The 72,089-nt window shown below is 34.4% G+C and overlaps 4 protein-coding genes and 1 long non-coding RNA gene across 7 annotated transcripts in view; 3 read left to right on the top strand and 2 right to left on the bottom strand.

Moving 5' to 3' along the window:
- The window catches only part of LOC121239612, a 4,490-nt gene extending 436 nt beyond the window's left edge, over positions 1-4,054 (top strand). Inside the window, exons 2-4 of the mRNA XM_041136889.1 lie at positions 1,366-1,553; positions 3,514-3,662; positions 3,749-4,054. Coding sequence (XP_040992823.1) covers positions 1,366-1,553; positions 3,514-3,662; positions 3,749-3,836 — 425 coding nt within the window. The 3' untranslated portion in view covers positions 3,837-4,054. The remainder of the gene's footprint in view (positions 1-1,365; positions 1,554-3,513; positions 3,663-3,748) is intronic.
- A 20,158-nt stretch (positions 4,055-24,212) lies between these two features.
- Positions 24,213-24,710, top strand: LOC121238142 (uncharacterized protein At4g02000-like). Its single transcript, XM_041134984.1, has one exon. The coding sequence runs from the start codon at positions 24,213-24,215 to the stop codon at positions 24,708-24,710; it is 498 nt and encodes a 165-aa protein (XP_040990918.1).
- A 13,925-nt stretch (positions 24,711-38,635) lies between these two features.
- LOC121239262 lies at positions 38,636-58,758 on the top strand. The gene is made up of 4 exons (XR_005935266.1): positions 38,636-38,648; positions 45,147-45,160; positions 51,976-51,981; positions 58,655-58,758. It is a non-coding gene; the product is annotated as an uncharacterized LOC121239262 (long non-coding RNA).
- LOC121239260 (high-affinity nitrate transporter 2.1) lies at positions 41,984-44,091 on the bottom strand. Its single transcript, XM_041136469.1, has 3 exons — positions 43,222-44,091; positions 43,010-43,125; positions 41,984-42,922 (listed from the first exon to the last, which is right to left on the bottom strand). Exons 1-3 carry the CDS (start codon positions 44,029-44,031, stop codon positions 42,256-42,258), a joined length of 1,593 nt encoding a protein of 530 aa, XP_040992403.1. The 5' UTR covers positions 44,032-44,091; the 3' UTR covers positions 41,984-42,255.
- On the bottom strand, positions 54,211-67,279 carry LOC121239261 (SNF1-related protein kinase regulatory subunit beta-3). Of its 3 annotated transcripts, none has more exons than XM_041136471.1 (4): positions 67,141-67,279; positions 66,694-66,820; positions 54,827-54,928; positions 54,211-54,750 (listed from the first exon to the last, which is right to left on the bottom strand). In XM_041136471.1, the coding sequence occupies exons 3-4, from the start codon at positions 54,851-54,853 to the stop codon at positions 54,424-54,426; spliced, it is 354 nt and encodes a 117-aa protein (XP_040992405.1). In that variant the 5' UTR covers positions 54,854-54,928; positions 66,694-66,820; positions 67,141-67,279; the 3' UTR covers positions 54,211-54,423. The 3 variants fall into 3 exon arrangements, with proteins under 3 accessions (XP_040992405.1, XP_040992406.1, XP_040992407.1); XM_041136472.1 differs by lacking the exon at positions 67,141-67,279 and adding an exon at positions 66,967-67,088; XM_041136473.1 differs by lacking the exon at positions 67,141-67,279 and adding an exon at positions 66,914-67,022.
- Positions 67,280-72,089: the final 4,810 nt, after the last annotated feature.

Here is a 72,089-nt window from a genome sequence, read left to right as displayed (position 1 = left end):
TTTTGATGAATAGGTACCAACACTCCCTAATTAATACAGTTGTGAGAGAAAATGAGATGGCCATAATGGAAAATGCCCATTGCAGATCGAGCTATGGTGGCTTTAGTACGGGGTTGTTGATGGGTGTGTATATGCATTTGAGGGACATTTGGAAGAGGTTTCCTGTTGATTTGGTGAAACCCCCTATTCATTCATTAATTGTGATCTTTATGGAGGAAGGTTTCTGTTGTAATGGATCCCTAATTAATGTAAAGATGGTTTCATGTCTGTGATTTTAAAACCTGTTAAGAGTCGTTGTGGGTGTTGAGGGAAACCATGGATATGGGGAGCATTGATGCTGGTTGAATTCGAGCGCTTCAATGAGCTTTCTGTGTTTTGATGGGTGAAGTGACTGCCTTTAGCTAAACATTAAGGGATTGCACTTCGGGTTAATACCTTTGGTGGATGGGAAAATTCTGTAACTTTTGTCATCAAGTTATACACATATAAAATATTGGAGGTGGTGGCACCGAAGAAATCACATTTCTGTAATTATTAGTTAGCAAACTTCGGTTTACAGTTCTATTTTAGGCTCTGGTGGATTGAGTTCACCTGATTTCTTGCTTGCCGATCTGTGATGGTATCTTATGAATTCTAGTTTTGCAAAACAGCAACCACTCATAAACAATTCATACAAGTCACAACGATGAGCCAATGATTAGAAAACAAATGTTAACTGTCATGAGGCATCTTAATTGTAATATGATAGCTGGATTGAAAACATTGGCTGAGAAAACCTTCGCTGCTCACTTCCAGCTGATGAAGTCCAAGATCAGTATTAACTAATAACAAAACATAGGGTATATTTGTTAGTATCTAAGGGGGGCTCTATTACAAGATATTGGTAGTGTCCATCATGAAAATGGTGCATTGCAGATGATGAAAAAGGCAGCCTTTTAGTTCTTTTCTTTCCAATTTTTCTGATCTGCTGTTTTCCCAAGTTTGAACCACCAAGCTTGTGCTTTGGGTCATTTTTGTTCCCTGATTAATAATGCTTCAATATCAATGGAATTGTATGGCAACTATAAGTGAGATTTTTGGATTCGATGCTGAAGTGTACCTTTTGTCCAATGGGTACCTGTTGTGACCCATATATGCCGGTTAATTCGAAAATGACAAACTTTTAAATGCATCAGCAAATCAATTAATAAAGAAACTAAATTTTGGAAAACAATTTTTCTCCGATTATTGGAAGAGACATTATTATTTTTATAGGCTGAAGATCTTCATTTATGGTTCTAACGATGTTTTACTACTGTATAATAGAAGTCGAATGTGATTGAATTGATGCTTGCTTATGCTTATCTTATTTTTGTTGTTTCAAAGCGATTAGGGATTTCAAGCATAATTCTTGCCCGTTGAGAGATGGAAAGTCACAAGAACCAGGAAGAAAAACATTGACGGTATCTTCTGCTCTACCAGAAACAGCTGCCTCTGTGGCAATTGCTGCCACGGTTGTGGGTGCAGCAGCTACCTTTCTTGTAAGGCGAACTAAGGCTTCTGAGACACCTGAGGTGATAATTAACTTACAGGGCATGTAAAATTTATTAGATATACTTTAAGGAAGAGCATTGCACGTTTGAGAAATTATAACGAGTAAAGAAGGGAAAAAAAACTGTGAAGGAAAATATAAGATATTAACGAGTTTCACTATAGCAGCTCAAGGCCACAAGAACTAGGTCTAAATGGTCACATCTTTCTTGTCAATCTCAATATGTTTATAATGTACCCACTAAAGGTTTTCTATATGGAAATTACAGTGACGAAAGTATGATATATTTTTTCCTAGTCTCACACAACACCGCCAGTTTCTCAGGAAACATGTTTGACCAATAGTCTTTGTGGCACTGGTTTATAGAGCTCAGGGCAACATCAAACTTTGGACACCCACATGCTTGCATGTATCAGTACTACTACGATCAACATTCAACTCCTCTTTTTAATTGAAGCCACTGCGATGCACTTTCAGCAATTTCCCAAGTTTGTACTTCTTTCCAGACAAACCGTGAACTGTTGGACTCACTGGCTGCTGATTTGTGATCCTCCAGAAAATCTGTTTCCTTTCCACTGCGTAGTGGTCTCACATAATGCCATACGATTCAGCTGTCAATGCTCGCCACCCTAGTTTTCTCTTTCCAAGTCTTGATGTATGCCTCCCAGAGTCCCAAAGGTCCCCTATTCTCCCCCCTCTTCCTGCGGACACCTTTTAGTGCAAGTGTAGGCTTTTCAATGGTCAGCACACTCTTCCATTTCTGATCAATAAATATGCAATCCAGACACCAAAGTGTGCTGTATCCTCCTTTGTGTGTACATTCCTTGGGTTTGTGTATGCAATTTTCTCTAAAGCCAAGAATGCAGGTCCAATCTAGCTTCTGTTTGATTTTCACTTCAACCTGTTCTCGGTATTCAACTGTCTTGGGTTTTATCTGTGCTCCAATCCATGCTTTGTGCCCTTCTAGTTAAATTATTTCAAAACACTGCCATTGACTTTTGAACTCATGTCCACTACAAGTCTTCACCTTGAGTTTAAAGAGATGCTAGTACACTATGGATATAGTGGGCTATGTCCATGACCATAAAAGCCAGAGGCTACATTTTCTCATAACCTCAATACAATTGCATATCTATGGAAAGTCTTACCGAGGAATTGCAGAGATAAATAAGTGTGTTACATAAGACCATTTTAGCCTAGATATTAAATGAAATCCTGATATCCAATTTATAACAGTTGCATTCTACCATGTTGATAAGATACAATGCAGTAATATACCGCTTATCTGATATAAGCATGAGCTTTCGGCAAGGAATCAAAAAGTGCTTTATTTATTTATTTTTTTCAGTATTTGTATCATTAGTGTAATGGTAAATGTCATCTGGTATGCATTCTCTCCTGGATGCTATTGAATCTCCCGACCTCCCATCAGGGAAAAAAAACACAAAAATTCGAATCGTAGTCAAATGGTTACAAATGAAAGAAAAATTTGAAAGGAATCAACAAGGCTGTTCAAAACTCATGAATGACCAATAAAGGGCTCTCGATCATATATAGAATAACAGAGGCTGTTTCTTCTAGACTATTGTTCATTTATTTTAAGAAGATTTGCCAAGAACATTTTAGTTAGCTTAAAAACCATCAGACTTTGGGCAAGAAAATCATGTTTCATTTTTTGCATAAATTGAATTTTTTTTGGTCTTCCTGAATCTTATTTTGAGACCTTTGCTTCCATTTTTTGTTCTCTCTCTTCCACCCCTTTTTTTTCAGTTGTGCTTCCTTATGGTAAGAATGTCTTTTGGAAACCCCAAAACTTGCAGCATATATTATTTTATGTATTAATTGCTTTCAAACACAAACATTATACAAAGACATATAATGGACCGAATACAGTATTAACTACATCCGCTTGTTCACCTGGAGCTGCTCTTTTCTCCATGCCAGAGCTATTTGTATCACTGAAATTCTTTTTTCCTATGCAGATACCCATGAAAGTTTGTGAAGATTGTGGCGGTTCTGGTATATGTGCCGAATGCAAGGGTGAAGGGTTTGTGCTTAAGAAATTGTCTGAGGACAGTGCAGAGAGGGCAAGAATGGCAGCAAAAAATATGGCTACTCGATACACAGCAGGGTATATCTTGTCTTCTCTCTCTCTCTCTCTCTCTCAAGTTTGAACTAATCCACTGAACTGAACATGACTGAATTGGACTGTTCCAGGCTTCCAAAGAAATGGAGCTACTGTACAAAGTGTTCTTCTGCCCGATCCTGTAGTACGTGTGCTGGTCGTGGAAAGTTAAGCTACTAGTTCTAAGATCTTGGTGTTTTTAATTAAGAAGCCCTTATCCTCGACGAATTGTAGAAAGATATTAACATTGGTTGACATTCAAGATACGAGATGCTTCATTTTTTGGATCTTTCTTTCTAGTAAGTATTTCTGTTCTTCAAATCAACGGTGATGTATATGTTAGAAACAAATAGAAACATAGATTGAAAATGGCAAAATAGTGAGGCAATTGTTAATCTGTCTCTTAGACAAATATTGCCTTCCACTCACGAAATTGAGTTTTGCAGAAGAGAATCTAACAATTTGTCCTCAGAATACAACACTGTTTATATATTGTGTGGATTGCAAATTCTCTAACCTTAGAACGAACAAATGTAATATCAGCAGTTGTAATGTTTCATTTGAATTTAAATAAAACGGTTTCTATCATAAATGTGTGAAATAACTGTCATTTGACAGTTAATAATAACTGTAAAAAAAGATGAAAAAATTGCAAAGTGTGTCTATGCTTCATGCGCAACGCGTGTGTGTAGTCAGTGCTTTGCACTGGGTGACACTACTATTGTGTGTCTACCCTTATATTCCAATTTATGTATTGTGAAACTCATTCACATATAAATCACTAAAAGTTTGTTTGTCTTTCCAATGTAGAACTAACAAAAAATCATATTGGAGGAAAAATTCAAAAGAAGTCAAAGTCAAATTGAAGAGAATATTTGAAATAATCCAACAGTATATTGTTTTGTTCTTTTGGTTGGAAGTGTTCCTTGCTCTTTGTAATGTAACTTGATCAATGCATTTTCTATAGAAAACTGATAAATCAATTACCACATTCCTAAAGGCATGATTCACAACAATGATTTTAAAGGTAACATGTTTCTGGCTTCTTCAAGGCAGCTGAGACCAATATAACTTTATTCTTAGTACATTCATCCATAGTTTCTTGGGCTCTGCCCAATTTTTAAATGCTCTAGTGACACAAGAATTTCATAAAAGAAGACTTGCAAATTAATATGCATTGATGTGATGTGTTTTTGAAAAATAAAATGACATATGAGGTATAGACCGAATTTGAAAGTGTTCATTCTATTTCATATCAGATGTGTTAGAAATGTTCACTAAGTTTTTTATTTTTATTTTTTATTTTTTATTTTTAAATATCATTACCTAATCGGCATGCCAAGTTAGGAAAAGAAAAAAAAATACAGAACTTAAAAAAATAAAGATCAATACAACTAGAAACAAAAATAAATAACAACCAAAATTAAAAAGAAATCAACCAAAGTTGAATACAACTTAAAAATGGAAAAAGTAAGCCCTAAAAATAAAAAGTTAATAATAAAAACTTTAAAAAATAAAAATAAAACTTAAAAAAAGAGACTTACAAATTAAAAACTAAAAATTTCAAATTAAATTAAAACAAATTTGGAAATTTATTTTTGCACTTACTGTCTATATTATTTGAATAATATAATTATTTCTTGAACTCGTCAAGATCTGTTACATAATGTACATAATGTTACATTAGTCACTATTCTAGTCATTAGTCACTATTTATTTTTATATTTTACTTTTATAATTTTTTTTTTATAGAATAAAATTTTTTTTTCATAAAATGTCAGATGTGATATAGTGAATAGTAACTGATGAGAAGAATTTTTCAATTTAAAAATTTGTTCAGCAGTACATGCTCTTGTATTACAAATGTAATTCTCTCTAATTTTTTATTTATTGGATCGGATTACCAAATTTAAAATAGGTAATTATAATATTAAATGCTCACGTGAATTTACATGTGTTCAGAAATTTCAAATAAATAACGTTGGGACGTAGGATCCTTCCGATTATATCGGATTACTTTAGATGACGTAAAACGGATTATCATTATTATTATTATTATTATTAATTTTTTTTTATTTGAAAATGGATTATCATTATTTTCGAAGTTCGAAGTTCGAAGTTCGAGGAGACAAGATCTTACACTGGACAGGTTGGCCATTAATGTTTCTCATGGTCTCAGGCTACTCACGTGGGAAGAGAAGCAATAACGAGCGGTCCCCTCGTTGGATTTAATTTTGATACATGGATGCATGTGTTCCCCGTCACTGAAGCAATAATGATCGGTTTCCTGAGTTGTTTCCGACGGCAAAGACACAAGCATCACACTTTTTTTTTTAGGTACATATCTATATATAGAAAAGAGTAATTTTTTTTTAGAAAAGATATTTATAATTGTGAATTGTGTAACTGTCGCGTAATCGTTTTAAAAAAAGTGAATAAAACATGAGACTCACATAAAAAAAATTAATTTTTTAATAGTGAACTTTATTTTTTTCAAAACGATTACGCAACATTTATACTATTTACGGTTGTATGTAGAATTACTCATTCTTTTTAAGAACTCATGTCTACTCCAAAACATGCCTAAGCCGAAACATACATAAGCCAAATCCCTTGATTTTTATTACAATTCTATCAAGTCTAATTTCACATGCTTAAACCGAAATATTACAATATATAAAATCATATTCTATGTTTAAATAATATATTAAAATAACCAACAAAACTTATATTACAAAAATCACAAATCTCTTCAATACAAAGCTTCAAGTTTTTAACCTTAAGCACAACGCTTGGTTTTCAAGGTTTTATCTCTTTTCAAAACAATTTCAATAATTTCAAAAGTTCTATAACGTACTTCCAATACATTCATAATACACTCCCAAGAACTATCATGCTTTGAATCATTAATCCAAAACCACAACAATTACAAAAGTCTAACTTATTCAGCCTTTAACACTTTTTCGAATCTATGTGGTTTGGTTTTTTATTAAACCCTTTGATCTGAAATCATTCATGAAATAAATAAAAAATAAAAAAAACATCATATGGTTAAAAATCAAGTCTTAGAATAGTCCTAAACATTAAACTTAAGATCACATGGCAAAATTTGAATCGAAACAAAGATCTATCCAAAAACCTCAAATATGTGACCTATCAGAACTCCTTCATGCATAAAAATTCACATCTTTAAAACGAACACTATAAATTCTCAAAATAACATTCTAACATGTAAGTACAAGTTTTAAGAACATCACATGTGAATATTAAACCTATTGGAGCATGCTTTCACAACAAAAGACTCAAGTTTCATAAAAACAAAATCTATTTTCAACCTTCCAGTTTTTAACCTTTTAGATATACGTAAAACTCTCATAAAAAACTTATAACATGCAACGAACATTAATCAAACTTATATATTAGCATGTTAACTATACTTTGTAAAGAAATAGACCAATATCTTGCCAATAACTTGGTCAAAATCATCAAAATATCACACTACCCATACTATCGCCCAAAATGACCTCTTTATGCTTAAACCAGCTCTTAATCCATCAAATGAGCATTAAAATCAACATAAAATATACCAACAAAAACTAAATTTGAAGAGGAAAAGCTTTTGTGAATGTAACTTTGTAAAAAAAAAAAAATACATACTATAGCTTCAAAAAAGTCGATTAAAGTAAGTCAGAAAATTTGCCCTAGAGCTTCTATGATTTTCTCTCTAAGAAAAGGGTTGAAAAGTGACTCAATGCAATGGGAATGGACATGGACGCCTCTTGAAAATCTGGAGGGGGTGATAGGAGGGGTGTGAATGACACTTTGAGTGATGGGGTGTCAGCTAAAACTAGGGGCAAAACCAGCCCATGGTTTTCCGCCAGCAGCTGCCTTGTGAAAGGGAGGTGTGAGGTGGCTCTTGTCATTCCCATTAAGCACTGTTTGGGGCTGCTTTGGATAGTGATAGAGCTGCCATGGCATAAGGTAAACTCCTCCACAAGCCTTGCCTTGGTGGCTCAATTTCATGGGTCTTAATGGGCCTTAACCAAGGGCTTCTATTTAGGGTTTCAATGGGGTTTGATTGGGGTTTGGGTTGCTATCAAATCCAAATCCAATTTTTCTTAGCCTAATAAAATTACCAAGTTTTAAAATAAAAAAAGAAAGATGTAATAACATAAATTTGAGTGGTTAATAGCATATAAAAGTAATTTAATCAAGTGATTAAACACTGACTATATTGACAAACTAAAACTTACGCGATTGGGTTAATTCGTGAAAGTTTTTGGTTTTCCATGAGTTTTTGAAAGCCTAAAAAAATTCATTTGTTGAATTTCTAGTGGACTGTTATAGTGATACATTTACTCTCCATTATGCTCGCTGATGTGGCAAGCACTTTTGCTTTCCTTGGTATTGATCTTGGTGGTGAGTACTTTTACTCTCCATTACGCTTGCCGAGGTGACAAGCACTTTTGCTCTCTATAGTATTGGCCTGGAGAGAGAATACTTTTTCTCTCCAGGGTGCTCGCCCAAGGGGAGATTATTTTCCCCATGTGCAATTCTTACCTAGGTAGCGAGCACTTTCGCTCTCTATGGTGCTTGCCTGGAAGCGATCACTTTTGCTTTTTATGGTACTCGCCTAGGGGCCATTTCCTCTCCATGGTACTCGTTTGGGAGCGATCACTTTGCATCACATGATGCTCTTCGAGGTGATAAGTACTTTTTCTCTCCAAGCTGCTTGCCTAGCAAGCACTTTCCCTTGGTGTGATGCTTGCAGAGGTGACGAGTTTCATGCTCTTTCATGGCACTCACAAAGGTGGCGAGCACTTTTACTTTTGATGGTACTTGGATAGGGGCAATCTCGTTTGCTCTCCAGGGTGCTCGCTTGGGAGGCAAGCACTTTGCCTCCTTGGTGCTCGTCAGGGTGATGTGCATTTTTGCTCTGTATGGCGCTTACTCGGGAAGCGAGTACTGTCCTTTTCCACGATGCTCACTGAGGATGTTGCAACGTTTTGTAGGAAATGACATGTATGCAAAGATTTAACTAATAAAGCTTGGCAGAAATTAACAAGGGGAATTTGATCACACACCCCTCTTATGCTATAATCGACTTTGGATTAACTCCCTGTACGTTTTTTAAAATAGGTCCATTCGTCAAGTTTTTCGTCCATCAACATTTACGGGAAACATGTGGCCCAATTACAAACTGTCATGTGTCCTTTATAGTCTTTTTTGAAAAATAAAACTAATTAAAAAAACCTAATTTTTATCATAAAAAAATAATATTTTTTATTAAAAAAGCGAAAACAAAAGGAAAAAGGGAGGCACCACCCCAGCAGCCACTTCCGGGCCACCCATGCTGTGGCCGAGATTTGGCTACCTAATCACCCCGAAGGTCAGCTAGTTCTAGCATAAGTTGAAAACCATTGATCTAGCATATATTAGTGTAACTTATAACTTAACTTATTCTAGCATAACCTTGAAAATCATTAGTCTGTATATATTGATATAACTCATCACTATACGTCTACTCGCCATGTAGGTGATTTAATTTAAGTTTGTATTTTGAAAACATCATTTTTCTTGTTTTTGCAAATCAAACAATTTGTATTGGGAAACCTGACGTGTGCCTTGCTTGTGCCCTCCTACTAGTTTATATTAATAAAGTAGGAGTTTTAATTTCCATTACAACTTGTACTTCATCAAAAGAAAATAGAATAAATTATCATGGGACTAAAGGATCCCTACCATTCTCAATTTTCTTGGATAACCTAAGAGGCGCACCACCTAGCTAGAACTGTGATTTTAAAATCCAAGCTAGGTTGCGAACCATGGTGGATTGAGCGACACTCACTCTTCTTCTCTGAACTAGTTGCTGAAGAGACCTACTTCATCGTCCTCTTGATCTTTCGATAAAGGAGGCCAACTCTTATAACAAGAGAAATAGTTGAGAATCCAAGATCCATCGCGTGAGGCATCGCGAAAGGTCCACTCTTCCTTGAGAACTTAGAGTGGCTTTCAGCCTTTCATGCTAGGGCTAAAATAAAGATAAGGGTGGAAGCCTTTAAGTTATGGGGCGAAGAAGTCGCCGGATGGTTTTCGAGGGTGGTTGTTATTTGCAGGTGGCAACAACGGGCCACACTTTCATCAATTTGATTATGAAACTTTAAAGTTGTACCATTTTTTTTAATCAGTAAGATAGACGGAATATTGGATCGATCATAGTTTCTCCCATTTTTGGGGGACTTGAGATTGTGAAAGATTGTGGGGCAGCAAATCTTACAGAAGTTGATGTTGAAATGATTGGCAGCGGGAGCAAGTTGTCACTAAAAATACATTTATAGAAGAAATTTTCCCTTTACCAAGATTTCATCCAAACCATCACTAACGTCTTCCCTATGGGTGATTTAGTAAATGAAATTAAAATGTACATTAACAGGAGTTGGAGGACACAACAAACATTGCAAAATAAACATTACAATATAGAAAATAAAAACAAATTATTGGGAAATCAAATCTAACAATTTCAGTCCCACAATTTCTCAACCCATGCAAGAAACGACCATCATGAAGGTGGTTTCATCCGCTCATGAATAAGAATTCAATATTATAACTAGGCCATGAATAAAAATTTTACATATTGTAAGCAGTCGTTGAGGCTCTCCATTATCTGTATTATTAGCATTTCTCACTACAATAGATTTCATTTAATGTGACGGACGAAACCGTCACAAAAAATCAGAAAATCGTCACAATAATATTTTTGTAATGGTTTGAAACCGTCAGACAACTATCACCAAAATGGCATCACACAAAGTATTTCATGACGGTTTACTATACAATCGTCACTAAAAGTTTTCTTTGTGATGGTTGGAAGTCTGCAGTGAGTTGCAATGTTCGAACGTGAAGAGATATTATGATAGTCGAATTCTATCATAGAAAGTACGCTTGAATGCTGAGAATAACGTTCTCACGTTAATTCTGTGGCTGAGAATAATGTTTGAATGTTCACCCGAGAATAACGCCGAGAATAACATTCGCACGTTTGTGTAATTATGTTCGAATGTTAATTTGAATGTAAATGCATGTTCGAACGTTTTTTGTTTACATTCGAACGTACTGATCAGAACTAATAATTTCTTAAAACTAAAAAGTGTACAAATTGTATCATATTACACCAAAAATAGTATGATTTTATGAAAATGTATTAATCTCAAACTATCCACATTGGACAATACAAGAGTTAGTGGACACTTCAAGTGTACACTAATTCCCAAATGGGTCTAAAGTTTTTCATGCAATGTCACACACAAGCTATAGCATATAAGCCAAAGTTTTATGAAGCTAAGTTATGCTTTAAGTTTTATGAAGCTAAGTTGTAATTTAAGTGTTTACTATCATACTAAACTTCTTCGAAACCCTCAGTAAAGACTCCATAGTTAGGTATTTGCAAATGATTCTAAAGAAGTTTAGTACGTTTTGTTATAAGTTTATACTAAACTTAGATTCATACTAAATATATAACCAACATATCTCCAACTCCTATATATATATATATGTTTCTAACAAAAAAAAAATTCATATAAATACAATAAATCCTACAAATCACAACATAATTAACACAATAAATCCCACCAATCCACCAATTACAATAAATACAATATATTGGAAACAAAAAAAAAAAAATATTGGAAACACAATATACATCCCACCAATTATATATATGTTTCTAACAAAAAAAAAATGCATTTCATATAAACACAACACATCCCACCAATTTACCAAATATACAATATATTAGAAACAAATCATCAACACAATAAAGTTTAGAAATATATATAACTAAAATCACTAACTTTTTCTCTATCTCAACCTTCAACAAGTTCCAACAAATATTCATTCAAAATAAACACAATATTAGTACACAATACCCCAAAATTAGTAGTAAACACTAGAAATTGTGAACAAACCCAAGATTTTGAACAAAATCTCTCCCCCTCTACCTTGTTCTCTCTCTCTCTCTCTCTCTCTCTCTCTCTCTCTCTCTCTCTCTCTCTCTCACTCTCTCTTTCTCCCTCTATCTCTTTCTCACTCACTCTCTCTCACACACTCTCTCTCTCTCTCGATCACTCACTCTCTCTCACACACTTTCTGATGAGTATGCAAAGTGTCATATTTTTCTCTCTTAATGTCTGGTCTTTTATACTTATTTGGTACATAAATGTACTCATAATTATTTTATTTTGATTAAGGATGCAAATGGAGGAGTTAAATGCAAAAAGAAGTTAATTGGGCAGTTCTGGACAATTTCGACATTGCTTTGTAAACTGGACATAACTCTCTAATCTGAGTTCAGATTGAGATTATTCAAAATACTATGGAACACCAAGAAAGAGATCTACAACTTTCATGCTTTGAGTTTTGAGAGATACTGGCTTCATCAAGGTTGAAATCGGGCTTGAAGTTGACGCACCTACACTACTGACGTACCAGAACATTCCTTATCGTGCAATTCAAATATGAGATTTAATTGCAGATGTTTTGGAGATTTGGTGCACGAAAGTTACAGCTAGAAAATACCACTTTTCTAGTTATATTAGGACTTTATTTTATTTTTAATATTTTCCTTAATTAAGCCAGATTTGGATATGGTTATTTGAGTATAATGTTTAGAATATTTTAGGAGATTTTGTAGGATTTTAATAAGGGACATGAACGTGTAAAAGAGGGGAAAAAATCATCATACTAAGGCATCTCTCTCTCCTCTTCTCTAACTTGTCCTTCCAGTTTTCATGATGGCCTTGTGTGGCTAAACTTTCATAATTGGTGGAAGGAAACGGAAGCCTCAGAATCAATAAAACTGTGAGATCTAATTTTTTTTATTGTTCAATTTATGCTTTGAGTATCGGATGTTCTTTTAAACCTATTTTCATGATTGTCTTGTTTAATTCCTAGGAGGCCTACTAATTTATTATTTGTTGTAATATGTTGCTAGATTAGATATCAAATTCGTAATTGTTTGATCCCTCTAATTTGTGAAGCAACTAAGATTTGATAATTTGCTGCGTTAGAAATTATTAGATCTTAGGAAGAACGCTCGATGAAATTAAATGCAACCGCTTGTGCTTGTGTTGTTTAGCTTCATCGATCTCTCTAATTCTTAAGGCTGCTACTAGATTAAACCTTTAGCGCTTGTCTTGGGTTATTTAGTAGTTAAGATTAATTAGATCGCTTATTTTCTAATTAACTGCGACTAAGGAGAGATAGGAAAATAATTTCAACGGTGAATATTTAAAATATGAATTAATGTATACTTGCATCGATGATCAGTTGTAAAATTCTAATAGTGGATGTTGACTTAGACAAACGTTTGTTCTTTTGATTGATTTTGATATTTTAATTTGAATGGTTCCTTAGTTCTTCTTCTTATAATTGTTTTCGTTATACTCAAATCTCCCCCCAATCCTTGTTCATGTAGCATAAAACTAGGCTAAATATTTTCTGTGAGAATGATCTTTACTTGCACTACTACATGTACTTTTAGGAGTATAGGTTTTATTTTTGGTTGCTTGTGATAGTACACCACTTTCTCTCTCACACTAACTCACTCTCTCTCTCACTCTACCAAAATGGGAAATGAATTCCATTCCCCATTTCTTAAACATGCCCCAAACAAGTCTGGGGCGTTTTATTATTTTTTTTAATTTTTTTTTTACCTATTGTGGCAACTTTTGTCTCTGGAAGAGGTTAAACTAAACAGAATGTCAACGTTCTGTTTAGTAACAGAAGTTTCCACAAAACGTTCAAACATTATCGAAAATTCCCCAATCCTGCCTAAGTGTCCTGCCAAGTTTGTGCTACATACTATCACGTTCGAATGTAATACTGTTGGCATGCGAACATTGATGAAATTAAGTTTTCCGTATATGGCATAGAATCAAAAAGGGAAAGATCCCGCCAATTTTTTTTCCAAACGTTTGAACGTTCACTATAACGTTCGAACATAATTCCTATTACATTCGAACGTGACTTGTTAGTTTCAGGTCCCACATATGATTTTCCCGCCACATGGATCCATATTCGAACGTATAACATTTGACATTGGAACGCCCATCATTCATAATAATTACAATACATCATTTTTACTATGTATAACATAATAGTATATATTATAAATATATTATATAATCTAACTAGATTATATAAGAATAGATTATATAATAATACTATATATACATTAAATATGATTACATAGTATATAATATATATTATGATTCTAATACTATAATAATATATATTATATAATACTATAATACAAATATAGTATTATATAGTATAAAATAAATACTAATATTAATAGTCAATGGCTCTGATACCAACAATGTATCCTAAGTAATATATAAATATATATATATATATATATATATATAAACATGTTCTAAAACATACTTAGCACTTTTATAATCAATACGTAATAGAAATTTCTTATTTAATAAATCACTTTGAAATTTAGAAATACATAATACTATAAATAGTATTTCTTTTTTTATAGAACTACAATTAGTTTGTACAGTGTTCCAGACTTTAGAGTGAAAATGAATAATTTGTTCGGATAAATCTGATGAAACAATTTGTTTCAGAATGCCTCCATAACCAATGTCGGAAGCATCAATTTCAACAATTTTAAAAGAAATAGAAGTAGGAATACCAATACACGAAAGAGTTTTGACATGTGTCTTGATTTGTTTAATAAGACTAGTATGGATTTCAGACCAAGGAGGAGGGTTAGAATGTAGCCTTTTAAAGAGTGAGCGATATTATTTCCTCATGTCCTTGTAGAATTCTTCTACATAGTTGAGAGAACCAAGAAATCTCTGCAACTGGGTTGTATCAAGAATAATATCAAGAAATTTATCAGCATATTCAATGGCTTGATTAATAGGTCGAATCTTGCCTTCAGAGATATCATAACTAGGGTTTTCATTAAAGATGCTCACAGTAATATATATTACATGGGATACGTTATTGATATCAGAGCCATTGACTATTAATATTAGTATTTATTTTATTGTTGTTATGATATACATTGTTTTTTTGGAATATTATTTTGCTCATAGTACTGGTTATCGAGATTTATATGATTTAAAATGTATAGATTATAATACAAGACTTGAATTAAAAGTAATGATGGATAATATAAAAAATCTTAAGAAAAAATAACAATTAATGAAACAAGATTATACATTAATGATGACTAAATATCATGTATTCAAAATAGACAAGCGGCAATAGAGGAATGAAAAAATCATTGTGAACTCTTAAGAAAATAGATTAAAAGTATAAGATACCATTTGAGTATCCTTACTTTCTTAAAAAAAAAAATCACTGATATAAATTTCTAACAAAGATAACCTATAGAAAAAGAAAATGAAGTATATTGGAAATATTGTGTCGGTAAGTCATGAAAAATCCGTTGGTTAGACCATTTATGCTGGAGAGCTTTAAGGGTGGTCCCAGTGGTGTTTTCTCAAAATCTTAATATACTTATTTCTTTTTGAATATAGGAAATCTTTGCTTTAAAAACATGTCTCAATGTATTCTTTATTTAAATCCAATGAATTCACCACTAGTATTCCTATAGAACCTGATAACGTCAATCAAGAAGATTATAGTATAATAGATATATAAAGAGATTTATAAGATTGGACAATAATTAATGTTCTAAAAAATCAAATATACAAACAATTCACTTTTTCTTCTAAATTATCATTTCTTATTAATTATACTATTAAAATAATCACAAAAAACCATTAGTTTAAATAATGATTATGAATCATTATAATTATTAACAAAATAAACTATTAAATATCATAAAGAACAAAAATATTTTTTCATACATATTGGATTAGTACAAGTGGCTATAAAACCACTCACCAGAAGCGGATTAAATGCCTCAATATTACTCTGTCTAAGAGATGAGAGACACTATAATTTTCATGATTTATTACTTGGCATGGTAGAATCTAGCCTATTCCAAGGCCTAGTTTATTTTAGTTGTTATCCTAATTATTCTCTTTTATTATTTGATACTAATATCCTACATACTTTAACATTAAATATTAAAACAAATGGTTATCATATGATGAAATGTTCACATCCTTTAACTGTAGTATATAGGATCCATTATAAACTGATGAAAACAACGTTAGAGCCACAAACTCTTATTATCAGTCCAAAAGGATATACATTATTATGACAATCTAGTACACCAAATTCTAGTATAAAAATTACTACGCAGATTAATTGGAAATCAAATTACTCTCTCTAATGAATGACAATTAGAAAATATCACTCCATTACCTAAAATAGAAAACAATTCTAAAGATGGTCTAGAATACGTAGATCAAAAAACAAATGAAACCGTCCAAATTGCTTTTCAACCTTTTAAAAGATTGCTTTCACTTCATTCTTCTCCAACACCCTCTAGTTATTATATACTCAGATTCGTTCTTACTTCAATTTCTTGGAATAAATCCCAAAACTTTGACACCAAATCCCAAAATTTGGACTCTCAGATCTGGGGAGTTATTTTTGAAAATATTATTGACACACCAATATATATTGTTAATCATCCTAGTATAACATCTACCTCTCATCCCGAACAAGTAAAAGAACAATCTTATTCTCCAACATATTCACAAATAGTTAGAGATGATGCCCAAATATGCACTCTTAATAAAGAAAAATTTAAGATTAATAAAGAATATCTCAAATAAGATTATATGAAAAAATAAAATAATAAAAAAGGATTAGTATTGATCTTCTCAACTTTTACAAAATTAGAACAAGATTACATCTAAGAAAAATATTATGAGTACTTAAAAAGTATACAAATTAATATACCTTTCTTTAAATGGTTTGAAATTTATAAATCAAACCAATTATCATCCATAAACAGGGTTATTAATCAATGGATTAAGGAAGAAAATAATCAAATCATTTATGAAGAATACCTTCACCAATAAAAAAATATAATACTACAACAGAAAGTAAAAACACTAATAATATAATCTAACAAAACAATTATACCAATTTATATTTAAAAACCATAAGTAAACAATTAGAGAGAATTAAAACCCAACTATCTCCTATTAATCCTACTATTAATAAGAAAAAGAAACCCCTTTATTTGTTTCCCATGACATCTCATCTCATCTAAAAACTATTTTTTCTAAAAATAAAAATGATTTATTAGAAAAAATCTGTAATGAATTAGAAAAATTAAACATTACTAATACTACATCTACTTCAAAACAACCACATATTAATGTATCAAGTAAGACAGACTCGTACGGCTTATCTGATTATGAAATTAGTAATATTGAAAACCAATTAAAAAATTTAGATTTACAAATAAATAAGATTAAAGGAGATTAAGTTAATAGTTTTTCGGTTAGAGATTCTAAACATCATGTTTCTATTACTCATAATTGGTATTCGACGCCTACTTCACTGGATATGCAATTCGAAGAAAGATAATATATAGTAAGATCTACTTTTTCACCAGATGTATTATATGAATAGAATATAAATGGATTTTCCGAGTATGAATTATTCAATTATTTTCAAGAAATGATTATGATTGCTAATGTTTATAAAAGTAATTGAAAAACTGATCATCAAATAGTTCATATTGTTATTACACATTTTACTAGTCATTTAAAGGGTTGGTGGGATCATTATCTTTCACATAAACAAAGAATAAAAATATTAACCAACGTAAACATGATAAAAATATGCAAATCATTAAAACAGAAGATGGTCAACCATTGGAAGATGTTGTTAATACTTTAATATTTGTATTAATCAAGCATTTTGTTGGTGGTCCTATTCAATTTAAAGAAAGAACTAGTGATTTGTTAATTAATTTAAGATGTCCTCAATTATCTAATTTTCGTTGGTATTAAGATATATTTTTAACTAAATTTATGATCATAAATGACTGTCAACAACTATACTGGAAGGAAGAGTTCATAGCAAAACTTCTATATTACTTTGCCCAAAAGGTATGAGAATCATTAGCAAAAGCCGATAGTACTATTGATTTTATTAATCTCACATATGGTGATATAATAACTACTATTAATAGAGCTGGTTTAATTATGTGTAATGATCTAAGATTAAAAAAAGCAAATGGACAAAGAAAAGAAATTTATTAAGAAAGAATTAGGTACCTTTTGTGAACAGTTTGACTATACTCCATTATTGGCTCATTCAAGAAGACACAAGAAGAGAAAAAGAGTTTATAAGAATTATTCTAACAAAAAATAAAAATATAAAAAACATTATAAAAAGACAAAAGATAAACAAATATATAATAAATTAATAAAAAATACAAAAAAATATAATTAAAAAAAAAGATTGTTTGTTATAAATGTGAAAAAATTGGACATTACAAGTCAAATTGTAAGGTCAAACAACAGATTAATAAATTAGATATACCTGAAACATTATAAGAAAAATTATTAAATATATTTATAATATATTAAAGTGAAGAATATGAAAGCTCTTCAGAAGGATAAGAAATCTATCAATTAAAAGAGTCAAGCATCTGAGTACAATCTTCTGATAGTGAATCAAAAGAAGATGACGTACATGTTTGTAATTGCCTAGACAAGAATAGTTGTATTTGTAACAAAATTATTAATGTACGCTCAAAACATGAAGATATTATATTAGAATTAATTGATAAAATTAATTATCTACAAGAAAGAAAAAATTATTTGGTAAAACTAAAAGATACATTTACTAATCAAATCACTTCAGTAACCACATCAGTACCTTATAATTTTTCAGAAATAGTAAGTAGATTTAAAACAGAAAAATAAAAAGTTACATTACAAGATCTACAACAAGAAATTAATGAAATAAAACAAGAGGTTAGAAATTTGAAAGCATCGAATCATAGATTAGAGGTTTCAAGTAAACAATTACTACAAGAAACTATATTATTAAAAATCGATAAAAACATAAATACTCTTAATAAAGAACAAGGAGAATGCTTAACAATAGTTATTAAAAATGAAACAAATAATTTTATTAATATACTTGATAATATAAAATTTTAGAAATGGTATACTAAAGTAACAGTCTCTATTAACTAAGAATTTTCTTTTACTATAATTACTCAATTAGACACATGAGCAGATTTAAATTGTATACAAGAGGGATTAATACATTCCAAATATTTTGAAAAAATAAAAGAGACATTATCTCAAACTAATGCAACAAAATTAAACATAAATTATAAATTATCTAATACACATATTTGTAATAATGGAATTTACTTTAAAGCAATATTTATTTTAATAAAAAATATTAAACCAAAATAATATTGGGAAATCCATTTTTGCCTTACTACCCTTTTTCTGTAACAGAAGAAGGAATTTATATTAAAATACTTGGACAAAAAATTCAATTTAAATTTACAATTCTCCATGTATCAAAAGAAATCAACTCCCTAAAAGAAGTTTCATTAACCAAAAAAATTAATTTTTTAACAAAAAATTATATTAAAGGAAAAGAAAAATAGATAAATTTCTTAAAAAAAAAATTAAAATATAAAAGAATTGAAGAAAAATTAAAAGATCAATTATTAATTCAAAAAATTAATAATTTTAAAACTATAATTGAAAAAGAAGTATGCTCTAACTTGCCTAATGTTTTTTGAAATAGAAAACAACATATGAAAAAGAATGTTCTGAAAAGAATATTTCTACTAAATCTAGACCAATTCAAATGAATAATGAATTATTAGAATTCTGTAAAAAATAAATTAATGATTTATTAACAAAAGGATTAATAAGAAAAAGCAAGTTACCATGGAGTTGTGCTGTCTTTTATGTTAAAAAATAGGCATAATTAGAAAGAGAAGTTTCTCGGTTAGTTATCAACTATAAACCATTAAATAAACAATGGATTAGATATCCAATTCCCAATAAGAAATATTTATTATCTCACCTTTATAATGCTACTGTATTTTCAAAATTTGAAATGAAGAGTGGATTTTGATAAATCTAAATTGCTAAAAAGGATTAGTATGAAACAACATTCACAGTCCCATTGGACATTATGAATGAAATGTTAAGCCATTTGGATTATAAAACTGCTCCTAGTGAATTCCAAAATATTATGAATGAAATATTTACTCATTTCACTCACTTTTCAATAATTTATATAGATGATGTGTTAATATTTTCCTCATATATTGAATAACACTGGCAATATTTAAATATTTTTATTCAAGATATTAAACAAAATGGATTTATTGTTTCATCACCAAAAATAAAATTATTTCAAAATAAAATTAGGTTTATTTGACATGATATCTATCACGGAACTATTACACCAATTAGTAGAATTATAGAATTTGCTAATAAATTTCTTAATGAAATAAAAGATAAGAAACAATTATAAAGATTTTTAGGAAGTCTTAATTATGTTGTAGATTTTTATCAATCGCTCAACCCATTACGTAAATCATTATTCAAAAGATTAAAAAAGAATACACTCCCATGACCAGAAAAACATACAAATATTATAAAACAAATAAAATCTAATGTTAAGAAATTACCATGCTTAGGACTTCAATCTCCTTATACTTTTAAAATCGTTGAAATAGATGTCTATGATCTTGGTTATGGCCGAGGAATTATAAAACAAAAATAATCAACTTATTCAGAACAAATTATTTGATTCCTTTCAGGATGTTGGAGTCCTGTTTAAAAGAATTACAATACTATTAAAAAAAGAATTTTAACTATTGTATTATGTATATCTAAATTTCAAGATGATTTGTTGAATCAAAAGTTTTTACTCCGAATAAATTGCAAATCAGCCAAAGAAGTTTTGATTAAAGATATAAAAAACCTGGCTGCTAAACAAATATTTACTAGATGACAAGCTATATTAAGTATTTTTTATTTTGATATTGAACATATTAAAAGAGAATCTAATTCTCTTCCTGATTTTCTATCTCTAGAATTCTTACAGGAAAAATCATGTCATCTTCAAAGTCAAGAATAAAATCCAAAGTTGTTTCTCCTTCTTCCTCTACCCCTTCTCAAATTATTAATCCTCTACTATTATCTCAGTCTTTTACATCTCCTATTATCATTAAGACTCATTGGCATATTGTCTTCCCTATTGGGTTTGAAATCCAGCACCTGTTTGATCCTAAAAAAATACTCATTGTATTTCTTTTACTAGACTAGCATTGTGTTCCATAAAATATTAAGAAAATCCAGAATTTTTATGAATTCATATTAGTAGATACAGATTCCATTATTCTGTTTGAAATCTCTTATTCTCTTCAAACTCAACATTCTCCACTTTCATCCTCAATTATTGTCTTTTACAATGTTACTATTAAACAAGTTCTTACTTTGGAACAACAGAGAAAAAATTCTTATTAAACAAGAAAATTTTCTCAACCTTATGATCCTCCATATTATGATTACATGGACAAAAATGTTTCTTAAACAAAATAAAAATTTGTGTCATTTCTGATTTCTCTCCGCTTTGATAAATTATAAGAAATCAAGACACTCCCACGATGGTTTTTGCTATGGTGGAATTATTATGGACATGAGCCCCATCTTCTTCCTATCTCTCTCCATGAAAGTCTTTAGATTTTTTCTTCACAAAATGACTAGTCACTCTCATTAAAGCATTATTCACAACTTTTTTTCTTCCTCAAAACAAAATTAAATTGTATTATGAAGTGAGAATACGTCACTAAAACTCATCCATCTCTCAAAAACATTATGTTTTTATCCCGCCAAGTCTCTATCAAATGGTGGAAAAAATACAATTACGATCATGTTTTAAAAATATTTTCAAAAATTACCTAAGTCCCTGAAGTTCTAGTCCAACGGGGTAGATTTCAAGTTCAATTAGCATCCATTACCAACAAAAAGAATTTGAAAAAATTAGCTGAGACAATGTCACAAGTCTCAGACAACGATGATGAAAAAGACATATAACATAAAGTTAGATTATCTCCATTACAACAACTCATATTATCACCAACTCAATAGGGCTTTCCCTCTCAATAGACATCTCATTCTCAAGACAACTTATCCTACCATCTAGTACATCTGAGAATCTCAAGACCCATTTGATTTGGAACTCACAGATTATAACCCTTAGATTATGTAATTCCAGAAGATTACTACTTTCTCAATTATTCAACATGACAGATGAAAACTATCATAAATATTATCTCCTCAAAGAATAAAGAAAAACAACTTCATTCATTATTAGATTATTGTGTACTATTCAAGGTCAAGACAAAAGTTACCATTCAAGGTCAAGATTATTGTCTACTAAAAGACAAACAACTTTGTATATACTATTGAACTCTTGTTATTATTAGTTGACGTAACATGATAAAATGTCAAGCATGTATTACTTTAAGAACAATTTTTTAATAGTGAATCAGAATAAGATGAGACTCATATTTGTTCTTGCCTCGATAAAAATAATTGTATTTGTAACAAAATGATTAATGTTCTTTGAAAACATGAAGATATTATCTTAGTATTAATTGATAAAATTAATGATCCACAAGGAAAAAAAGATTATTTAGTAAAATTAAAAGACACTTTTGATACAAAAACTAATCATACTACTTCAGTACCAGCAACTTATAATTTTTCAGAAATAGTAAGTAGATTTAAAAATGAAAAATAAAAAGTTACACTATGAGACTTACATCAAGAGATTAATGAAATAAAACAAGAGGTTAAAAATCTGAAAAATCCTAATTTTAAAAAATAGATAAGAATATTATTATAAGAAATTATATTATTAAAAATAGATAAGAATATTAATATCTCTAATAAAGAACAAGGAGAGTCCTCAACAATAGTTATCAAGGATGAGACAGATAATTTCATTAACATCCTTGATAGGATAAATTTTTAGAAATGGTATATTGAAGTAACAGTTTCTATTAATCAAGAATTTCCTCTTACAACAATCGCCCTATTAGACACATGAGCAGATTTAAATTTTATCCAAGAAGGATTTAATAAATTTCAAATATTTTGAAAAAATAAAAGAAATATTATCCCAAGCGAATGGAATAAAATTAAATATAAATTATAAATTATCTAATGCACATATATGTAATAATGAAATTTGTTTTAAAATAACATTTATTTTAGTAAAAAGTATTAATACTAAAGTAATACGTGAAAATTCATTTCTTGCTTTACTATACTCTTTTTCTGTAATAGGAGAAAGAAGTTCTACAAAAATACTTTGGCAAAGAAATTCAATTTAAATTCTTATTTCTTCTTGTTTCAAAAGAAATCAATTCTTTAAGAGAAGTCTCATTAAGTGAAAATAATAATTTTTTAACAAAAGATAAAATTAAAAGAAAAGAAAAACAAATAAATTTCTTAAAACAAGAATTAAAATACAAAAGAATTGAAGAACAATTAAAAAATCCATTATTAATCCAAAAAAATTAACAATTTTAAAACTATAGTTGAAAAAGAAGTATGCTCCAACTTGCCAAATACTTTTTGGAATATAAAACAACGTATAGTTGAATTACTTTATGATAAGTAATTTTTTGAAAAAAAATATTCTCATTAAAGCTAGACCAATTGAACAATAAATTATTGAAATTTTGTAAAAAATAAATTAATAATTTATTAATAAAATGATTAATAAGGAAAAATAAATCACCATAGGGTTGTGCTACCTTTTATGTTAAAAAACATACAAAATTAGAACAAGGAGTGCCTCGATTAGTTATTAACTATAAACTATTAAATAAAGTATTACAATAGATTAGATATCCAATTCTTAATAAAAAAGATTTACTATCTCGCCTTTATAATGCTACTGTATTTTCAAAATCTGATATGAAGAGTAGATTTTGACAAATTCAAATTGCTGAAAAAGATCAGTATAAACAACATTCACAGTCCCACTCAGACATTATGAATGAAATGTTATGTCATTTGGATTAAAAAATGCTCCTAGTGAATTTCAAAATATTATGAATGAAATATTTACTAATTTCACTCACTTTTCAATAGTTTATATAGATGGTGTATTAATTTTTTCTTCATCTATTGAGCAGCATTGGTTCATTGGAAACATTTAAATGCATTTGTTCAAATTATTAAATAAAATAAATTAGTTTTTTAATCACCAAAAATAAAATTATTCCAAAATAGAGGTTTTTTTTCCTACCCTTGTGTAGGTGGCTGGTGACTAAATTTTTCTACTCCCTTTTGGAAGTGGAAGAGTGGTAGCAGTGAGATGGATGAGGATCTGGCTTCGATGTATGATAAGCTTTCTCTTATTGAAGAGGAATCTACGAAGGTAGTGGTCGACACGGGAAAGCTGGAGGATGAGAGGGCTCGAGGCGAGAAATTTTTGTTGGTCAAATTGTTTACGGAATGTCATTGTAATCGTGAGGCATTTAAGCAGACAATGCGAAGAATATGGTGACCGACTAAGGGCATCAAATTCCAGGATATAATGCCTGGATTATTGTTGGTGGAGTTTGATGAGCAACGAGATAAGATACGGGTTCTTCACGATGGCCCCTGGACTTTTGACAAACAGTTGGTACTCACCAAAGAATTTGAGGGCCACCTACAAATACACGAAGTCTACATGAATGAAGTTAACTTCTGGGTTCGAATTCATGATCACCCACTGTTGGCCTGTAATGAATACGTGGGACGTTTGATTGGGACGACTCTGGGGAAGGTCCTTGACGTGGATGTTGACTTTGATGACTTAGCATGGGCAGAATACATGCGGGTCTGGATAGCTCTGGACATTACGAAGCCTCTATTGCGGCGGAAAAAAGTTACTTCGGACTCTCATAGAGAGTATTGGGCACGTTTTACATATGAAAGGTTGCCGAACTTCTGTTACCAGTGTGGGCGTATGGGGCATTCTCATCGAGAATGTGAGGAATGGAAGCTTCGATCTGAACAGCCTATAGGAGATAATTTTCCCTACGGGTAATGGATGAGAGCACCGCCACCTGCTGGATTGGGGGGCCATAATCGCCAAACCGGCCATAGGGATAATGGCACGGGAAACACGGCTAATACTGAGGTGCGTGACCCGGGATTACAGGAAAAACAAACAGAAAATTCAAATCTACGAGATATGGGGGATAAGGCTGCTGGGTCTGGGCAGTTATTCAATGTTCCAATTTCTGTAGAGAAGCTGTGTGAGATAAGAACTGAGACGGAAATTGCCGAGAAAAAAAGTCCAAGTAATTAGTTACTAACCGAGGAAGCAGGAGTTCGAAAAGAATTGGATAAGGCCATGGTTAACGGTCAGTGTTGGGACTCAATGACTAAGGCATCTAACGCACCTCCCCATGGGCCTCTCTTGGGTCAAGGGGTGGGCCCTGTAATGAGCCCTAATGATGCTATGACTGGGCCTAAGGAAAAAGTCAAACGGAGATCACGCATACCCTCCCTATGCCAGAAGGTGAACTCCCTGCGAGCTCATCTAAGGTAGTCCGAAAAAGGAAGGCTCCAGCTATCGAACATGATGATGGAAGGGCTGCGAAGAGAATTCCTTCATGCTTACCGATGGGTTTGGTGGAGGAAGGTGACCAATTGGGATCAGCGGAGGCTGCAAGGTAGCCCCACCGGGAACAATGAAACTGCTCAGTTGGAATCCTTGGGGGCTTGGGAACCCACGGGGATTTCAAACTCTTCTTGACCTAATCAGAAAGGAAGCTCCCAAAATTGTCTTATTGTAGGAGACAAAAGTTACAGCTCGTGTGATGGATCGTTATAAAGTCAGGTTAGGCTATCCTAACTGTTTTACTTTTGATTGTTGTGGTCGAAGTGGGGGTTTAGTGCTCATGTGGAAAGAAGAGGTTAATCTGAAGGTGCTCAATTTTTTGCATAACCACATTCATGTTGAGATCTCATATATGACCGATAGTTCTTTGAATTGGTATCTCACGAGCCTCTATGGCCATCCTGAAACCTATAAAAGGAACTAGACCTGGGATCTACTTCGCTTAATTGCTCACTTAGTTGATAGACCATGGCTTGTATATGGAGATTTCAATGAAGTACTGGATCACAATGAAAAGTGGGTTGGGGGGGGGGGTAGAATGAGACCCCAAAGTCAATTAGATGCTTTTCAATCTGTTCTTTCTGATTGTCATTTAATGGATTTGGGTTTCTTTGGTCCTGCTTACACCTGGTGTAATAAACGTGAGGAAGGTGATAGAATTTGTGAAAGGTTAGATCGTTGTGTGGCAACATACAGTTGGGTAGATCTTTTCCCTGATTCTAAAGTCCAACATGGATCAGTCTCCTACTCTGATCATATCCCTGTGTGTCTCAATACTAAAAGGCTTCTCTGGTCCTTGTAGGAAGAAAGTGATGTTTCGATTTGAGTCAATATGGGTGGGTCATCATGACTGTGAGCAGATCATACAGGATACATGGCAGGAGGAATTGAGGGGTAATTTTATGATTGATGTCATGCAGAAAATTTCAAAAAGCAGTGGGAAGCTAGCTGGTTGGAATAAAGACAAGTTTGGTATGGTCCAACAGCAAATTAAACAGTCACAAATGAGACTGCAGAAGTTACAGTCCATGGACCCTACTATGGAGAGAACTGAGGAACATCGAGTGCAAGGGTGGAGGTTCAATTGTGGCTAGAGAGAGAGGAGCTTATGTGGAAACAGAGATCTAAAGTTTAGTGGCTATGTCGTGGCGACAGAATACAAAGTATTTCCATCAGAAAGCTTTTCAGAGAAAAAAGAAGAATTTTATATAGAGGTTGCAAGATGAGCATGGGGTCTGGAAAGAGGGTGTTGATAGGGATAAACTAATTAGAGAGTATTTTACCTCTCTGTTTACTGCTTCAACTGTAAGAGGCTCTATGGACATCCTGGATGGAGTTGAATCAAGGGTAACTGAAGATAAGAATACTGAATTGGAGAAGGCCTATAATGCTGAAGAAGTACTTGTTGCTTTGAGACAAATGCATCCTAATAAAGCCCCTGGCCCAGATGGGATGCCACCTTTATTTTTTCAGAAGTATTGACACATAATTGGCGAAAAGGTTACTGCTGTTGTACTTGAAGCCCTAAACACAGGTCAGATTCCAAGTGACTTAAATCATACTCTCTTAGTGTTAATCCCTAAGACACAATCCCTTACATTGGTGTCTGAGTTTAGACCTATTAGTTTGTGTAATGTTTTTTACAAACTTATAGCTAAGGTCATCACTAATAGGCTGAAAGGTGTTCTGCCATCTATTATTTCTGATACACAATAGGTTTTTGTGCCGGGAAGACTGATCATGAACAATGTCTTAGTAGCATATGAACTGGTCCATTTTCTAAAACACAAAAGGAAGGGGAGAAAGGGCTATATGTCACTAAAATTAGACATGTCCAAGGCTTATGACCGAGTGGAATGAGATTTTCTTAAAGGTGTTCTAATAAAGTTGGGGTTTACTAGGGGATTGGTGGATCTTATTATGAAATGTGTTACACCAGTGTCATTTTCTGTGTTGGTAAATGGCACCCCAACTGCTCCTATTTTGCCAACTAGAGGAATTAGACAAGGGGACCCTTTGTTCCCTTATCTATTGCTCCTTTGTACTGAAGCACTCATTGGTCTATTAAAAAGCTGTTGACCTGGACAGATCTGTAAAGGGTGTTAAAATCTGTAGGGGGCTCCTATTATTAATCACATGTTGTTTGCCGATGACTCTATTGTGTTTTGCAATGTGGATGTAGACACCTCAAGAAATAGCACTGTTAAGGAGGTATGAGTTGGCATCTGGCAACTGATCAATAAACAGAAAACTGCTATGATTTTTAGCCGAAATGTACCTGTTAGGCTGAGGAATAATATTATGGATATGTGGGGTGGAAGCTCAATACAACAATATGAGAAATATTTGGGCTTGCCTCCTATTGTAGGGAGGTCAAAATCTGTTGCTTTTACAGATATTAAAAGTAAGGTATGGAGGAGACTGAAGAGTTGGAAGGAAAAAAATTTGTCTCAAGGGGGCCGTGAAATTTTATTAAAGGTTGTCGCTTGTTCTATTCCATCGTTTGCTATGAGCTGTTTTAAATTGCCCATTACTTTGTGTAAAGACTTAGAAAAGATGATGGCTCAGTTTTGGTGGAGACAAAGAGATGATGGGAGGAGAATTCATTGGGTAGCATGGGATAAAATGTGTATTTCCAAGTGTAGGGGTGGAATGGGATTTAGAAACCTCAAAGTTTTTAATATGGCATTACTAGCCAAACAGGCTTGGAGGGTGCTTAAATATGAGGATTCACTAGTCCATAGATTGCTCAAGGCAATGTATTTCCCTCATACCCTTTTTTTTTAGTCTCATTTGGGCCATAACTCATCTTATACTTGGAGAGGAATTTGGGAAGCTAGAAGCTTTTTAGCTAAAGGTTGTCAATGGAGGATTGGGGATAGGTCCACTGATCGGGTATGGCAAGATAATTGGGTGCCTGGTCATCAATCTTTACTGTTGGAGGAACATGGAAGTGTAGAGAAGGACCCTCAGCAAGGGTAGTTTCCCTTATGGATATTGAAATAGGCTGGTGGAATGTTTCAAGAGTTAGAGCTCTCTTTAATCCAAGAACATCCTCAGATATTATGAAGATCCTTCTCAACCCAGGTCAACATGAAGATGTGTGGATGTGGAGGTATGAGAAGAATGGGGTTTTTAGTGTGCGAAATGGGTACATATTTTTCAACTCTCTGCTCGACCAGGACACTGCTGAGAGTTCAAGTGGCAATGAGGAGAAAAAAAATGTGGAATGCTTTTTGGAAAATGAGAGTTCCCAACAAAGTTAAAGTGTTTGCTTGGAGAGTTTGTATGGACAGCCTTCCATCAAAACAGAACCTTTTAAAGAGGAAAGTTGTTGAAAGTGCTGCATGCGATTTTTGCAATTATCTAGCTGAGGATGCATCTCATGCTGTGTTAAATTGCTTTGTCATTAGAGCCACATGGATAAAATTGTTGCCTGTCTTAACAAATTTGAATGATATGTGCTCTGTAATTGAGGTAGTCAAGTTCTTATTACATAGAGGGGAACAAGGGTTACTGGCCAGATTCTTTTTAATTGCTTGGGCTTTTTGGTACAGGCGTAACAAGTGGATTATTGAACACTCTCTATTGGACCCTATAACTATTGCAAAATATGCCATTAGCCTAAAGAAACTTGACTTTCCAGTGTCTACAGAACCAAGCTACGCTATGCATAAGGTGGGCTGTTGGCAGGTTCCTCCACCAGGTTACTGTAAGCTAAATGTAGATGCTGCACTATTTTTTGATCTTCGAAAAACTGGGGTGGGTGTTGTACTTAGGGATGAGAATGGGGAAATACTAATGGCTGTGAGCAAGGCTAAGCATGAGCTTAGTGAACCTGAGTCAGTTGAATTACTAGCCATGTTTCGGGGTTTGCAGTTCAGTTTGCATATGGGAATTAAGAAGGTTGTGCTGGAAAGTGATAGTTTACTCATGGTGGAAGCATTGTCTACTAACAAAGATTCACTATCAGCTCAAGGTAATTTGCTGAAGGAGGTACGTAATCTGCTAAGTCATTTTGAAGAGCACTAGATTCAACATGTGCTTAGAGGTGAGAATCAGGTTGCTCATTGTCTTGCAAAACATGCATGGTCTATCCCAGATTTAGAAATATGGATGGGGTCTGTTCCTCATTTTCTATCAAATTAAAGTAATTTTGGTTAGATTGTTCTAGTTTGTAAGCACATTATCTTGATGTCTTGAATGAAGTTCTTATTATAAAAAAAAAAAAAGAAACTATTACCCCAATAAGTAAAGCAATATAATTTGCTAATAAATTCCTGATGAGGTAAAAGATAAGCAATAATTACAAAGATTCTTGAGAAGCCTTTATGATGTTGTAGACTTTTATCAATCTCGCAGACCATTATGTAAACCATTATTAATTTTATTCAAGAGATTAAAAAAGAATCTACCTCCATAGACAGAAAAGTATATAAATATTATAAAACAAATTAAGTCTTATGTTAAGAAATTACCATGCTTAGAACTCTCATCTCCTCATACTTTTAAAATCGTTGAAATTGATGCCTCTGATATTGGTTACAGAGGAATTATGAAGCAAGAATTATCAATTGATTCGGAACAAATTATTCGATTCCATTCAGGATGTTGGAATCCTACCCAAAAAAATTATAGTAATATTAAAAAAGAAATTTTAGCTATTGTATTATGCATTTTTAGATTTTAAGATGATTTATTAAATTAAAAGTTTTTACTAAGAATAGATTGCAAATTAGCCAAGAATGTTTTGGTCAAAGATGTAAAAAATTTGGCTGCTAAACAAATATTTGCTAGTTGACATGCTATATTAAGTATTTATGATTTTGATATTGAACATATTAAGGGAGAATCTAATTCTCTTCGTTACTTTCTATCCTGATAATTCTCACAGGGAAAATAATGTCATCCTCAAAGTCAAGATTAAAGTCTAAATCTTCTTATGCTAAGCTACTATCTCCTCTCTATCCTTTACCTTGTCCTTCTGTAATTCCAAAACCTTGTACGGTATTGGGAATATTACCATAACAAATTAGACCATTCTACAACTTATTCTCGCCATTAGCCTCTCCAAAATCACCAACATCTTCAAAAGTTGTTTCTCCTTCTTCTTATACGCCTTCTTAGATTATTTTAATCATCCACTCTTTTGTGAACCTTATGCATCCTCTATTATAATTCAGACTCACTGACATCTAGTTTTCCCTATTGAGTCTGAGATCTAGCACTTGTTTGATCCTAAAAAATTACTTGATGCATTTCTCTTGCTAGATTGACAATACATTCTACAAAATATTAAGAAAACCTAACATTTTTATGAATTTATATTAGTTGACATAGATTCAATTATTCTTTTTGAAATCTTTTGTTCTCTTCAAACTCAACCTTCTCCACCTGCATATCCAATTATTGCTTTTCATAAAGTTACCATTAAACAAGTCATTTCGTTGAAATAATGGGGAAAAAAAATCCTTATTTGACAAATAAGTTTTCTCATCCTTATGACCCACCATATTATGATTATTAAGATTACAAACAACCATGGAAAAAAAATGTTTTTAAAACAAAACACAAATTTGCATCATTCTTGGTTTCTCCACTTTGACAGATTACAAGAGATCAGGACACAATTGCGATGGCTAACCTCAGAAACACTCTGTTGTACTGAAGCGATCTGTCATTCGATATGCACAGTAATATCTGAGACCATCTCATCGAGCTAAGCAGGGTGCACATCTCCTATAGATGTACCCGTTGGCTGGTGACTAGTACTCCAGCTATAGGGAGCAACACCGGCACCAGACTAGGTCAGTAGAACAATATTTGATGTAGGCCCAGGCTCCTCCAAGCATGCCCATTTCTTGTCCAATACTCTGATAGTGTGAGAACATGTCTAGTGGGTTCATCTACTCAGTCAACCACACACCTCTGCATGGGATGCCACTACTCTCTGCTCCAGTAATAGCCGAGTAATAATCACCCCAATATGGTAGGTTGTCAGTGTAGATGATACTCTCCTCGTAATGGATCCTCTCAAATATCCACAGTGGTAAGTTGATAGGCTTTCCACGTGCCACTCGTAGGAGGAACTATGCGCTTGCCTGGTTAAAGATGGCCTTATGTGCCACAAGGTCCACGTTTGTTGCAACTCATAGTGCAAAATGCTGAAAATGGTAGTAGCAATGTCTGGGAGAACGTGCTTTTCTTATCGATTAGTGTGTGGTATCTCCCAGTGAGAATAAAGAAATCCTTAACGTGGTCATCATCCTAAGGCTGATCACTCCCTTTGCCCCCCGACCGGTCTACATCTTTGGCCATAGATTTGATGGGGCCAGTAGATGATGCAGATGTGCCTACATTCGATGCACCCTCTGGCTGATCATTCACTGTAGTCGATGCCTCAGATACGTAATAGATTCTGAGTAGGTTGACGGTGACATCCGACGATACCTCGAATTGAACACCTCGTACAGTTACGGTGTGAGTAGCTACATCCTAAGGCATGGACAACATCTCCATGTAAAACTCGCAGACCATGAAGGGGTATATCCTCCCCTTTAGTGCGCAAATGCTGGTCCAACCTCTAGAGATAAAGATGGACCTCAGACTCTTGCCCTCTCCTGTGATCTCGTCAAATTCGTTGATCAACAATTCACGTTCAACCATAACAGTTCAAACGCCTATTCGAGAAGTGTCCGGGGTTCCTTCCCTACCCTATATCCTATGATGGGCACTAAGATGGACCTACTCTTCAAGATCCTTTACAAGTTCTAGATTGACCTATCTAGAACTTGTAAAGGATCTTTAGGACTATGTCCATTTTGGTGCCCATCATCCTAGTTGTCAAATGATGAGACATATCTTTGCAGAAAGAAAAAAACATGAGTAGACATTTATATAAAGGTAAACAAATTAAAACTGTTCTAAAGTACGTTTGAATGTTTAAAACTTAACGTTTGAATGTAAAACGAAAACATTCAAACGAGTAGGTAACCACGTTTGGACTATTGCAATTTTACGTTCGGACGAATGTTATATTCGAACGTTTTATGTGTATATATGTTCAAACATGAAAGTACATTTGAACGGAAATTAACATACGTTTGAAGTAGAACTGACACTGTTGTTGATGTGCGAAGCAAAAATATATGACGTCAACTTAAACGTTCGAACATAAATCCACGATATGTTCGAATGATTTTTAACTTTCAAACGAAACGTTGCATGTTCGAATGTTGTTCTTGAGTAGAATGTTCGAATGTTGAAATTGGCACGTTCGAACATTCGAACCCAGAAATGGCTTTGTTAACTCAGCCATTTCCGATTTCCACAAATAGAATGTTACTCTAATAATGGCCACAGTAAAAATGAAGTATCCACTGGGTGTAAACTATCTACAGTGGCCATTTGGCCATTGGCTACTCATGGTGGCCAAAAAATGAAGTTATACATCCGGCACAAATGGGTACCGAAACCCCCTAAAAACGTTAAAAAAACATAATAAAAGGAAGAGAGATAGACACTAACCTTTTTTGTGACAGTTGTAGTGGCGATTGATGGCGGCATTGGACCATATCAATAGTTGAGTGCGATGGTTCAAATTTTGGATGTGAGTGAAGATTTCATTCGACATTTGGATGCACTACTTATATACACATAACGTTCAAACGTTAGAATTAATATGTTCAAAGGTTACATCATTTCCCGTATCATTCGAATGTTAGAATTAACTGTTCAAACATAAAGTAATGAATTCCTTCAATTTTTTACAAAATGTAATTATTATTTTAGATTCCAATTTATGCATCAAGTTATAATTGGTCTTTAATTTATCATATTCACTATTTTTTGTTTTGTGGTAATGCATTTCATATTAATCTATTTATAATGTATTTTGTATAATAATAATTTTTTAATCTATTTCATATTAATCTATTTTAATAACATTTTTTCTCTTTTAAAAAATTATCTTGGTAAGAGAATGCTTTTAGGTTCTTCGATCGATATTGCAATTCCAAGTTTAAAAAGAATAATAATATTATATTTAAGTTCAAAAATAAAAATATTGTCTTTAATTTTATAGTAATACTATATATTATGCACTAATAATAATATCTATAGTATTCCTTTAATATATATATATATATATATAGATAGTATCTACTAATAATATCTACTAATAATAATATATAGTAATATATATTATCTACTAACAAAAAGATATAGTACTATATATTATCTAGTACTATAGTATATATAGTACTACTGTAGATTATCAACTAATACTATATAGTAATATATAGTATCTAATAATAATAATATATAGTATCTACTAATAATATCTAATAATAATAATAATAATATATAGTAATATATATTATCTACTAATAATAATATACAATACTATATATTATCTAATATATAGTAATACTTATAATATATATATATATATATATTTGAGGAAAAACATTTTGCATTCATTAATAACGGACATTACAATTTGAATCTGAAATATACATTACAAGTCAACTACAACATTAATAGCTCCATAGTACATACTTGTGACTGACATGATCTAGTCTAATACGACAAACCTCTACAAATCTAAAATCTGAGAGACAGCACAACTCTGCACAAAACAAAGTTTATCAAATCTCGTACTCCATCTAAGACGGAGTAGAGTAAACCAAACCCCACACTCCGTCTAAGACGGAATTTAGGATACACTTTATGGACGAACGTCTAAGGCACTATGTGTTTTTTTATTTTGATTTTTCTAAAATATAAAAGACATTACAGAAATTAAAAAAATATGAAAAAATAACAGATTACATCTTGAAAATATATAGATCCACATTTTCAACCTTAGAGGAAAAAGATAACACAAACAACGGTTGTACCCTGCGGGTATGGCGGATGGTTAGGTTTGGAGTAGCCGATGGTCCTGGACCCAGAAAGGCCACGCGTGACGGTAGAAGGACACCCTGAGTAGTGGCGCATGGAATACATGTGCTTTCTTTGGGCCGTGCGTGTGGATCATGCGCTGCTCCGTTCGGCGAAACTCTTCAGCTGTCTGAAGGATCAGCCCCTTGGGAAGCTTGTGGTGGGGCACCTGGTGGTCGCCAGACTCGGGAGAGCAGCAGGTCAGCCTTCCTCCATACTTAGCCCTGAAAAAATACCCAAAAATGAAAAAGAAAAGTAGAAAACTAGAGATGAGAGGAATGAAAGAGAAGGGAGGGAGGGAGGAGCCAAAACTCCTCCCCCTGGACCGAAGGGGAGATGAGGGGTTTCTAGAGAGAAGATGAGTCTCTCTCTTTAAGAAAACTAAGGCTGGCTCAATATATATATATATATAGTATCTACTAATAATATCTACTAATAATACCATATAGTACTATATATTATCTACTAATAGATACCAATAACGTATCCTAAGTAATAATTCTAATTTATAATATAATAATAGGCGGTATAACCAGCCATATACATAAAACAATATTAACAAGCATTATAACTGACCATATGCATGAATTATTAATTATATAAATATAAAAGATAAAAATCATATCAAATAAATTTGACTTCATTAAAAATATAATACTTATAAGGAAATTAATTTTTAGAAAGATTGGAGGCAAAAAACATGATGAAAATTTTACACAAAGAGATTATTTTGGAAGTGAGGATTGGGAGAAGGAAAGGGCTTCAGATGAGATTTTTCTGAATGCCTCCTTTGTTTATAAACTTCATTTTATAGACACTAAAACAGTAACATTATACACAGTAATCCAATAATGGAGACCAAAAGTTTTGTCTTCACATGTCGGCAGATAATGAATGAGTGGCACCAATTATGCTTCTGAGTGGAGTTGAATAGTAGTCTGATAATGGGTGCTTAAAGTTGCTTGTCTTTATGCGTTGGTGCATCTGAAGAGATAATGCTTCTGACAGTAATCATTAATATTTCTGCTTTCGTGTTAAAGTGACTGTCATGTTGAATAATTGAGAAAGCAATAATTTTTTGGAATCACATCATAATCTAAGGGTCATAATCTGCAAGTTCCAGATCAAACTGATCTTAGGAGTCCATTAGATGTGATGGATGGAAAGATGAGTTGGCATGAGAAGGAGAGGCTTGTTGCAGTGGTGATGATGTGGCTTGTTGTGATGGAGATAAATTGACTTGATCCAGCGGTGAGTCTTCTTCATCATCGCTGTCTAAAACTTGTGATATTGCCTCAGCTAATTTCTTCAAACCCTTCTTGCTAGTAATGGATGATAATTGAGCCTGAAATCTACTTCGTTAGACTAGAAATTCAAGGGCATTGGTAATCTTTGAAAACATTTTTATGGCATAATCATAATTATATTTTTTCCATCATTTGACGTAGACTTATGGGCTAAGAACATAATGGTATTGAAAGAGGGATGGGGTTTGATAACATATTCCCATTTTATAATCCAGTTTAATTTTGTTTTGAGAAAGAAAAAAAGAAGTAACAGACACTGTTTTAATGCTGGTGGATAATCATTTTGTGATAAGAAAATCTTAAAAATCTCTCACGGATGGATGGGAAGAAGAAGAGGTTCAGATATTTCAATTCTCAATCTTTTTTAATTTGAAACTTCATGTTTAATTTTAAAACAATTCACATTTAAACATAAACTAAATCGTTCGAACTGTAAGACAAAACATTCGAACTAATAGTCTACACATTCTAACGTTCCACTAAATAATTTACACGTTCGCACATAAATGGGCTTAATGTTCAAACGTACATGATCCATTCGAACGTAAAATTTTATACGTTCGCATTTTTACTCATTCGAAAACGACATCGTCTAAGCTACATTCGAACAAAACACTATTATAGTTCGAACGTATAACCATTTTTCATCCACGTTTAGTGACGATTTTCTTAAACCATCATAGAAAATCTTTTCTGGTGACAGTTTTTGGACTGTGACAAATTCAAAATCGTCACAAAAACTCAATTGTGTTGTAGTGTTATATATTTACATTTTAATGCACTGGGGTAACTTCTTATACAACAATATGACTATGTTTAGGTGCCATTTGACGACTGTGATCATTACATAAAACTAGTATTTGCATAAGACTCGAGGTAAATAACTTTGATCATACATATCTTAATTCTCATTTGATATAAATTGGAAATACCGTTTTTGGACAATTGTATATATGTACATGTTTTACATGCTATATGTGTATAGGCCATTTCTTGGTAGCTCTTGTATGTACCCGTGGTTACTTATATTAATTAACGTGATGCATAAGTAACTGCTTACTTATATTAAATACAATCTTTTATTGAGTATTTGACTCTCTTTATTGTAACGTGTGTATACCTCAAGTGTAGCACCTGGGCCAATTAAACCCAAGGCCGTTCCTTTGGAGTCTCTTGTTTCTTTTTTTTTTTTTTGTTCTCTCTTGTTTTCACACAGCTGAGTAACCCCTCATACCCCACGACGTCGTTTGCAGTGAGCTTATCTCATTTTATCTTCTCAACCGTTTTTCAAATTTCGTTTCTGCACTTCCAAAGATTTCTCCACCCAATCTCCATTATCTCCATGTGATCTAGGCAGTTTGAAGTTTGAACTTCCTTCCCCTTTTTGAGTTCTCTTTTTTTATTTTTGTTTCCATCCAGCACTCAAGTCTCTCCCACCTATTTTTATTGTCTTCTACTTGCAATGCTTTTGTGTTTCTTTTTCTATCCTCTCAAACTCTCTCTATTTATCTATCTTCTCCGCACCAAGTGGCGAGGCACTTGGAAACTCTGCCATCCAACCACCACGGGTCAGCCCCCACGACCCAGCGCCATTGTGTCCTCAACGGAAGCCTGTCCCACGCACTCGTCGGCCTCCACTGAACTAGTCAAGATCATCCTCAAAAAGGAATCAGCGTTGTCACGCGTCTATCCCTCCTCCGCGAATCAGACAACAACTCTCTTCCTCAACCACCTCGCAAGGTGCTGCTTCACGTCAGTAAATACCATGAAAACAACCTAACCACCACGCCCCAACTGCCTAGCAACTTCCTCTGTTTTGCTATGCCAAAAACAGAGCAACCCACCACCAGTTCCACCTTAAACTGTAACTCCTTGTGTCAAGCGAATCCACCGCAAGCTACCCAGCCACCACAAGCATCGCACGGTGTAGCCCTTGCCACACTCGAGCAACCACCCAATCACCATGAGCCCTATCTTGAACCACCAGTCGTTGCTCCAAGTGTCCCCATGCTCAGCCATTCATAGTTGATAGATGAGGGCTCGAGACACAGTCGATCTTCTGACCACTACCGACGTCGTGCTCAGATCCTTCGTCCATGGTTGCACCCCTCACGTGCCAGGCCGCCGTGCTCACCACCGTCGATCCCTGTCCAGCTCACTGTCCCGTCGCGCCTTTATCTTCTCTGTTTCCTCTCTCCCCACGCCGTGTTCTCTCCTTCTCTCTTGGAGTCTCTCTCTCTTGCTCACTCACTCTCTCTCTCTCTCTCTCTCTCTCTCAGTGCGTAGACGCCCAGCCCACCGGAGTTTGCACCTCAGCCGCCCAGTCCCGTCACGGCTCCTTCTCTCCCTATGAACTTAGTGCTGTCATGGTTCTGTTTTGTATTTTCAAAAAATTATTTTGTAATGTACTCACCAAAGCATCCATGCATTATAAGCATTTTTTTCCAAAATACCCCTAGTTATACGTTGGGCTTGGTTTTTAATTTACTACGTGAAGGCTTGGTTTTAAGTATAAAAATATTATTACAGAAGATAATTAGGGTCTTAAAGTATAATACTTTTATTATATTATAATGTATTAAATTTTATAGTCTCATTTCAATAGTAAATAAGTTAGAATTTAATATCTTAGTTGAAGATATTATGTGGATATTGAGAAATTTGGAAAGTGATGGTATTTTTGGGGTTATGAGAATTTTTAGGTCATGAGGTATTAAAATAGGTATTCCAAGTGTAATTAGGAAGTAACTGTTCAAATTGGAGATTTATTGAAGTTACATGAATTTTCTATAGGTGATGATTGATATTTCTTTGGCACTATCGTGAAGATTTTCTGAAAAGTTAAAAAGTCCAGATAAGCGGGATTCTTATGCTAGGTTTTATACGAGTTAATAAGACTGAGGTTGACTTTCTGAAAACTTGCATATTTTGTGATGTAATGGGAACTTGGGAAAACAAAAACCAACCTCGGTCGCTTATTTGCATTATTCATGAAATCTGTGTGAAAAAGGAAACATATTTTCTGACATGCATTGTGTGGACATGAGCTAAATTTTGTCATGTGGTCTCTGAAGTCTGAAAAAGAGCGATATTGAGAATCTGAAAAATTGTGCATTTATTTAGAAAGATGTTATGGCTTTTGTTTTCAGCATGTGCAAATGATCTGATTTTGTTTTAGTACTCTGTTTTATTTTGATATAACATCTGAAAACCTTTGGCATGGTGTATTGATTTTTGTATCTGACTCTGTCTCTGCTCTGCTCGATCTGCTCTGTTTGGGTTGGTACCAACTTCTCTGTCTCTGGGTGCACCCACTTTGAAAACAAAGTGGTTTATTGTGGTCTTTCCTGTGTGCACACTCGGGGCTCCAATAAGAATAAGGTAAAGATTTCACCTGTCTCTGCCCGGTTTGGCCACCGGAGTTAGCACAACCCTACCACGGGAATGAAACATGGTCTCTGCTCTGTGAGATGCTCTGTTTTGATGTGATGATGATGCTCAGGTTATGTTATGCCAAAGTACTCTGGGTTTTACTTGTCTTAAAACCATCGCTCTGTTACTTTTGAAAATATGTTTTGTTCTGCATAATAACTCTGTAAAATATTTTGTTCTGCATACTGTACTTTGTAAATGCTCATGTTTGCACGCTAGCATATGTCATCTGCTTACTGAGTTGTTGATAACCCACTCCCTTATCTTCATAATATTTTCAGATATTGTGGAGAGTCCAACTAGGAATCTGAATTAGGAATTGTGAGCATGACTAAGCTGAGGAGAGAATGTCTAGTACCCTAGGATACTACCGTTAAAAGAAGGATTTATGATATCTTTTAGATTTAATTATGATTTTGGTTTAGTAGGACTTATGAATTTATCAGTTTGGTATGATATGACTACCAGGAGATTTTGGACTCTTGGTTTATTACTGTTGCAGTAATGATTTTGTGGAGTTTATAATGTGTTTATTTAGAAGATATGAGATTGTTTTATGCTAATGAAGTCTTTGGAGAATTTAGATGTGTCGAGAGACATGTTTATAAGTGACAGGTAGTAATTCTCCAATCTATCCAGGTATGGGGCGTTACATCAGGTGATGATCTGCATGTAGATGGTTCAAAACATGATGCGGTGCTTACATAATCCATGATTGTATCTAGCATTACTATTTTGTTTATGCTTTCAGTTTTTCACTTTTGTAGCACATGACTTTCTAAATAAGTACTTGCGTTGACCTCTCTTTAAATTTTAATAAAGTACGCTTTTATTTATGTACTTGATGGAATGATCTTTTAATTATCTGCTTTAATTTTAAGTTAATGATTTAAAGAGGCTACTACCATTCGGTTTCTCATATTTTTCTAAAGTTTATATCATTCTTAATACTAGAGGGACATGGTGATACAAGAGCCATCACTGCTAAGAGCACTCTCATTGGATTAGCTAAAGTTAAAGTATATTTTTTTATGAATGTAAGATGAATTTAGCTTTTGATTATTCTATTCACATAAGTCTCTATATTGGAATAGTCATTTTTTCATTATATGACAATAAAATAAGATAAATGTAAGATGGATTCCGTCGCCTCCACTCCCGTTACATCCGGCCTCTCTCCAAGCCCCAATCGTCAACCGGCTCGTCTTCTTCCTTTTCATCGGCTTCACCGTCGTCTTGGGCTTCTTTTCCGTCAATGATTGGATCGAAGTCGCCAACTCGTTGGGGAAAAGATGAGGTCCATCTCTCGCTATCACTCCTCTCCATTTGCTACTACGAGAAGATGAATTTCAAGAATGGAGGCAGATGATTTCAACTATCCATGAATATTTCCAAGTTCACTGTCCCTTTTCTTGGTTAATTCTCAGCATTTTGATTTCTTTTCATCGTCTGGACTTACAAGGATATATTTCTTTAGATCTGTATGCTTGCTACGTTTCATAATTTCCTTGTTGACTTTTAAGCCTATGTATAAATGGAAATGGAATTGTTAAATCCGTGCATAAAAATGTAATAACTTGGATTACCATGTTATTTTTTTCTTCCTCTGTTTGATGGGGGTTCTGAGAATTCTGTGTTTGGAAGCCAAGAAAAAGGAGGAAGAACCTCAGAAGCATTGCTAGGTAAAAGTAGATAGGAGGGTGTGGTGGGGGATGCAGATGCGTGTGGTGCGATGGCGCGATGGTGCGGTGATGTTGTTGCCGATGAGACGTGTGGTGGTGTGGTGGTGATGCAGTGGTGGGTCTCTCTGGTCGAAGACGGGGTACTCAGGTTTTGGTGGGATGGGCGTCTAGTTTATTTGAGAGGGAAGAAGGGAGAAAGCCGTTGATAATAAAAGGGAGAGAGAAATAATTGATATAAAATGTATTTGATGTATGAACAGTTCCTTTCAAATTTGAAAATTATTTTAGAAGTGACTGTAACTATTTAGCTATTCCAATGTGATCACATTTTATAATTTAATAGCTAAATATTCAATGAATTTAACTTTTAGCTAATCCAATGAAAGTTATCTAACATCTTCATTTTCTTGTCAAAAGGTTTGCGCATTAGCTCGGGGTTGTCTCCTCCTATTATTTAAACACAAATACTTTGGTGAGTACTCAAAAGTTAGGTACCTAAACACCTAGTCCCGTTTGGATAGTTAGATGAGAATAGATGAGTTGAGATGATTTACGAATAGTAGTAAGATTATTAGTTGAAATTAGTTGAGATAAGATGAGATGAGGTAAGACATGATTTTTTTTTTGGTTATGAAAACTGTTTTTTCTCTGAAAATTTAGAAAGGTTTTTTTTTTTTTTTTCTCTGAAAATTTAATTCTTTGTAATAACTTTCTTTTTGCCCGCTCAGACCATGCAGGGAAACTTAGAAACTTAACAATATATATTGGGATAGGAAAAATCTAATTGTAAGCGATTATGCGCACTAATATGCGTACCCATTTAATATGATTAGTCAGAAAGTAGATTTTATTGAAAACTGTGCTAATTTGAATTTAGAATATAAATGCAACAACATTAGTACGCAGATTGGTACGCAAACTTGCTTGTATGTAGCAAAATTCATTGGGATAAGTAGGCCGTATTAAACAACTTGTAAGGCTGACATAGTTATTTTGTTTTTCGTTATTCTAGTTTTTAATTTTATCATTTATTTTCTTGCTTACTAAAATTTTTTGGAGTTCTTAATTGAAAAAAATTTAAATACTAAAATGATAAAATTAAAAATCTGTTGAATAAAAAGATAACGCTGTAAAATCAAAGGAGCCTCCTAATTAATTTGAAATATGAATGACTAATTGGTATTCGTATTAATCGTTATTAAAATTGATCAGGTAATTACTAATTTTTAATTAAACAATATTGTGTGATAGGAAAGAGACCATATTTATTTAGAAACTTGAAAATAACGACTCCAAACAGTGATAGGTCAACCAATCACATGGAAAGCCATTTGCAGAAAATTCCACACCAGATAGATGCATGCCATGCATTAACAATGCACAGATAAGTGCATATTACATTTGTATACAAATTCCAATAAACGATTCCACATGAATCTCTTCGGATATCTATAAAGGTAAGCTCCTGCTTCATCTGGTGAATGACTATGAATCTATCTTTTCAGAGACACACTCAGACCTGTTAGACAGCCTTTGTTCTTATTACTGGTCGCTCATAACTTTCACCATCATCATCACTTTGATCTTCTTCTCTTATGGGTACTAAACATGGGTCGGTGTTGAATCTGATGGAGTTGGAGCTGAGGCAACACGCTTGCCACGCTCTGACCGGCTGTTTTCTGCGAATTTGAGACTTTGCTGGTGCAAACCCTTCTGCTTCTCAACCTCATTCCACTCTGATGCGTAATAGAATTCTTCGGTAGACTTCACCATGTCTTTTGAAGGTGGAACGAACATGCTGCCCCACTGCGGGAAGTGAACCAATGTCACAGGAAGAGTGCAACACACAATCATGGCCCCCATCAAAGAAAGACCTGTTGCAGTCGAGAATGTTGAGCTTGTGAAGAAAACTAGTTGTGTCAACCCAGAGCCAAAGTTCCCACCAGCCCCAGTCAGGCCTGATATGATACCCAGAGATCGCCTAGAAATGAAGGGTATGATCCCAAAAGTTGCTCCACATGCAGCTTGAGCTCCAACAGAGAAGAGAATCATAGCCAATATGGCAACTGAGAGAGAATTGGCACGGCCAAGCCAGATGCAGAAGACACCTCCTAGAGTTTGGAGGATCCAGAGAGTCCAAAGCCTGCCCCTCATGCCAAAATATCTAGCTGTAAAGTCAGAGGCATATCCACCAAAGGGACGAGCAAGGAGGTTGGCCATTCCAAAGGTGGCTGCAATGATTCCGGCAGTGTGAAGCTTAAGATCAAACCTGACATATAGCCAACGTAGGGTTAGGATATATAATATATTGTGAGGAGTAATGCAGAGGAGGAAGTAGCTATATATAGTAGCTAACCTATCATAGAAATATTCAGCGATGACATTATCTATGCTCAATTCAACTCCCATGGAGTAGCCATAGAGGAGAACAAAAATCCATGTCCTATAGTTTGTGATCGCATACCACAACACCTGATTCATAAAAGAAAATCAGTTGAAATTCCTTGACTCTTCGAAAGACAGAAAAAAAAGAAGAAGAGAGAGATAAAAGAGTTCAAGAAAACTGACCTTGGAGAATTTATCTTTGGAAACATCACCCTTCTTCTGTAAGGTACTGAGGTTTCCATCAGGCAAGTCTTGGCCCAAGGTCAAGACCAAGATTCCCATAATCACATGAAGCCAACCGGGAATGAAGAAGGCTATCCTCCAGGCAGTGAAGGGAGTGGAACCAGTACGCTGAATCACGTCGTAAAGCAGAGGCATTATCAGTTGAGTTGCACCTCCACCCATGTTGCCCCACCCGGCAGCAGTGCCATTGACGAGCCCAATAATCTTGCTGTTGAACATGGTGCTCATCCAGTATTGGCACGACACGAACGTTGCGAGAGAAAATCCAATCATGAACCGGACAGCTATGTAGCCTCCAGCATTCGACACAAACGACATGCAGAAAACAGTTGGAGCTGTAAGCATAATGAGAAATACGCACCCGTATCGTGGCCCTAAGAGGTCACAAACTGCACCCATTACAAGCCTAGAGAAGATACTTCCCGAGACAGAGGCAACTCCAGCATTACCAATGTCTTGTTTGGTTAGGTTGAGGTTATCGCGAATGATGGGAACAAGGGGAGCGGCGGCAAAGGTGGAGACAAAACAAGTAAAGAAGGAAATCCAAGAAAGGTGAAAGGTTCTCATATGAGGATTGGCAAAGGAGAAAAGCTTGAAAACCTTGGCCTTGTGCTCAGAATCAACAGGTAAATCAAATTTTGCAGTTGTGTCCGTTGGGACAATGGGTGAAGCAACTGAAAAAGCAAAGCTTTGTTCTCTACCTGTCACTCCATGCATGGAGCTTCCTGGGGATTGTTCAATTCCAGCCATTGGATCACACTCCGAAAGAGGTTGGGAGAGCTGGGTTAATGGAACTATAACTGGTGTTGATATTGTATGGAGGAGGGATGATTGCACGGTATTTATACTGTGATAATAGTTGACATTGTGCAAGTTGAAAGAGCCAGTGGGACTCCCAATGGTTAAGAAATATTAATTAAAAACATAAATGAGAGAATCCGACCATTCGCCGCGTTTTAGGATGTTATAAACAGGAAAAAGCCTCATCGTATATCCCAAGGATCAGATAACCCTTTTAATTATATGCATGGTGCCGGTCTAGTTTTACTATCAAGGTATCCTGAGAATATTTTATTATTTTTCAATATTATTCAATATTTATTATTATTTTTTATTAATTTTTCACTATTATTCAAAGAATATCTCAAAATATCTCTCTCCTATGTATCGCAGAATACTCTATATGTTGCTTGATTACCTCGCCATTCTCACATGATCACGAAATTTATCTCAAATCATAAAAGAATATATATATATATATATATATATATATAACAGTAGGATGTGAATTTGCAACATAAATAGGTATTATCCGCGCTTATAACTACATATATATATATATATATTTATATGATCGGGAAGAAAACGATCGAGTGTAGTACTGATTATAATTAATACAAAATTAAGGTTCTGATCATACATTGTAATTTAATTATAAGTAGTACTCCACTAATGATTTTTTCGTCGTATACGTTCGTACATGATGGCCTTGATCAAAGAGCCAACAAAACTCATGACTTTATTATGTTAACTATTTTTTTCCCTTCTCGCTCTAATTGGGTAAATAATTTTTCTAGTTTCAAATTGATTTCGTTCTGTTCCGACGTTAAAGATCACATATAAGGAAGAAGGATCAGTTAATAACTAAACACCATTAATAGCGGGCCTGTAAATAGAATGCAGTGCGTGTTGTTTCCTTTGATGAATACACTAACTTGAGCTGTTTCACATACCAAGGTATCCGGCATTAGTTTCCTCGCTCGACCGTATTGCTCATGTGCTGCTACGTCGTCTTACGTACCATATTTATTCTCATTTAATCTTGTTTTAGCATGGTTTGTCAACTTTGCCTTTGTCTTCTCGAGGGGAGAAATCTGCAGTTTTCTCACTGCAGTACTCTCGACTATAGTACCGTAACATTAATATATTATTATTATTATTATTATTTTGTAACTTAGAGATTCAACAAAATTACAGTCATTTTAATTTTGATCATTTTTACTAACCAAATTTGTTGAGTCAGTTTTTGGCCAAATATTATTTTGGCATAAAAATTCACAACTCTAAAAAATTCTTCTTCGTCTCAATCACATAAGGCAGCTAGTCTTCATTAGTCATCATTTCAATGACATAACATCATCTTGTTAGAGTGTTTCAAGTTCTAGTTCTACAACATTATTATTAGTTGATGCCAATTTTTTCTTTTAAAATCTAATATTAACGTTAGAAAATTAATGTGTACTTTTTTAATAACGAATAAATATTCAAATTACAATTAGAATTAAAATAAATGAAAATGTCAAATCAATATTTTAATAAAATAGTTATAAATTTGAAGAGTCTGTAATTTGATGTTGTTAAAAAATGACTAGTTAAATTTATAAAAATAAATTATCTAGTTAAATTTTGGCTAAATTTTGTTGAATCTACTGTTAATGCTCAAGTAAAAGTCAAACAACGGGCAATCAGTTTGATGTGTCCCTCTCCTCTATTTCTTCAAGTTTAATTGAACTCTTCAAACAATATCATATATATAATTTCATTTTTTCCTAGGTATTAAAAAAAATGACGCTAGCTGTACTTTCAATACCTGAATGGTCCACAAAGTACTCCTAATTATCAGATTAAACAACACCTACTCGATCTTGCGTTGTAGATGGATTAATTATAGTTATAGTTGATGATGGAGACACAACTATATGTATATATAATTATAGTGCGTCTTACCCTTTCACGAGCTCATAGAGTTCTTTTGCGTTTTATTTTTGAGGGATTTTGGTCAAAATTAACAGTAAATGATGGCTTGTGGTGGAGAAGGAAATCAAGAGGCGCTGTACATGAGCTTGATATATATTTTGAAAAATAGGATGTTTCTTCATCGTCATGTATAGCTTATCATGCAAGACGTGCCTCCTTTTTGCACTTGTATATATAGAAAAATATTATTTTGTCTATTTAATTTGTTCTTTCATTTTGACATTTCATATATTTTAATTTTTTTTATATTTTTTTCTTTACTTAATAATTAAGGAAGTAAGTATTAATTTATTAATATTTTTTTTATATTTTTTAAAAATGTTTTAAAATATTAGAAAAACTAAAAAAAAAAAAGTCTTCGGTAAATGGAACAGTACTACTCTGGGCTCATATATATATATATATGAGGATTAAAGTATATATAAGACGTTGTCATCATGATGTTGATCTGCAGATTGCCGAGAAGGATTATTAATACTTATATAAGAAGTACCATTGGCAGATGTTTGCGTGTGTTTGAGAAATGATGAGCGTTTGAGATATTTTGCCACAGTACCGCAATTGTCGGCCGTACTTTTTCTTGTCGTCGGGTCAGCAAATTTTACCCATCAAAGGTAAATAGTTTGAACAATACGCTAATTATAATTAAAATTGAAATCTTCTATAAGGTAGAAAAAACTATACGTTGGATATATAAATCTCGGAAAAATATTTGCTCATCCCAAAAAAATAATAAAAAAAGAAAAATATTAATATGTCGCTTGAGTTTGTCTTCTCATTTTGACCGTTTATGTATTTAAATTTTTTTTTATTTTTTTTATTTAATGATTAAAAAAAATGATTTTTAATGCATGTATTGGTATATTTATTTTTTAAAAAAATTAAATATATTAAAAAAATATAAAAAAAAAGATTAAAATAAAAAGAAAAGCTAGGTGACATACTAGCAATACTCGTTAAAAAAAGGAACTTATGCGTATGTCAAGATGATAATAATGATCTACAGATTTGCAACAATATCACTACCTTTTGGTGCTTCAAACTAAAGAAAGGTAAGGCATGTTGGATTTTTGCAATCCACTTTAAACCAATTTAGATGTCCAAGGAATTTGGTATATATGGACTATAAAACAAGATTATTGGAGTACTCCAAATCTTGTTTTAATGTATTATTTATCTGCTAAATGGTTCAATCTTGTCATCTCAGTGGATGATATTTATCACATATGACATATTCATCATATACTTCATTGTTCTTAGAATGATTTCATAACAGTCATAATCAATACTAGGTTAGTTAAATATCTGAGTGATAATTTAATAACTTGATTGAGATAATTTACAAAAAGTGAAGCAACCCATTAATCGATCATATATAGCACGTGGCAGGGACTTAATTTTCTCTCTAATTTTGGGAGGCGATTAGGATTTCATTAGTGGCGTTGGCCGCCGGCCCTTCGTCGGGGACGATAGGGCAAGGTGGTGTGGTAGAGGGTTTTGATTGGCAGGTCGCGCAGAAGATGAAATCTAAGTCTGATCCTTCAAGTTCTTCGTCTGGGTTTGCTTTTGCAGATGTGGTGGTCGCGCGACCACAAGTGTTGCTTGAAGTTGATATCTCTTTTTGGGAGCAAATGTTCATTGAAGGGGAGATGTTCTTCTTGTTTTCCAGGAATGAGATTAAGCAATCGGTAGAGCCTTTCCAATTTTCTATGGTTATACAATTTTTAAGGACAAGGCCGTCGCTGGATCATGTCCGTGGTTTTGTTAAAAACCGTTGGGGGCTACGCTCTATTCCTGTGGTTGGCCAATTGCGAAATCCTAGAAACGTTCTTGTTTGGATTTCATTTTAGTCATGGCTTGCAGAAATTCAAATATTGCAGGGGTTCCTTACAGAATCTCTCACTGGATGCCAGATTTTGTTAAGGAGGAAGACTTGCCTTGGGTTCCTATATGGATGAGGCCGCCGGGGTTGCCCCTGAATTTTTTCCACTAGTCGATTTTGAGAAGCATTGGTGGAGGTTTTGGCCTTTTTTGAAGAGGGACAATGCGACAACTTGTGTCACTTGTTCGGAAGCAGCCCGTATTTGTGTTGATATTGATGTTTCAAAACCTTTATGTCATTCTTTTTGGCTGGGAACTTCGGGGTTGGATAATAGTTATTATCAAGAGGTAGTTTTCGAATCTATTCCTTTTTTTTGTTTATATTGTTGGAAGCAAGCTCACCATGAAAGTCATTGTAAACGGAAAGAAAAGATTAAAAAAAGAGGGGATCATGAGAAACAAGATGTGGGGACATCAGAGAGGCCAAAACAGGTATGGAAAGTTGTGGGTTCTTGTGAGGTTGAGAAGCAATGTATTGAACCAGAGGAAGAGATTGCGGCTGCCAATATTTTGCATAGAAAGGAAATTCTAGATGGGATTTAGGTGATCAAGGCAGAGGTAGAGAAAAGGTTCTCAGGATGTTCTATTTCTCTCTGGCACTAGTCAGGTTTTTTCCAAAAGTCAATTTGACTATTTTGTTGAGGCAAATAATCAGGTTGTGAGTCTGCCACTGAAGTTGGGTGGTGACTTTCTGAATGGAGTTTATGTGGGGGAGGATGTTGCCAAGATGGAAAAATCGAAAAATAGACTTCAAAGTTGGTTTGAGTTATCGAAGAAAGAATCTGATGAGGAGGTTGGTCCTAGGATGTTTTCTTGTCCGTCTCCGAGGAGTTCTCTGAAACTTATTGATGAGGCATTGGAGTTTGAATTTGGAGGATGTGCAAATAGGAATTATTTTGAGAAGGAAGGGAGTGAGAAAGAGGCTTTGTTTACGAGTTGTAGAGCGGTGTCGGATGGGGAACATGAGGAGGAGTTGAATGAACCGGCTATTAAATGTTTTGATTTTGACCTAGATATGCAAGTACCTTTGAAGAAATTCAAGGGGTAAGGAAAGAAAAGTCTATTGTTATTTTGGAGCGACGTACTCGCTCAAAGAAATTTCTTTAATTTATGATGAAAATATTGACGTGGAATATTAGGGGTATTCTTTCATCGAAGAGTAGGCTTCGGCGTATTTTAAATAAAAGTCATTCGTCTGTGGTGGCTCTCTTGGAACCTTTTCTTGGTGCTAATAAATGTAGTAGATGTGCAAAGTGAATGAAATTGCCTAAGTTTATTAATAATGCTGAGGTTGGGGGAAGATATGGATTTTTTGCGAGGATGATTTTGAGTTTGATTTGATTTCAATGTCGGACCTAGCAATGAGTGGCTAGTTTTCTCATGGCAGATTGAAAGTTCTTGTTATGTTTATCTATGCTAGCTGTTTTCGAAGTAAGAGAGTAGAGCTTTGGGATTTTTTGTGTGCACAAGATTCGGATGGCTGTCCATGGTTTATTGGGGAGATTTCAATATTATCCACTCTAATGATGTAAACGTTGGTGGTATTATGCAAGCTCCCCGTGGAAAAGCTGAATTTAATGCTTGTATTCAACATTGTGGTTTGATTGATTTGCCTCGTGAGGGGAATCCATTGTCTTGGTGCAATGGTAGGCTTGGGGGGACATGTATTTGGGCGAGACTAGATAGAATTTTGAGGAACATGAAATTCTTTAATATATTCTGGGATGTTCGAGTTGAGTATCTTCCGAGATCATCTTTGGATCATTTGCCGATGTTGGTTACGTTATTGCGGGAGCAAAATATGGTTGCACAGCCATTTTGGTTTCAACGAATGTTGGGAACTCATGATGGTTTTCTTTCGTTAGTTAATGAGGTGTGGAGTATGCATGTAGATGGATGCCTTATGTTTCAAATTAGTAAGAAGTTGAAGCCTTTGAAGTGTGCTCTAAGAAAATGGAAAATTGTGGTGTTTGGAAGAGTGGAGGTTGAATTATCGAACCTGGAAAATCGTATTGTGGAGCTGGAAGATTCTGTTTCAGCTAATTACTCTCCTCAGCTTGAAGTTGATTTGTTAAACTGTAAACATCAACATTTAGAATGGCTGCATAGGGAGGAGATTTTGAGTTGTCAAAAATCACGGGTTAAATGGTTAGCGAAGGGGGACTTTAACACGACGTTATTTCATGCTATGATGAGAGTTAAAAAGAAAAATAAGAGGGTTGGAAAAATAAGGCTGAACACTAGACATGTACTAGAGTCTTCGAACGATATTCATAATGAAGCTGTCAAATTTTTCCAGGCCATGCTTACCACGGAGACAATTTCGTTTGATGAAGAAGCCCTTTCCCTGCTTTTGCTGTCGGTCTCAAATCAAGAAAATGAAGCTTTAATTGCGCGGTCGTCCCTGGAAGAGGTAAAAGCAACGTTATGATCGACCCAGATGGACAATAGCCCAAGCCCGGATGGCTTTTTGGCTAGTTTCTTTATTCTTGCTTGGGATATTGTTAAGCAAGATCTTGTTGAGATGGCCATTGAATTTTTTGAGGGGAAGCCGTTGATGAATTTCTTTGGTGCCACTAATCTGGTGCTTAGTCCTAAAGTAGATGAACCGGTGGGTTTTGGTCAATTCTAGCCTATTAGTTTTTGTTCAGTAGTTTATAAAATTATGGCAAAGGTGATGGTGTTTAGATTGGCTATGTTGCTAAATCATTTTATTTCTCATGAGCAAGCAACGTTTATTAGGGGGATAAGTATTTTTGATAATATGACTATTGCACAGGATCTGATCTAAGGTATTAATCGAAAAGTGAGAGAAGACAATGTTATGCTAGAAATTGATATGGCTAAGGCGTATATAGGGTCAATTGGAGTTTCTTATTGGAGGTGTTGAGGAGATTGAGCTTTTCGGATAAATGGAGGAATTTGGTTTTCAATTGCGTTTCTTCTCCATTTTGTTTCTGTAATGTTGAATGGTAGTTCTCGGGGTTTTTTCAAGTCTTCTTGGGGATTCGTCAAGGTGATCCACTTTCACCTTATTTGTTTATTTTTTCAGAAGAAGTGCTGTCGCGAATGTTGAACAGGAAATTTCAGTTGGGAAGGATTAAGCCTTTCAATTCTTGGGAGAATCATGATTAACCATTTGTTATGTGCGGATGACTTCTTGATTTTTCTAATGGTAGCAAAGTTTCGATCCGAAGGTTGATAGAGGTAATTCATTTATATGAGGCTATGTCGGGTCAACTAATTAGTCCTCATAAATATGCAATTCTTCTCTTCTAATTTTTCGGTTGATAGGAAATTGGAATTGAAACGTCTTTCTGGCTTTGAGGAAGGCGCATGACCTTGTTCTTATTTGGGTATTCGGTTGCATGTGGGGAGAATGAGACTACAGATGTTTGAGCTGTTGCTTGTAAAAATTAAAAAAAAATTGGTGGGATGGAAAAGTAAGTTACTCTCCTTTGGTGGTAAAATTATTTTAATAAAGCATGTTTTGAATAATATGCCTATCCACATGCTTTCAGTTTTGAATTTGCCTAAGGGAGTTTTGTCGGCACTCAAAGAAGTTTTCTCTAATTTTTTATGGGGTTCTACCATAGAAAATAAAAAAAGGAAGTGGATTTCTTAGAGGAAAATTTGTTTGCCAGTAGAAGAAGGGGGACTTGGAATACTGGTTCAAACTTCTTTGCTTATGAAGTCTGCATGGAAAATTATTCAAAGCAATTCTTTATGGTCGGATTTTTTCCGCTGCTCACATTTCTTCAATTATGAATTTGAATAGGGGTTCTCGGTTTTGGAAAGGAGTTATGAAGATAATACCTATGGTGTTGGAAAATTCCCGCTAGATAATTCGTAGTGGAAATACTAGCTTTTGACTTGATAACTGGTTGGGAGATGGTTCTTTGGCAGCAAGCAGTATAGGGGACGTTGATGCTGGGTTGAAAGTAAGATCCCTCTGGTCTGAGTTCGGGTGGGATATTGTGATGTTGAGGTCTCTTGTTTCTGAGCAGGTGGTGGATAAAATTATTCACTCGGGTATTAAATTAAGGGCAGGAGAAGACATATGTATATGGTTGCCGTCGGCTGATGGGATTTTCTCTACCAAATTAGAGTGGCAGATTGTGAAGAAAAAAGGTGATAGTTGCCCTTGGTGCAGGTGGTTGTGGAAGGTTTTAGTGCAAAAAAAATGTCATTTTTCTGTTGAAGGGCTAGACGGCAAGCAATTTCAACTCATGAGGGTATCCGACAGCTGGGTATCCCGTTGGTTTCAAAGTGTTGTTGTTGTGTAGGCCGAGTATTGAAACATTAGATCATGCTCTTTGTGTGGGGGAGGGACCGAAAAAAATATGGAGATATTTTGCTTCTATCTGTGCGGTCCGATTACCAGGCTTTTTGACGTGGGAGGGGATGTTGAATTTTTGGTGGGGATGTGCGGCATCTTCATCTCAGGCTGGCTGGGTTCATGGGATTCTTCCTATTATTATTTATTGGGCTCTATGAAGGGCTAGATGTGCCTCTCGGATGGAGGGTGTTGTTTATGATTGGAGGGCCATTTTGCGAATTGTGAAAATAAATTTAAGAAACATCTCAAATGGGCTGCGGAAGTTAAAAAAGATGGGAGTTAATGATTTGTTAGTTTTGCAGGAGTTAAATTGTCTGATCTTTCCGGTATGTGATATATTACCAAGGTTGATTGCGTGGAAGCTGCCGGATGTGGAGATGCTTAAAATGAATGTGGATAGCGGATCTTGTGATAATCCGGGTAGATCCGGTGGTTGAGGCATCATTCGTGATTATCGGGACAAAGTGTTAGCAGATTTTTCTCATTTCTATGGTCATGCGACGAATACTATTGCTAAGTATCGTGCTCTCCATGATAGGCTACGTTTGTGTCAATCTCTTGGCTTTAGAGATTTATTTTTAGAATCTGATTCAAGTGTTGTGATGAGTTGGTTAGCTTCTGAGATATGCAAATATTGGTATCTTTGGGATTTTTAGGAGGTGATTAAAGAGATTGTTAGCTTGCTTAATATTCGGTTTCGACATAATTTTAGAGAGGCTAACATGGCAGTAGATTTTTTGGCAAAAGCTTCTGAGATATGCAAATATTGGTATCTTTGGGATTTTTAGGAGGTGATTAAAGAGATTGTTAGCTTGCTTAATATTCGGTTTCGACATAATTTTAGAGAGGCTAACATGGCAGTAGATTTTTTGGCAAAAGAAGGCACAAAGGGCAGAGTTTCAGATTTTATTGGTGATGAATTTGTGCATGGACGACTTCGGGGCATTGTTAGACTAGATAAATTGGCTTTTCCTTATATTCGACATTGAGTTTTTGTACAGAAAAGTTGTTTGCATGGTTTTTCCTCTACCTTAGTAAGGGTTATCAATAATAAGGGGCTAGACCTCGGTTTCTTTAAAAAAAAAAAAAGGATCATATATAGGAATCTAAAACGACAATGATTGTCTATGGAAAAAAACAAAGAGAATTTTCAGAAAGTTTTTTTAAGCCGTTTATAAAATTGTGAAAATTTTAAAAAATTATAATGATGAGATAAGATAAAATCCTTTCTGTATTCAAACGGGCCAGTTAGCAAAGCAACAAATTGTTGAAGAGGCTCACGGAAAAAAGCTTGTGAAATTCATTTTGTTGGGTTCATGTGTCGTCCATCGCTTTGAGAATGGTGTATGGTTTTCTCATAGCTTCTCAAGTTTCAAACACTATTTTTCTTTCTTTTAATTTTTTTTTTGGAACAAAATCACAACCTGCAAGTATAAGCAAAGACTTGAGAACACAAATTTCTCACTGGTGCCAGACTCACTTAACACCGCTCATGTTTTAAGGGAGTGTAGTTTGAAATTTGAAGCACTCCTTTGAATTGTTGCACTTACAAGATTTTGGGGGGAGCCTTTTCTTTTTGGTCCCTTGCTTTCCACCATTCCAACTCGAGTTAATCTAGTTTGACTCGAGTCATGAGAAACTCATAGCATGATATCAACTAATGCCTCAGCTAGATGATCAAATCATGTGCATAAATAAGCTTGTGTCTGACACTCCCATCCTATTCCCTAACTTATGAAGCAACCGCGAGATTGCAGGCTTAGATGCAAAGATAACCAAAGAGGACATCCATGAAGTTTTGTCATCTGCAAAGGCATGCCCATCTAATTAGACCTGGCTTAGTCAACCACAGAAGCATACATAAAAAAGAGTCTCAGATGTCATGGTGGGCATTGACTAAATCCATGCTATAAAGTAAAAATTGAATGAATATGGACCCAGAACTCTGCATATAGCAAGTCCAGCCTCTGACCATCAATAAATCAAGTCTCCAGAAATCTTCAGTAAAACAAATTCAGTGCATCATCTGTAATAATGATTTCCTCCAAACTGAGTCGAAGAACATAAATATCCTTCCTGACTAAGTTTGTATTCGGGTCTATCATGATTAATCCCATCATAACAGGGTCAAATAAACCAACCTAATGATTTCTCCTATATGCACGTCAAGTGCCGGTATTGCCCCTTCTATGCACTGGCTTGTAAACCACAACTGTAACATATTTTTGACGGAACCGATGAGTGAACCCAAGCGCCACTACAGATCGCGGGGCATTCCTGTTCTCAATGTAAAGATGGTTGAGAATCACATTCTGTGGCAATGGAAGAGTTCCAGTAGTGTCTCTGCTTGCTGGGTAACTAAGCAAGGTGTTCTGCAGATGTGGAGGGACAAGAGGGGGGTCCCGAGCCTCATCTTCATTACCAGGGTATGCATTGTTGTAACTTGAATCAGGTGATCTTGGAACTTCAAAGCCCGCAACAGTTGCCTCGTCCTGCATAAGGATTATTTGTCTAAGATCTATATTCGATTTTAGTGAATGAAAAAATCACCCAGGGTCAATGGCTTACATGCTCTTCACCATACTGGTGGTTCATCTTGATGAGTGTATGTAACTATCGGCACAAAGTCATCAACAAAGGAAGATTTTGGAGACTATGTTATCAATGAACCTGAGAAAACGGCATTTTTAATTAGGCATTAGTGAGATATATCAGATGCGCATCAAACAGTGCTCACATAAATAAAACTATTGTGTACTTAGAAAGTAAGGCATGCTAGTCCTTTTATTCAGGAAAAGTTATACACACTGCTCAAAATTAGCTAAATATATCTATGCTCCTACCCCTTTCTTCTTTAGGGCTCCTACTGCCGCTTGGCTCTTTCCTCATTTTAATTTGGAAGATCAATTTGGTACGATCGGCTAATCAGGGGGTTAATCCGGTCCAATGTTGTCGGAACAAATCCTTTGCTTACTGGTAGTGCATCAAACAGTGGTTACATAAAATAACTATCGCGTACTAAATGGCATGGTAGTCCATTTGATTCAGGGAGCTTCCTAACTGTTCAACTAAACATATCTATTCTTGTTAGCATTCATGCTCACAAAAGTTGACAAGAGAGTTTAATGTAAGCTGTTGGCCAAACCCTAGTTTATTTGGGTTTGAAATTTTGATAAAAATAAAGTTTTGCACAAGATGTATAGATGGAATTGATTTGCATCCGATAGCATAATGCTTACTACCACACCCCTTCCCCCATGGTCTTACCTGGTGGGTCGGGTCATAACCACTTTATGGCCATGAGAATGGTAGCTCACTTAACTTTTGCTTGAACAGAGTTTTGATGAATTATTTTATTTAGGGTTCTAATTCAGTAATACGGAATATCTATTTTTCTTAGTTGGGTCACACGATAGTTAATCCAAAATTCCCATGAAATTTTGTTATTTGGGATTTTTAAGTATCCAATCCCAAGTTCAAATTTTACAAGGAAGCTGTCACTGCACTAATTCATCCTACATTACCATTCTTATAATCAACCAATACTCTTAACATCATTACCATTATTTCCACCATCATTATTGCTGCCAACATCACTGACACTACCAGTGTCACTGCTGCCAGCAACATCACCATCACAACTACCCACAATCACCTGTAGCCAACACCAATCCCACCATTGCTACGATCCGCACAATACCACCATTACATTATCTTGTCTCTTTATAATGTAATTTCTTAATTTCTGAATTGTTTTTAGAAGTAAAAGCCATTTCATTAAAAAGTGCTAAAGGAACATTCCAAGCACGACGAGATGTGTAAAGAGACAAGATAATCATGCAGACTAAGGATATTTTTTTTTATGGGTTGGAGAGTAAGACTATTAAAGTTAATGGATGCTGAATGGAGGAGAGTATTGAAAAAGAAAGTCCTGAGCTCCTTTATCGTCTCATCCCGTTCCTCAAAATTTCTGTCATTCTTTTTCCAAATAGACCATATGAGACACATAGGTACCATTATCCATACTGCTGAGATTTGTGGACCACCACCAAATCCTCTCCGAGTTAAAAAGGTCTATTATTGTAATGCCCCAATGGAAGGCACAAACCACATAGTCTATACTCCAAAGGATTAATCAATGATACAATTTGAGCCCCATTGAAACCATTACAAAGAGCAAGAACTTCTACTTCCCAAGTAATGTGAAATCTCATGTACCACCTACCCTTATCACTTATCATATAGTATCACAATTTTCCCCCTTAAATTTCCGACGTCCTCGTCGGGTCAGTCCATCATAGATAGCACAGCTAAAATCCCACATTTCTAGTTGGAATAGCTCTGATACCATTTGTAACGGCCGAATAGAAGGCCCAGGCCACATGATCTATACTTCAAAATGACTAATCAATGATACAATTGGAGCCATTATAAAGAGCAAGAACTCTCATTTCCAAGCAATGTGGGATCCCATACACCACGTACCCTTATCACTTATCATATGGGATATCACAACTATGCTTCTGAGCATGACCCTCATAAAGCATTGGCCACCTCACAATGTAGTAAAGATGGACTAGAGATTCCCCACTCCTATTGCACATGCACCACCACTCAATCACATCAATGTGCCTTTCCCTCAGATTGTCTATGCTAAGAATCTTCTTGAGAGATGATAACCAATAAAAATTTGCAGCTCATGGAGGTGCCTTAGTCTTCCATATTCTCTTTCAAGGAAAGACGATGTTATCATGAGGGACAAGGACATTATAGAAAGAACAGATATTGAATCTCCCTTTCTTGGAGGGCCTAAAGCAGCTTTTCTTCACCTTTTGTTCTCAAACTACTGGAATACAACATATTTTTGATAGGTAAAATAAAATACAACATATTAAAAGCTACAGTAAAGACCACACCTCCCAATCATGAGGTGCTGTGATGAAGCTAACATTCCACCGATATAGTTCACTAGCTGTCTCAAAAGGTCCACCACTGAAGCATCCTTAGCATAATCCACCCTATACCTTTGGGCAAGCTTCTTTAATAGCTTTAATACCACACCACAGATCGCCAGAATCTGATCCTAGCACCATCTCCCACATCAAATGCAGTATGCTTAGAGAATTTTTCTCACCCTTTTCTCATATTCTTCCATAATCCCACCCCATAAGGTCCTTGGACCTCATTAGAACACCTCCTACACATGAAAATCTGTATATTAGTGTCTACAATCTTTCTCCACAAGACCTCTCTCTCAATTGGTAGCACTAAAGCCACTTCCCTAAGATAAACGATCAAAGTGAATCAAATTCTGAACTCGTAATCCACTCACAAGGATCGGACAAGATACTTTGGTCCAACGTACCAAGTGAAATTTGAATTCTTCTCCTAAACCGCCCCAAAAGAAGTCCCTTTGCAGCTTTTCTAAGCGATTAATTACACTAGTTAGAAACGGAAATGACGAGATGAAATACATAGGCAGATCATAAGGAGTTCTCTTGACCAAAATAACTACCACCTTTAGACATAGAAATCCTCTTCCAGAAAGACAGTATTTGTTCAGTCTTTCTGTATAGCCACAACCCAAAATGCCTTACCCTTGAAAGTATCCCCAAAGGAAAGCCCATATTTGTGGCAACTTACACCCGAGAATGCCTGCCAAACTATCTATATTTGTGACTTGACCCCCCACAACCAGCTAAGATTTAATGAAATTAACCTTTTTTTTTATAGGTAGAAGTAAATTTTATTGAAATAACGATAGTAACAGAGTAACCAAATTAACCTTTAATCCTGAGACTTCTTCAAAGCATAAAAACAATGCACCCACACAGCGATGGTGATTTGAATTTGTCCCAAAGGACAATAGGGTATTGTCAACATAAAAATGATATGATATGTCAATGTTACCAACATTCCTTCCCCATAAAGAAAACCCTGAGAGTCAAAGAAAACCTAAATAACACTGTTGAGAGCTTACATGACTACAGCAAAATGCAAAGAAGACAATGGCTCTCCCTGCTGCAGGCTGTGTGGGCTATTAAAGAAACTAGAGAGAGTTTCATTCACTAAGACAAAAAAGCACATACTGGATAAGTGAGCTTGAGTGGGCTACATTAACAGAGGAGGTAAGTTGGAGGCAAAACAAAAGTCCAGGGCTTTTTAACTGAAAGCAGGTGATTGGCACACAAAGTGTTTCCATTGATTGGCCAACTCGAATAGGAGAAACAATTCTATTGAGATGCTCATGGTTGATGGTTTAATCTCTAAGCTTCAAAATGAGATTAGGAGTCATATTTTACAATTATAAGAAAGAATGGTTTTAAGCGGGTTGACTGGAGGCCTAATCTGGATGGCTTACCTTTCTGACATCATTGGTGCTGAAGCCATAAATAGTTTTTTTTTTTTAGGTAATCATAGAAATTTTATTAATAGAAAAGCCCAAGTACATATGTAGTATACATGAGAAAGAATCTAGTTAGGGTTTACAATCTAAAGAACATTGAGACAGTTACAAACAATGGTACCCACCTATAAACGCAAAGACTTAAAAAAGAAAATTTTTAGTTCCTCCATTGTTCTCTCACAATCATCAAAGCTTCTTGCGTTTCTTTCCCTCCAGATACACCAACACATACAGACAGGAACCATACGCCAAATGGCCGCCACCTGTGAGTTACCCTGAATGCCTAGCCAACTTGCGAGAAAGTCCACCAATCTAAGAGGCATGACCCATGACAAACCGACTCTCGTGAAAAAATCATCCCACATTCCCCTAGCCACCTCGCAGTGTAGAAGCAGATGATCTACTGATTCCCCCTGCTTTTTACACATACAACACCAATCCGGCACAATTACCCTGCGTTTCCTCAGGTTATCTGTAGTTAGGATCTTGTCCAATGAAGTTGTCCAAACAAAGAAAGCCACTTTTGAAGGAGATTTCGTTTGCCATATACTCTTCCACGAGAACATGGTCAATCCAGGATTCATTAAAGCTTGGTTAAAGGATCTAATAGATAAGTTTCCTTTCTTAGAGTGATTCCAGTGCATCTTATCCCCGGTGCCCTCTGGCATACTTACTAAATACAATGTCACAAAGAACTCTAAGATAATCTCCACCTCCCAATCTTGGGCTGCCCTACTAAAATCAATATTCCATTGAAGGGGTCCATTTGAAAGGACCAAAAGATCGGCAATCACATCATCCTTTTCTCTTACAAGCTCGAAAATAGCAGGAAAGGTATTTTGTAGGCATCACCACACCAATGGTCATACCAAAATCTTACGCAAGAACCATCTCCCACTACAATATGTTCATGTCCTCAAAAGGTCTCCCAATGTCCCCTTATATATTTCCATAACACCACTCCATATGTGCCTCGTACCTCATTCGAGCACCAACCTCTCTAAGCCTCTCCAAATTTTGAGTCTATAACCAACTTCCATAGAGCGTCCCTTTCTGTTTGGTACCTCCACAACCATTTACCCAATAGAGCTTGATTAAATTTCGTCTAGTGTCGAATCCCTAGACCTCCCCCAGAAGTAGGGTTACCAACCATTGACCAATTAATTAGATGAAACTTGAACTCATCTCCCAATCCACTCCAAAGGAAATCTCTTTGTAAATTCTCAATGCGATTAGCTACCTTCAAAGGAAGCGGGAACAAAGACAAAAAATAAGTGGGTAAATTCAAAAGAATGCTTTTGATCAAAGTCAATCTGCCACCTTTTTGACAAATATAACCTCTTCCAAGAAGCCAATTTGCGCTTCCACCTTTTCGCTCATGCCATTCCATATCCTTTCAAATTTAGAGGCACCCAATGGTAAACCAAGATACTTTAGAGGCAGTGAATATACCTTGCATCCCAAGAGTGTAGCTAAAGACTCCACTTCATGGACCACCCCCACTAGCACTAACTCAGACTTCGAAAGGTTAATTCTCAAACCTGAAACAACTTCAAAGCAAAGGAGTAGCGCCCTTAAGGCTTGAATGTGTCCAAGATGTGCACCACAAAAAATAAGAGTGTCATCGGCAAATAACAGAAGAGAGATGTTAAGATTGCCATTCCGCACCGGAAAACCATAAAGAAACCCTCCGTCCACCAAGCCCTCAATCATCTTAGTTAGGAGTTTCCATGATGAATAAAAAAAACAAAGGGGAAAGAGGATCTCCCTGTCTCAAGCCACAAGAGGAGTTGAAAAAACCCACCGGTGATCCATTCACCATGATTGAGAATCTTACTGAAGAGATGCAAAATTCTACCCATTTTTGCCATTTACCCCTAAAGCTACATCTATCAAGAAGATAGAGTAAGAACCGCCAATTAACGTGGTCATAAGCTTTCTCCATGCCTAGTTTACAAAACAGCCCGAGTTCTCTAGATTTTAATCGACCATCCAAAACTTCATTTGCAATGAGGACAAAATCAAGGATTTGTCTACCTTTTACAAATGCATTTTGCGGCCTCGAAATTAGCTTTTCCATCACCGAGTTCAATCTATTAGCAAGCACTTTCGAGAGAATCTTATACACCCCATTCACAAGACTAATGGGGCGATAATCTCTAATATCCGTATACCCCATCTTTTTGGGAATAAGTGCTACAAAAGTAGAATTAAGGCTCTTTTCAAATCTAGCATTAGTATGAAAATCATGAAAGACTTGCATAAGGTCTTCCTTGATCACCTCCCAACAAGCTTGAAAGAATCCCATAGTAAAACAGTCCAGACCCGGAGCCTTATCACTAGCCATACCTCTGATTACTTTGCACACTTCCTCTTCTCTAAACAACCTCTCTAGCCATCCTGCACCATGCTGATCTATTACTGAAAAAGTTAGACCGTCCACTTTTGATCGCCAAATTATGCTCTTCAGATAACAGATGTACATAAAACTGCTCAATATGGTTTTTGATTATCGTTTGGTCCGAAGAAACTGCCCCATCTACCAACAATTTATCATAGCATGTTCTTCCTGTAAGAGTTAGCCACCCTATGAAAGAATTTTGTACTCCTATCCCCCTTCTTAAGCCATAGTGCCCTTGATTTTTGTCTCCATGAAATCTCTTCTATTAGAGTTACTCTTTCAAGTTCCGTGACACCTGACTCTTTCGAAATTTTCATTTTCGGAGAATGTTCTAGCTTCCTCCTCTCCCTCCAAACCCTGTAGCTCCTCAAAAAGAGAGCACCTCTGTTGAAATATATTACCAAACACTTGTTCGTTCCAATGCTTTAGGTTCTATTTCAATGCTTTCAACTTTTTTGCCATTATGAAGCTTGGAGTGATATACACTTGTTCGTTGTGCATGGCGTTATCTACGGCGTGGTTGTCTATAGAGGAATAGAACTTTTCGCAGGTGTCTACGAAGCAAGTGGATGGCCACCACCTGTCGGGGAGACACAAACCTTGTCGTCGTCGTTGTCTGGAACACCTCCTGTCACCACGGTGGCATCTACTTCGGCGTTGACCTTGGAGAAGACTACTTCTTTCTCTTCTGCAGAGATGCCGGAAATCTTGAAGCACGGAGGGTTGTCACAAAAAGCACCGACTGCATTCTCTGGTCTGGATCCCAGCCTCTAATGCGTGCCGTCTATTGTTCCGATGCCGGAAAACACTATTCACCCCGAAAATATAGAATCAACATAAAGAGTGGGGGAGGATTATTTGGATGGTACATTGGTTATTTATGAGGCTACTAGGGATAGGGAGGAAGAACCAATCCCCCTTAACTCAATTCATCCGTAGATGTCCGATTAGGGATATCATTGGCAAATAGGTTGCATAACATTGGCAAATGGCGAAATGCATTCTAACTCTAGGCCGATTCCTTGTGTATTTGGTTCTTTGGAATCTACCCTTTGGGGATTCCTTAATATATGAGTTATCATTTGTTTGAAATTTATAAGAATTCTTAAAATTCTTCATCCAAACATAAATACCAATAAAATTGGTCAGAAAGCTATTGAGCCAATTCACATCATGCAATAGAATATGTAGCAAACGAAACCAGGGACAGCTAACAGTGTTCAATTCCAAACACATGCCAAACCATATGCTTCTTCCCAATTTTGATAAAATAGCAACCAATCATGTCAAAAGTTACAAAATTTTCTAGATCTATAATTTTTAACAAGTTCACAGAGCATAGATCTATAATTACATAGCTGAAAATAAACAAGCTCACATATAGATTTGTTCATATCTTTATCTTGTGTTAAATGACCTCAATTCGTCCTTTTTACATTATTTTCTTTTGAACAACTAATGAGGATGTTTTGGTCTCAGATAAACCAACTTCAATGCACAATGGATGGTAGCCTTATTACTCTTTCCATTCATACATTCCATATTACAGTGTCTTAGTTTTCAAGTGAGGATAAATATTCTGATGTCCAACATGATTACTCTTTAGTACAAAGAGATTACCACAAAAATCCCATCTTATGTACTACATGTATCACGGCAAGCTTAACTACAGTTAAGTTTCAATATGAATAAGCAGCAGAAGGCACTGCAGGTTGCAACAGGAGAGCTTGTGGAAAAAAGGAGAAAGACAAACAATTCATCTGAAGGCACTAACACACTTGTGAAAATATGTACTTCCAGATTTTCAATTTTCATAGAAACAGGAAAAGAAGTTGAAAAATAAATCATTGAGATGAACACGAAATAACATTTTTTTTTATTGGCACTGGGTGTCCAGGAATAGTGTCCTGACTAATCTTGGGGGTGCACAGGCCCTTGGCAAGGAGTTTCCCACAAGTGCACCTTAGGTAATTCAAGGGGAAAATCCCCTAGTCTGATGGCCTCTAGAGATTGTTTGCACCCAAGGGGATTTGAACCTTAGACCTGGAGGGAGCATACCCCCAAGCCCAAGGTTTTTACCACTTGAGCCAACCCCTAGGGGTTGAATAGCCTGATCTACATACTAGGATTATAACTTATGCGACCGAGATTAACCTACTGAACTGCATCTAATCCAAAAAGAGCTGGAAAACTTGTGTGGATAATGTTTCCCTGCTCTGTAACAATCTATAAATGCAAATAATCTAATGAGTACCTACTCATTTATCACTAGACCCTGAAGCAATTATTTGAAGTTAACAAACTGATACTCGTTCTCCATTCTAGTATAGAGTTGGAACACAACTCCGTAACCTAGCTGAATTAAATACTCAGATTTAACCTAAGCAAATACATAAGAAAAATTCAATTTCAAGGAGGTAAGGGTTTAAATCAAAACGGGGGGAATGCATCATAATTTTGTTAAACCTCAAGCAAGTTCATTTAGTTTTTCCTAAATAATAAATAAATCATAGGATTGATGGAACTTTATTCGATAAGTAGGGTATACGATGCTACTGTAGTTGTCAGATAGTTTCGATCAAAAGATCATATTATAGGCCTTCTCATGGCATAGCTCTTCATGTCATCTATCCATGAAGAGGATATTCAATAAAGAAACCGAAAAGAGAGTCTCTCAAGGCCCAAGTTAGTCGGAAGGAAGAAAGCTCCAGTCATAAACTAATTGCAGCCCTTTTTATTTAGTATTTTCTTATTTTTTGGGTGAAGAAAAAAATGAAAAAATAATTCGGGATTGAATAAGTTTCTCCGTTTTGCAAGTTTAAAGAATTATCAAAATTGTGAAGGAAAAAGGGGGAAGAAGAGAGAGAGAGAGAGAGAGAGAGAGAGAACCACCTTAGTGTGCTATTTCCAGTCAACCATTGTGCGATGGCACAGTTAACATTAAAAACTTTTGCACTGTCATATTACTGAAAACATATAAAAAGTATAAAAGCATATATCTATCTGTTGCCATTTCATCCAAGGTCAAGCATTAATATGTATTCTCTATATAATAAAACACCTTCATCCCCGGTTTGAATGTACTAGTTTATGCATCAGTGATTGCCAACCATCATGTAGTAATGTAAAAATCAAGTCAAGAAGGTTTTACAAAGTGGAAGCCAGTCTACATATTCATTTTATAACATTTTTACAAGTTACACTAGATGAGTTTTGGTGTCAAATGGTAAAACCAAAGAAAGATTTGAAAACTATAGATGTAATGGTAAACATTTAAAATACCTCGTAACTGGATGTGAGGTGGCCAAGGCCACAAGGGATGAGGTTTTTAGAAGGACCGGACTTGCATGGGTGATGCCCAGGCGGGTGGTGGATCTTCTTGCTTGTTGGAGAGGCATTCAGGGTAACCACCAAACTGCTACAGTGTGGAGTGATTCCTATACGTCTCATGTGGTGTATTTGGCTGGAAAAGAGGGGTCAAGAGGTTTGAATATTGGGAATGCTCTTTGGATGACGTTAGATATCTCTTTCTCCACAATTTATTCTAGTGGGATTCTATTATTGTCCTCAATTGGACTAGCTTCCACGATTTTCTTGTATCCATTTCTAGCTCCTAAGTTGAAATTACCTACGTGTTCTCTTTGAATACTTCCTATGTACTAAGGCTTAGACTGTTTACATGATTCACTAAAATTTTAGGCTTCGTTTGTTTTCAGAAAACATCTCATCTCATCTCATCTCACCTCATCATTACAACTTTCCCAAATCTCCACACAAAATAAAATAAATAATTCAACTTTTTCAAATCCCAAAACAAAAATAATATTAAAAAATATATTCTAACAACATTTTATTCAACCTTTTAACTTTAATCTCATCTCATCTCATCTCTGAAAACAAACGAGCCCTTAATTTACCTAAGAAAAAACATTGGAAATCCCTTCTGTGTGATATGCAAAGTCGTATTGTGATATTGCAGGGTTAGGTAGCAGTTTTTGGATTGGTAAAAGGAAACGAAAAAAGGAAAAAAGCGAAGCATTAAAACATAAAAGAAATCATTCGTGCATTCAGTGGTTAATACATTTTTGGGACCAAGAGAAGGAATAAGATAGAGGTCTCCTTTTCAAATTTCAAAGCACCATTTTTTCTCTTTTCTAGTGATAGAACTAAAATTCAAACAAAACCAAACCAAACCAAACCAAAAATAAAGGGAACAAAATTCAATTCAAGAAATAGCAAGGTAAGATACTAAGAACCAAAGAAAGGAAGTAAATCAGATGTATTGAAATAAAGCTAAGGTGATTAACCATTTTTATGATTACAGAAGAGAATGAGTCAAATAGGGCTTGAATGATGGTAATATATATTTATTAGAATGAGAGAGTATGGAGCAGAAATTAGTGACTTCTTTCTGAATTCTAAATCCTAATTTTTAGTAGAAAATGATAGGTGGGTGTTATATTGTCACTGTTTCTCAAAAGGCTTGGATGAGCAAGATATTGAGTGTAAACGAAAATATGAGTTCAGAGAATTTTTGTTAAAAAAGGAGTCCAACAATCTGAATAGGAACCCAACTAGCTCTACCCTCGGAACATACTTCCTCACAAACATAGCATGTCCATTACAAACAAGTACACAAACTAGAAGCTAGCCATGGTTTAAGGAAAATTGTAGCTGTTTAATATCACCACACATTTATTTGATCTTTTGAATGAAGCTAATCACCAGTAGAACCACATTCATAGGATGATCACAACATTCTCTTGAAATCAAGGGAGCCAACTGTAACTTAAAAGGTAGATAAAATGCATGTTCTGTAGCACAGTTGGCACGTCCTCAAGTTCTTGGAGGAAAATCCATTGAGACACAATATTAATATCCACATAACATTCATGCAACCAAATCTTCTCAGTTGGCTCATCACACTTTAATTCTCTTTCAAAGCATCAAAACACCATCATCTTCCCAAATTTAGAAAAATAGCCTCTATCCGCTTTTAAAAAATACTGTCAATCCATCATAAAAATGTGGCATCCATGAGAATATATCAAAAGGGAAATGTTGAGTTGCAATCCAAATAAATTCATGAGATTTCCAGTTAAACTAGTTTTAGTTGACTATGGAAGTAAACAGAGAAACTCATTTCTTCAAAAATAAATCGCAGGTAACAAACAAGAGCGACTCAAACTTCAACTAATCATTCTTCGAACCCAGTAATTTGACAAAACTATTTTCTCTCAGAGACTTGCCCCTAATTTAGGTTAACCCAAAACACCGCAAGCTAGCACTCAAAATGCACCCCCCAAGCGCCGGCGAATGAGAATAAAAACACAAAAGTGCACATGGAGAGCTAGGTAAAAAAGTCCGCATTAAAATGGATTTTTTGTAACCTAAACGATCACAAAATCTTAAGACCCACTCCCTTTCGCACACAATCACCCCAAATATGCTAATAAAGCGCATGTAATTTCTGAATGAAATATCCAAATTTGTAAGCGGAACACTAAATCCGTAAAGAATCCTAAGTATCATAGATGAAAATTCACAAAGATTTACTAAACCACACAAAATGGTAAAATTACAATATGCAACGTATAATATTTACAAAGAGAAGAAAAACACACTAACCAGATAGGATTGAGGCCCGAAACCTGCAATAACCAGAAACAACTCCTCAGCGCCACAGTCCTTTCCAAACCAATATTCACAAAGCCAAGGAGATAAATATATTATTTTTCAAGGAGCCAAAGCTTATCTGCGAAAGTAAGTGACACCCAGTTGAGATCAAACGCACCCCCATGAAATAAATCAGCAAAAAAATAGATTACCCAGCGATCTTAAACCCTACCAATTACAAACAAAACCGACAATTTTGTTAAAATAGTAAAGGAAAAACCATACCCACTGTGGGAGAAAAGCTTAGGGAATAAAAACCAGTTGAAAAGACCCACCAAAGAATTTGATATTCTGCTTTCAAAAGTAGAAGGGCAAAAAAAAAAAAAAAACCGATAACTGAAAATCAGGAGGAAAAAAAATCTTACCTCATAAATAGGCAACGCGGAAAAAAAATCTTACCTCATAAATAGGCAACGCTTTAAAAAGAGTCGGAGAATACGAAAAAGTAAAATAAATAGTCGAAGAACCAATTGAATATCGAAGTGACTGTTTCTACAGAAGAATCAGGAAATGAATCTGGCGTGGCGTGGAGATATTTATTAGAACATTCTCATTAGTTTAGTCATATTTATGTTTAAAATTTAATCAATATCATAATTTTTTATATTTATCTATTCTATTTAAATTCAATCCTCAGATTAAATTATTTATTCACTCTTTATATAATAATAAAATATTATTAATTTAATAATTTTTTTATTTAATTTATTTTTATCATATTTTATATCTCTATCAATTAAATATTAATAATAATTATATTCTAATTAAATTAATATTAAAAAATTCATATTTTCAAAAATCATTTAATGCTAATAAAAAAAATATTTGATTAAATTCATTTAAAATTCTATCTAAATTTCTTAATTACAAAACAAATAATATTTTTACTTAGAGTGAGAAAGTAATATTTTAATATTTACTTGGAGTGAGAAATTAATATTTTGATATTTAGTGAATCAATTGTAATTCTTCATCTTTGATCAACTAATGTAGTAAAAGTTTAAATTATTTTAGATTTATCCAATTCATTGTGAGATATTTTTTACATCAATTATATAAATTTTAGCCAAACTCTTCATTTGACCAAACTAATAAAGATGCTCTAAGAGAATCAATAAAGTAGTGGATGATATCGGTAAGAACTAAATTTAAATGATTTTAAAATAATTAAAAGCGGCTGCATAAAAGGTATAAAAAAAATAATAATACTAGTTTTTCTTTGTAGCATCCGAATACTTTTGAATAAAGTGTTGGTGATTATTAAAATAATAATTTATTTATTTTATATATGTATTCTAAATTTATCTACCTTTTAGAAAAGAAATATACAAAAATTAAATGTTCCGAAATTGCAAATATCATTTTTGGTGAAACTATATACGCGATTTTGAGCAAAAAGAATAAACAGTATAAGCTTAAAAATTAGAAAGTGTAAAGTATGAGTATTAGTAGTGGCTTAACTAAAGTTTCGCCAATTTTGACTAGAAAATTTTATTTTTATAAATTTAATTAGATATATTTCAAAAATACTAAATAATAAACTCTCCAAATTTATTATTATTTTATTAAAATATTGATTTTATCATTTCATTTATTGTAATCCTAATTGTATTTGGAATGAGCCGTGTAAGCACGAGAATGACTCCTGACAAGACTAATTGGTCTTTTTTATTTTTTTATTCACTTTTTTCATATCTTTAAACATTTTTTTAGAAAAATAAATTCACAATATTATTAAAAAAATACTTTCTTAATCATTAAAAAAGATTATTTTTTTTATCAGGATCAAATGGTTGGTAGGAGTAGCTTTTCTCATTTAGAATATTTATTCATTATTAAAAAAGTACATATTAATTTTCTAACTTTCATATTATTCCAACAGATATAATTTTTTAACAGTCTTTTTTTTACAATGATCATACTCTTCCAATAGATTTATTTTTCCAACGGTCATATATTTCCAATGGATATATTTTTCAACCTTATTTTTTCTAACGGCTATATTTTTTCAACGGTTATATTCTTCTACTATAAAACATAACATTTCTCCAATAATTTCATTCACTTCAAGTCAAGTTTATTTGCGAAATCTTTTTTTTTTTTACTTTTTCTCAATGGATCGTTTGTTTTTTCACAAAATAGTATTTATCGATTTAGATTCTGATGAAAAACTTGAAGTAGCAACCCAACTTGTCCTAGAAGAAGAAAGATAAAGCTCACGTGGTTTTTCTAAAATTTAAAATCATATAGATTCATTAAGCGCGATTGGTTGCAAGCCCACCAAAATATTTTTTACAACTATTTTGCTGATCCTATCTCACAAATACTTTCAAATTAGTCGTTTTTTTATTTTTTTCGTTTCCAAGCTACAGTAGAAGTCCATGAACTTTATTTTGTCTAAAGACGAGATGGTTTTGGAAGGCTTGGTTTTCTTCCCTTCAAATAATTATAGCTACTTTGAGAATGCTTGTATATGGTGTCATGATTGATTTTATGGATGAATACTTAAAAATTGGAGAGACTATCGCATTAAAATCAATAGTGAGAAACGTGACACCATAGCAGTTGTTTCAATTTTTGATGAGAAGTACTTAAAGAGATCTAACAATAATAACATTGCTAGATTATTCATAGTTAGTGAGAAATGTGGATTTTCGGGTATGTTAGAGAGCATTGATTTTATGTACTGGAAGTGCTGTTCTATGAGTTGTAGTCCTCATACTTTAATTTTTTTGGCAAATTGGTTTGCTTTTATTAGTAGACAAGCGGGGCCAAATGTGCCACAAAACACAAAAGAGTAAGATTTTTCTAGGGGATAGCAGAAATTGTGATGAGATAAAAATTCAGTGAATTAACTTCTATTAAACTCACTCTAGGACATGGGGAAAATTCTTGAAGATAAGATGATTCTAACCCAAAAAAAAAATTCTAACCAAAATTCTTTCAATCCATATACCATAACCAAAAAATAAAAATAAAAAATCATGTCATGTGTTTAAACAACGTGCACAAGATCCTTTAATATACACCCATCAGAGCATCGATGATCATGCCATAAGTTAGCACATTCATCTTACACTCTCCCTTCACCATCTTTTTATGCATCTCCAAAGCTCGACCAATCTGGTGCATTTTACAAAATCCATCAATAAGAGCCCCATATATGATCACGCTCTCTCCAAGTATCTTCTCACACAGTTTATCAAATAGTTGAAGTGCACAATGAACACTTCCATCATTACACAAACCCTTAACCAAAATACCAATTGTCACCATATCGGTTCAAAGCCCCTCTTTGCAATCTTCCCAAACAGCCAAATTCATAATCCACAACATTCAAGTTGCAACAACAATGAATCAAAACATGAAAATAGATAGTAGACTTCAGCGTGGGCTGGAAAAAATCAAAAATCCAAAAACATATGGAAATAGAAAAGGGTATGGAAAAAAAAAAGAACAGAAAAAGAAAAAAAAGAAGAAGGAGAGCTGGCGACGGCATGGGCTTATTGAAACAGGCTGACAACGACGACAGTGGAGACTTCAACATTGGGCTGACAACGGCTGTTTTGGAGAAAGAAGGCTACAATTGCTCTTTAGTTTTTGGGAGAGTTCAGCATGCTTGGGAGCCTTTTCCAGGAGATGCTTTGTGGTGGAAGAGTCTTTCGCACATGATGAACGTATAAGTGAGAAGCAATTTTATATGCTTGAAAAATTATTTGGCTAGTGAAAAAGGGAATGGCCAAATTTGTTGTACATTTGTCGAGTTTGATGTGGTTGGTTTTAAGCAACCTAGCTAAATTTTGGCCAAATTTTAACTATAGCTATCGCACTACTAGTGCTCTAAGATGCGTAATTAGCTATTACCTTTAGCTATTTAAGAATATAGGGAGTCATAAAAAAAAATACTAGATAGTCTTACAATCTCTAGTATGTTTGGATGGTGAGTTGGGTTGAGATGAAAGTTGAATAAAATATTATTATAATAGTATTTTTTTAATATTATTATTGTCTTAAGAATTTTTATTGTATTTTGTTTAAGAATTTGAAGAAAATGTAATGATTAGATGAGATGATATGATATGAGATGAAATACTTATTGTATCCAAACCTAGCCTAAGACATGGTTTATTTTCACAAACACATTTGATCTTATCTCATCTTATTTCATCATTACAACTTTCTCAAACTCTCAAATAAAATTCAAAAAACAATTGAACTTTTTCAAGTCTCAAAATAAAAATAATATTAAAAAATTATATTCTAATAATATTTTATTTAACTTTATCTCATCTCATCTGTGTAACCAAACGAGACCGAATTTACATTCTTTCTAAAACCATATAGGTCCATAATTAAATAATAATAATTTTTATGTGGGACTCTGATTTATCTACTTTTTTTAAATAAGTGTACGAGACTTGCATATCCTTTAACTGCAAACATCATTTCTCCTTAAAAAAAAAATACAAAACCGAGCAAATTGAACCAAACTGATTGGTCTAGTTTTAAGCTTAGTCTTATCAGTTTCAATTATTCTAATTTTTTCTCCTCAATTTTGGGGTTTGTGCTTTATACCCGTGTACTCTTTTTGAAAAAAAGTGAGATACACCATTAAATTAATTTTTTCATATTGGTCACATATGTAACAACTTTTTTTAAAACAAGTGTGCGGAACTTGCACATTCGGATTGCAAATATCATTATTGGAACAAAAATTATGCGTTTACTTTTATGTTACATACATATTATAAAGATAATAATTTAAACTCGGGGTGTAAGAATTTCGATCCGGATCGAAAATACCGATTGAACAGACCGATTTCGGTCGGTCTAGATAGGACCGGCGGTTAAGGAATCAGTTAGTCTCAATCCAAGGAAATAGGGAAATTCAATTTTCAGTCAGGTCTCGGGGTGGAGTTTCTTCACCATGAACTGGACTGGATCAACCAAATTTATTATATAAGTTTTAATTTTTTTATATGATATTTTATCATTTTTAAAGTATTTATATAAATTGAAAACAACTAATTATATAATTTTCTTCTAACCTAATCATTTATGCTTAGATTATATTAAATATTAAAGTTTAAGACTTTTATGATAGGGTTAACTATTAATTATTGATAATACACATAATATTAACATTATTAATTTATTTTACTTAATTAAAACACTTAATTAGTTAAGCATATACTTAGTTAGGCAACTTAGATGAAATCATTCACTTAATTTTTTTTTTATCTTATATAAATTTTTTGTCAAAAACTTGAAAAAAAAAAGAGACTCGGATCGAAACACCCTGATTAAACCAATGGAACAGAACCAAAGCAATCTGGTCTGATCCAAAG

This window comes from Juglans microcarpa x Juglans regia, chromosome 7D (genome assembly GCF_004785595.1).
Source record: "Juglans microcarpa x Juglans regia isolate MS1-56 chromosome 7D, Jm3101_v1.0, whole genome shotgun sequence".
Lineage (NCBI taxonomy): Eukaryota > Viridiplantae > Streptophyta > Magnoliopsida > Fagales > Juglandaceae > Juglans > Juglans microcarpa x Juglans regia.
Note: the sequence above shows the minus strand (reverse complement) of the source record. Positions and strands in the feature narration are given on the sequence as shown.

Bases quoted from the DNA above. Each gene is read 5' to 3' on its own strand.
- LOC121239260 (XM_041136469.1), bottom strand. From the start codon at position 44,031: ATGGCTGGAATTGAACAATCCCCAGGAAGCTCCATGCATGGAGTGACA. The intron at 43,126-43,221 runs GTCAGTTTTCTT...TTTATGAATCAG, and splicing joins CCAAAGATAAATTCTCCAAG to GTGTTGTGGTATGCGATCAC. The intron at 42,923-43,009 runs GTTAGCTACTAT...GCTATATGTCAG, and splicing joins GCTGAATATTTCTATGATAG to GTTTGATCTTAAGCTTCACA.
- LOC121238142 (XM_041134984.1), top strand. From the start codon at position 24,213: ATGCCTGGATTATTGTTGGTGGAGTTTGATGAGCAACGAGATAAGATA.
- LOC121239261 (XM_041136471.1), bottom strand. From the start codon at position 54,853: ATGAACCACCAGTATGGTGAAGAGCAT. The intron at 54,751-54,826 runs GTAAGCCATTGA...ATCCTTATGCAG, and splicing joins ACCAGTATGGTGAAGAGCAT to GACGAGGCAACTGTTGCGGG.